We start from the raw sequence: 72,089 nt of genomic DNA on the forward strand, positions 1-72,089 counted from the left end.
AGAATTCGTATATTATAATATATATATGTACACACACACATGTGCATTTTTAATTCTTTACAAAACATTTTTACTTTATTAATTTGTCTTTTATGGGGGGAAATATATTTTTATTTGTACTCCTATTGCAATAGTATGTATTAATATAGGACTAAGTGATAATAAAGCAGTTACCACCAGCGATATTCACAGCCCATCATTCGCAAAGGCTTCCCTATTCCTTGGCATGGGGAAGTCTATTCAACAAGTATTAAGACACCTGTTCTGTTAATAGACCAAAAGCATAAAAAAATGCTTTATTTATAGAATAAATCTTCAGATATGAGCAACTCAAAACAACTAGGTAAGAGTACAATTTTGTACCTTTGGGCCGAAAAATTGCTTTCACCTTTAAATGAGGCCAGAAATGTTCCTCTACTGCATCTCCGCTCTACCAATTGTTTCCCGGTACTTTACACAAATCAATTCAAAATACTTCTATTAATATACAAAGCCATAACAAAACTAACTCAACATAAAACTCTTTAATTCCCTCAAAATATTATTGTTTTATTGCTGTATCTGTTTCTAAGCAATGATAAATTCTCTGTCTGGTTTTACTATCTCCCTGGGCTATATACAGGACATGTTCAGCTTCAAGACAGGATGAGGTTTACATAAAATACTTTTGTTGTAAATAGACTCACTTTTCTGTGTTTGCCGCTGCTCTCTTCCCTTGTATGTAAAGGTGGTGGTGGCTGATCCCTTCCTCCTTTTTAAAAAAAACTGCTGAAGGTTTGTCTGCTATGGTTTAATGGAAGAGAAACCTTCAGTGATTTTTAGAACAAGGTAAAAGACTCCTCGCTATTTTTTTCCAATGCAAGCCTATATAAATATATATGTCCTTATGTAGATCACGCCTCTACCTCCAACTAGTAGAATCCTGGGTTCCTTCGATCTCTGTGTTCTCCAGTTCTAACAGATTTTTTTCTTCAGCCTTTTACCATCCTGCGTTCCACCCGATACCTGCCTCCGTGCCCAGAGGAGTCGCCGCTCTAATTCAGCTCCCCTACAAGCAATAATCCATTCCCGGCAATGCAGTGGAACGTAAATGCGTTCCAAATGCTGAACTTCCTGCTTTCGGTGGAACGCACATGCGCTCCACTGCATTGCCGGGAATGGATTGTTGCTTGTAGGGGAGCTGAATTAGAGTGGCAATTCCTCTGGGCACAGAGGCAGGTATCGCGCGGCTGCGCCCCCTTGGGCTTGCGCCCGGGGCGGTCGCACCGCCGTCGTTACGGCTCTGAGTGACTGCACAGTGTATGTATATTTTATGGTTATATGCAGAAGAAAGGAATTATATTTGTTTAGAATTGAATTGTGTGGCTCTCTAGTGGGGTCACCCTGCTTTGTCCACAGAGAGCAGAACCATTTTAGAGATCAGTGACACCAAGGAGTGCAGCCAGAACAACTAATACCACTGTGTATGTGCAAACAAAAGAAAATATAGTCCAGCGCTCTAAAGAAGTAATATACAAATCACTATGTGTAGGCATGTGCATAAATAGGAGAATTTTGTGCACAATATAGTTATATTGGGATAAGGTCACCACAACTTCTGTTGAATTGTGACTGATTATATTCCCATGAAGAAGCTACCTTGTTGGTAAGGAAACACTTCAGGAAACAAGTCACCTCTGCCCTGACAAACTCAAACATAAGATCCTTAACTGGACTTACTGATTATCACCATAAAAGGACCGATTCCAGCTGTCATTCCAAGCGGTATGATTACAAAACAGGAATGTTTTCCTTTAACATTGGAGCCATTTGGGTCAGACCACAGATCGCACCTATCTAAGAGATTTCCTGGCACACTGCAGGGATCCCCTCTCGCTGGACCCATGAATGACAGCTACAATTTGAGGATCATTGTGATCACTGTAACACCATCGGGTAAGAGCTGCTAGTGGAAATGTTGATCGCAGCTGATGAATATATAAGTACAGACGTAAGCATTAGTCATCTTATATTTGGTTTCAGAACTACACATCCAATGGCTTTAAAATGACTTCACATATATGACTATCATCCTTCTATAGAAGACTTGATGGGACATTGCTGGATACTAATTGTCATCTATAAGCATTGGAACTTATTGACTGATGCTTAGTGTCCTATGGTTCTATTAAGAGTGTTTGTAATTAATTAGAATCTAGAAAAGTGATCATCATTATATGAGATTGGTGAGAAGATTTCTGCAATTATCACATGCTGGATTATGTGAGATTTATAGCAAACTGTGTTTTTTTATATCTCAAAATATTTTTTAGATATATCTCTATTATATGTCTATATGAATCAAAGATTGGTATCTCAATTTTGAATTTGTTGAATTACTACGCTGTTTTTTTTTGGTTTTTTTTACACCTACAAGAGATGCCTTGATGTGGGCAGGTGATCTTATCCCAAAATAGTTCTGTTGGGTACAAAACAAAAAATCTCCTATTTGTGTGTATGTTGACACATAGAGATTTGATTACTTGTTTGTTTTAAAGTGCCAGACTATATAAGTTTTCTTTTTGCCATAAGCAACTTGGTTGTGGCATTTATTATAACACCTCTGGACGACATACATCTCCTCCTTGATGGTGATAGATATGGAGACAACTTGATGACAGAGGCAGATCAATATTCCCTCTAAGGGGTACAGCCAAAAATTATTTATTGGGATCTCCTGCAGATGGATACAAAGTATCCACTCACTGGCTACAGTCTAGTGATCGCTGTCACTGTACAACACTGCAGCCGTCAAGTCCTATGACCTCAAAGCATTGTATGACCCAAACCAGCACTTTCTCTTGTCAGTTTTTAAAATATGAGACTGACAGACATGAGGCTCAGGGAAAAGAGGACTCTGCCCATGATAGGTTACATTCTAGAGAGAGAGAGTAATGACTCTGATATGGCGGAGCCTTCTGCTGCTTGTTCACTCACACTCATGGAACTCATACTTGTATCCATACCAGCCGTATGCCAGCTCATGACTATTCATGTACATGTTGTTGTACTTACTTGTATTTATGGATCAGTTAATATGTGCAATATATCCATGTTTGTCATATCTATAAGCTGATTGTCCAGCGCTATGGTATCTGTGGTGCACTATATATATAAACGATGATGATGAAGATGAGGAATGTCATCAGAAGTGTTAAAATAAAAGAAGTCTTTGATGTAGACATCAATATCGAGAGCTAATGATCATATTGAAAGCAGTGATTAATCCAACCGCATTCAGTATTGTTGTGGGGTGTTAATGAAATGATAAGACAACCCCCCACAATGTGTCCGTAAAATGGGAATGATCTATAGGAAGGTTGTCATCTGCATGAAAAGGGAGTCCATAAAGTGCATATCTATATTGGAGTAGACTCGGTGGGTACAGAATAGTTATTATTTATTTTTATTTTTTCATGCAAATAATGCAGTTCAAGTAGGGGAGTAATTTCATGTGGGGCCTGGAGGTGGTCTGAGGGTATTGGAGGGTACTGGAGCTGATGGATATGTGTATATATATATATATATATATATATATAATGGGGAAATGTTAGTTTAGTGTTCTTAATTAGCCACCATTACACAGTGAGTTGTTCCTCTGGAGGACAGGAGACAAGGACAGACAGCAGCTAGCAGGGAATACTATGTATCTGTCCTTCTACTGAGCGTGAAGGTAATCCGCGGCACAGCAATAATCCTGATTTTTGTTCGCACCCCATAGGGCTGCAAAAGAAAATCTGCGTTATTGTGGTCCTATATTACCTTCGGTACTCTGCGCATTACCGCAATCCAGCACCTAATTGAATTTTCCCCTATGAATACTATGTATCTTTCCTTCTACTGAGCAATTACTGATTGGCAGTAAGACCCTGGGTGTGATTCATTAAGTCACACATACTGAGAGTAATGCGGTTTTAATTTCAAAAGGTATTTTTTTATATATTTTTTTCCAGTTGAAATACATTTTTTAGGGTGCTCCTAATGTCTACTGAACATAAAATACCTTTTTACAGTTGCTACTGATTGCAAACACATGTTAGAGCATACATACAAGACTGCCAGCCCTAGTAATCAGAACTTAACTAGTCATGTAGCTGGAGCAAGAGATAAGGCCTTTGATATGCCCAAAGCTTGAATCAGACATGGTCCGTGCGCCCGTGTTTGGCCTTACTGTACATATAATAAGGGAGAACGCTCCTTCCCTGACCCGTTCCCTCTCTGAAAATTGTAAGCTGTAGTAAGTGTCATTTCAGTACGGAGCTGATTTTATCGTTGTTGTGTTTAGTTGAGGCATACAGAGATTAAGTTTGCGGATTATTCGCAAAACAAATAGGCATTTACGTTCCTTGATGAATCAGTCCTCTGTGTTTATATTTCAGAGACGGCAACAAAAAACAGATAGATAATACATTTGTTGTATGTTACTAATGTGTCCTTGTTGTCACTCCCCGGACTGTTAGTGCCTCTAGGTTGGGACATGGGTCTCTCTCGCTCCTGCCGGCGCCTCTCCTGAGCCGCGGCCGTCCGCCATCTTGACTAAGATTGCGCATGTGCAGAAACCCTGAACTGTTAATACCTCGCCTCTAGTCTCATTGGTTAATTAATCACCTCTCAGTACTTAAGGCACCTGTTGCCCTATTACCTTTGCCTGTTCTTGGTTCTCATTCCTTGAGACTCTGAGGTGTTTCCTGTTTCTGCTCGTGTTATCCATTTGCTCCTGGACAAGTCTCCTCTCCACATCGGTAGTAGAACTTACCCACTGCAGACTACTCTCGCTACCTCCGTTACCTGCCTGCTTCTGGACAAGTCTCCTCTCCACATTGATAGTAGAACTTACCCGCTGCAGACTACTCTCGCTACCTCCATTACCTGCCTGCTTCTGGACAAGTCTCCTCTCCACATCGGTAGTAGAACTTACCCGCTGCAGACTACTCTGTCTACCTCCAATACCTGCCTGCTTCTGGACAAGTCTCCTCTACACATCGGTAGTAGAACTTACCGCTGCAGACTACTCTCGCTACCTCCGTTACCTGCCTGCTTCTGGACAAGTCTCCTCTCCACATCGGTAGTAGAACTTACCCACTGCAGACTACTCTCGCTACCTCCGTTACCTGCCTGCTTCTGGACAAGTCTCCTCTCCACATTGATAGTAGAACTTACCCGCTGCAGTCTACTCTCGCTACCTCTGTTACCTGCCTGCTTCTGGACAAGTCTCCTCTCCACATCGGTAGTAGAACTTACCCGCTGCAGACTACTCTCGCTACCTCCGTTACCTGCCTGCTTCTGGACAAGTCTCCTCTCCACATCGGTAGTAGAACTTACCCGCTGCAGACTACTCTCGTTACCTCCGTTACCTGCCTGCTTCTGGACAAGTCTCCTCTCCACATCGGTAGTAGAACTTACCCGCTGCAGACTACTCTCGCTACCTCCAATACCTGCCTGCTTCTGGACAAGTCTCCTCTCCACATCAGTAGTAGAACTTACCCGCTGCAGACTACTCTCGCTACCTCCAATACCTGCCTGCTTCTCGACAAGTCTCCTCTCCACATCGGTAGTAGAACTTACCCGCTGCAGTCTACTCTCACTACCTCCGTTACCTGCCTGATTCTGGACAAGTCTCCTCTCCACATCGGTAGTAGAACTTACCCGCTGCAGTCTACTCTCACTACCTCCGTTGCCTGCCTGATTCTGGACAAGTCTCCTCTCCACATTGGTAGTAGAACTTACCCGCTGCAGTCTACTCTCAATACCTCCGTTGCCTGCCTGCTTCTGGACAAGTCTTCTCTCCACATCAGTAGTAGAACTTACCCGCTGCAGTCGACTCTCATTACCTCCGTTACCTGCCTGATTCTGGACAAGTCTCCTCTCCACATCGGTAGTAGAACTTACCCGCTGCAGTCTACTCTCACTACCTCTGTTACCTGCCTGCTTCTGGACAAGTCTCCTCTCCACATCGGTAGTAGAACTTACCCGCTGCAGACTACTCTCACTACCTCCGTTGCCTACCTGCTTCTGGACAAGTTTTCTCTCCACATCGGTAGTAGAACTTACCCGCTGCAGACTACTCTCACTACCTCCGTTGCCTACCTGCTTCTGGACAAGTTTTCTCTCCACATCGGTAGTAAAACTTACCCGCTGCAGACTACTCTCGCTACCTCCGTTACCCGCCTGCACCTGGACAAGTCTTCCCATCACATCAGTGGTACAACTTACCTATTGCAGACCACTCATGTTACTCCGTTCCACGCCTGCACCTGGACAAGTCTTCCCTACACATCAGTGGTACAACTTGCCCATTGCAGTCCACTCACGTCACTCCGTTCCACGCCTACACCCGGACAAGTCTTTCCTTCAGATCAGTGGTACAACTTGACTATTGCAGACCACTCACGTTACTCTGTTCCCTTCCTGCGCCTAGACAAGTCTTTCCTACACATCAGTGGTACAACTTGCCTATTGCAGACCACTCACGTTACTCCGTTCCACGCCTACACATGGACACGTCTTCCCTTCACATCATTGGTACAACTTGCCAATTGCAAACCACTCACGCTATTCTGTTACCATACCTGCGCTGGACAAGTCTTCTCTACATATCCGTGGTGAAACTTACCAGCTGTAGACCATTCATGTTTCCTTGTGCTATAGCTACTACTCTGTATGGTACCTATTGGCTGGACTAAAGTCTACAAGTGCCTCTGTATTGTAGCTGCAAGTCGCTGACTTTTCTACTATATTGTTGATTGGTCGTTGCCTAACGTTACCCAGTTATCAAGTACTGGCCTGATATATGCTACCTGCGTGCTAAGCACTTGGACTCTTTTCTCATTTGATCCTGTTTACTAAACTGCTGAACCATCATAGTTCCACGGTGCCAAGACTCAGCATTTATACTATTGACATTCCTTTCCTCTATTCTACTGTATGGTTCCACTGATTCACCACACTACCCAGAGGTCCGCACTTCTGGTAAGTGTAGTTACACCTGGTGAATTCTGGGTAAAACTCCTAGTGCCCGTGACACTTGCTGTGTTTTCATAATTGGTTGCCAAGTTGTCAGGAAGGATGACCACCTAATTATCACCCCTGGTTCCATCATCTAAAATGTAGCAGAGCGTATAATACTCATTACTACTGAAAAAGATATTAATTCCCCAATCAAAAACAGAATCTCCACATTTATCAATATCACATTTTACTAAACATCAAGTGTGATAGAAACAGCTGCCAGTAACATAAATAATAATTACAGATATTGTGTGAACATGGTCCTTCAGTCTATATACAGGTCAGTGCTGTCTGATGACGATCACTATAGAGAATAAAAGAAATACTTTTGAAGGACATTTACAGGTACCCTGGGAAACAATGTGTCCTCCTTGGGACTTAATTAATAACATGGTGTGAAGAACAAGAATGTGCTCTAACCCATAGCAACTAGATATCAGCTATTAGCAGCCTGCTATCATCAAACCAGCAAATGTGATGATCTGGTTGTTATAGGCTACAGTAACAGTATTTTACATTCAACATTTACTAAATAACCCTTTCTGTATATATAGTTAACAGAGGGAGATAAGACAATAATAGAAAAGTATGAGGTAAAGAACACGGAGGCTATAATATAGACCAATAGGAGCACATGTAGTGTAAAACAGGGCAGTGTGCAGTGTTACTGTAGAAATATTCAGTGCTGATAGCTCTGTCTGTCATAGAAGTAATCACAGTACTGAGAAGAGCTGCTGGAAATCTCTACTAGATAGAACGTTATTTTATATACTAGTCCCAGCACCTGCATGAGCAGAACAGCGGTATATTACAGAGCTTAACAAGGGCTTCCACTTTGTCATTGTCTAGCTCTAGTTATATACAGCTCTAGATGATAACAGGAAAATCACGACAGGTAAGAAAATGATCCCAAGTCCAATTACCAGACTGCTGTATTCTTTTATGGTTTATATCTCATGTGAACCTTCTGATGTACAAGAAGATTTGATTTCTGGGTGAAACATTTTCTACATTCAGAACATTTAAATGGTTTCTCTCTTGTGTGAATCCTCTGATGTATAATAAGATGTGATTTCTGGGTGAAACATTTGCTACATTCAGAGCATTTAAATGGTTTCTCTCCTGTGTGAATCCTCTGATGTTCAACCAGATTTGCATTTTTGGTAAAGCACTTGCTACACTCAGAACATTTAAATGGTTTCTCTCCTGTGTGAGTCATTAGATGTTTTACAAGAGATGCATTGTAGCCAAAACACTTGCTACATTCAGAACATTTAAATGGTTTCTCTCCTGTATGAATCCTCTGATGTACAATAAGATGTGATTTCTGGGTGAAACATTTGCTACATTCAGAGCATTTAAATAATTTCTCTCCTGTGTGAATCCTCTGATGTTCAACCAGATTTGCATTCTCGGTAAAGCACTTGCTACACTCAGAACATTTAAATGGTTTCTCTCCTGTGTGAGTCATCAGATGTCTTACAAGATTTGCATTGTAGTCAAAATACTTGCTACACTCAGGGCATTTAAATGGTTTCTCTCCTGTGTGAATTCTCTGATGTACAATAAGCTTTGATTTCTGGGTAAAACATTTGCTACACTCAAAGCATTTAAATGGTTTCTCTCCTGTGTGATTCCTCTGATGTGTAATCAGTTTTGACTTATGTGAAAATGTTTTGTCACATTCAGAGCACAAATAGGGATTCTCTCCTTTTAGATTCATCTTCTGTTTGATAACAAATTAGTTGTAGAAAGTTTCTCCTATTCAGAAATGAAGTTAGCTGCTGTAAGAATTGATCACTGTAGTATAAATGACTTGTAGGTAAGATGTTTTGGAACACTCAGATGCTCAGAGAACAAGGACCTTTCCAAGATGTCTTCTGTTATTAATGGGAATCCTGCTCATTAATTCACCTGTAAGCAAAAAGAGTGTTAAGATTTAGCAGCCTAATCATTACATTAATGAAACTACTTGAACAATAGTAATGTTATATTGGATACGGAATACAAACATGTTTTATACACTAATAATTATGACCTAGACATTAATCATTGTTTTTATTTTTGTGCACAGTGATACAGAAACATACATACTTAAATTAAATATGTGAAGGTCTATCTGTGCCAAATAGACTCCCCACATACTCACTATTATTTAACAGTTTACATCTTTAGATGTAGGTGTTTCACAACAAGTACACTAAAGAAGTAAAAGTATTAAAAATTAAAATTAGACACTTTTCAGTAATGTAAATATATAATCAGTAATTCATGCGGCAGCAACCTAAAGGGGGGTAGTACGCAGTACTAGAAATATGTATTTAATAAAGTGACCAGTGAGTACATATCTATATATCTTCACAAGAATAAACTTTGTGGCGCTAACTGATTACAAAATAATAGTAATAAACAAATAAAAATCAAAACAAATAAATTAACACCATACAGGAGGCTGCTCTTTCCTTAGACAACTGCTTCAGGTATATATCTACAAAGTATCACACAAGAAAAAGCACCAAACAATGAATTATTATCAAACAATTTTAAATAAACAGTGATGTGCTCTAATCAATATCTGTTGTCTTCTTCAAACAATTGGCTGAAAGTTCTCTTCAAAAAAGTTTTACTCATACAAAAGAGGTTTTTCTATATCTAGCTACACCAGAACCATAGGAGAAAGCAGATACATATAATGTACAATGTATCATCAGGATATATAAAGTTCAACACATGTTTTCCCAGCTTTGTCTTGCAATAACACTTTTACTAATGGATAATACAAAGTACAGAATATACAATGCACAGTAGTGAACGCTAATACTTGTAATTCTGTATATATCAGTATATTCTTATGTATAATATAATTACCTTACTCTGAAGATTTCTCCTTCTATCTCTTTCCCTCCTGATCATTATTACTGTTCCCTCCTTCCAGCTCTCCAGCCACCAACTCACTAACACTGGGCTGATACTGCCTATTTATAGTCATTCCTCCCCATCTCTCTTCAATAGTTCCCGGGATGACCAGAAGGTTCTCAGACTGTTTGTCTCCAGGTCTCTCGTGTAAATCTCACTGACATGTAAATGAGATATAAACATTCCTACTTACTACAAAGGAAAATTCTAATTAGACCTTGGCAGGTGGTAAAATCTCACATTCTAATTAGATCAGCACAGTCTGACATCCTGTTATGTCAACAAATGGACCTATTGTTTAGGATTCATCTATTATCTAGACAGAGAGTGTGAGCAGAAAGGTATGTTCTGAATATCAATAGTAACACTAACATCAATATTATTCATTGTTAAAAATAAACCATAACAAAATATATAAGTAAATTAATTTGTAAAGACAGATTATTAATGATATTCATCTAGATTAAACTAGAATTATATTTATCAAAGAACCCACTTTAAAACAATCAAATTATTTTTACTGAATAGAAAACTTTTTTTCAATTGTTAAAAAGCAGCTGATAGCACCCTCAGGAGCATGATTCAAAGATTTATGCATACAGTGATTAGAAATAGCCGTTAGGATACTATATCAGATAAGTTAATGTCAGCAGAGTTCATAGAACAGAGTTGAATAGCTCACTTAGCAATGCATGAATATTTATAAACATTACCATACATTTGCAATATATGTATAAATATGGACTTTTCTAGGTTTTCACTTACATTCTAATAAAAACACTGAAAAGATAAGTTATTATTATTAAAATACAGCAAATATATCAGCTATGTCTTTTTTTATCTATACTGAAATTTGAACACACGGGGCTAGATTTACTAACAGGCGTGATGCATGGCGGCTTGAAGCTTGAAGCCGCCATGCATTGCGGCGGTTTTCCAGCGGGTTTGCAATGCAAACAGCCGGATTTACTAATGGGCGCATTTCAACTTCAATTTGAAGCCGCCGGCGATGTAACGGTGGGATGTAATGCTCAAAGCCGCCGGTGGCTTTGAATAGAACATGGCGCTTTTGCTTGAAATGACGGCGCTTTTGTGTAAAGGCGGTTTTTTAAAAAAATTACACCTGTCTCCTGGCCTGTTACTATTGGCTATTTTCAAAGTCAGGAGATTTGACATCACAAGCCCTATATAAACCACTGGCCTGACACTTTTTTCTCTGATAGGGTTTAGAGGAGTTTTGTGAGAGGAGTTTGGAGGATAGTGGTTTGCTGAGAGTTGGTGAGAGTTGGAGTTTGGTGGATTGGTGGAGCGATATCTGATTGAAGTGTGAGTAGTCCTGTGCTATTTTTCTGTTTTGTACATTTATTTTCTATTTATTTTCTGTCTTGTATTTTTTGTATTTGACTTGTCCTTTGTCTGTGTTACTTGTGCGTGCCTGTGTGGAGAGTGTCTGTAGTTAGTGTAGTTTGTCCTTTGTGCTTGTCAGTCCTTCTGTGTTTTGTGTTTTTGTGTCTGTGTAAAAATGTCCAGAGATAGGAGGGGAGAAGAGGCTGAGGAGAGGGAGATGGAGGTTGAGGGGGCAGAGGAGGGAGAGGGAGAGGTTGAGGAGTCAGGAGAGGGCAGGAAGATGAAGACAGGGAGAAATGTCCGATTCTCCCACGACGAAAATTGTGTTCTGGTGCACCACATAGTTCCCTGCTATGAGGTCATCCTAGGGAACCTGGCAGCCTGGACTACTCTAAGGCGGCGTCACCAACTGTGGGGGAGAGTGTGCAATGCTGTGAACGCGGTGGGCCCACTAAAGAGGACAGTGGCGCACTGCCGCAAGCGCTTCTCAGACATCAAGAGGAGGCTTAAAGAGAAGATGGCCCAGGAAAGGAGGTCCACAAGACGCACGGGTGGTGGCCCCCCTCTTCGCATTGAATACACCAGTTATGAGGAGGAGCTGCGGCAGATAATGCCCCGTGAAATTGTGGAGGGAATTAATGTGCAAGACACAGATTCACCCTCGTTTGGCCAAGGAGTTGGTGAGTTATTTGTCGTTTTTACGATAACAATATTAAAAGTGTTTTTTTTTCTTAAAAGTGCCTTTATTATTTTAAACATGTTTTTTTTAAAAAAAAAATATGTTTTTTTTCTTAAAAGTGCCTTTTTTAGACAATCAGTATGTAAAGGGAAAAAAATTGTTTTTGAACTGTTTTTAAATTTGCAAACACATTTTTTCCAAAAATTTTTTATTTGTAAATTGCTTTTTGCTGCAAATACATTGTATGCTTTGTCTAATACATCCAGATTCGCCAGGACGCCAGTTTACTCCCAGTCAAAGGTCTACACCTCCACCTTCAGCAAGAGATTCTGGCTCTGAAGAGCAAGCAGGTGCGTGTTCTCTGTTTGGGGGAGAAATAATGGACTTGGATGTTTTTGTGTACAAATGTTGGAGTCCATGTTATATTTAGTGATTTTTATATGGTTTGCAATGAGAACATAGGGCTAGATTTACTAAACTGAGGGTTTGGAAACCTAGAGATGTTGCCTATAGCAACCTATCAGATTTTAAAAATAATTTATTTATTGCGTTCTTCAAAATGTCTGCTAAAATCTGATTGTTATATGATATGATTGCTATAGGCAACATCGCCACATTTTCAAACTCGCAGTTTAGTCTATATCCCCCATCATGTACTACACAGAGGGGGACCTAAAATAGTATTCGCTTACCCCAAAGCACGGTCTTGTAGCATTTTGATACAAACACCCTCAATGTTAGCATTAAAAATTATTGACATTTTGAACCCATCACTGTAACGCATAGGCAAAATGAGATTTTACTCCTAAAACATATGAGTAGCATCCTTCATCAGGTCGCAGAGGACAACTAATCTTGAAGGTAGACATTGGTAACCATTCTTTAGTTGTTAAATGGGGTTTTTTTTGGGTACATTGACCAGAATGCAATTTACAAACATGTTATTTCCTATATACTTACCTTGGTTATTTCACCACAGGAACCTCAGCATCTCTGCAAGGCCAGCGCCAGTCTGCGCAGATGTCACCTACTGATGACCCACAAGGAGACACAGTCATCACTTTAGAGATGGTAGATGTCCCCGTGTCTACGCGCCAGGAACAAGCCCTCCGGAACAGTCATCCGAGCAACAAGCTGCAGCTCCTCAGATGGATACAGGGCGAGAAATGGCCCAATCCGTAGCTAATTTTCAGGTACAGCAGTGTCAGTTTATGGACAGCCAAACTCGGCACATGTCCCAAATTGCGGGCCAGTTGAGGCGGATACACCGCTCCAATAGCCAAATCCCTGCTGGAATAAACCGTCTGGCAAACGCTTTGGAGCAAACCAATGTGCAGCTGGCCCAAATGACTGGGGCTGTGGACGCCTTGCATTCCTCCATTGGCGAGGGGAATGCAAATGTTATCCGGCTGGCAGGGCAACTACAGCAGGAACTCATTGCCCGCTTGCCGGCTTCTTTTTCATCGGCCTCCACCAGCACTGCTAGTACGCCAAGCAGATCGGCACATAGTACTCCTCCAAGGAGAGGTGCTCGCACCAGGGGTGGGCGAGGGAGAGTAGAGAGTGGGGCAAAACATAGTGATATGCCAGCGAAAAGGCGGCGCTAGGGCAAAAATTTTATTATTGGGTAATGTTTTGTTATGTATGTGTAAGCGTTATACTTTTTCTTTTATTGTGTTGTAATGCAATAAATGCAGTTATATTTCATTGGTATCAGTCTTTCTTTTCTGCACATTAAACAAGAGTATACTGTTTGCATTAAAATGATGCACTAATGTCACGTACACATTGACCTCTGACTGTCACTTTCCAGGGATTTTCACAACTACAACATCCGGAGTACACACTATCCTCTGTTTAAAGGGTCCAATTTTATTAAAAAATTCCATAAAAAAAACCATTGCACTGACATAAAAAAAAAAAACAATATATTTTTTTTTACAGTATGCACTTACATTTAAAGTATTTTGTAATAAGACGGTCTCAAATCTGCCTCCCCCTCTGTGCTCTGCACATCACCAAATGGGACACGGGCCCCTACTTGTTCACTGTCTACTGCAATAATCGGTGGGGTAAGTTGATGTAAAGCTAGATTATGTATCAGACAGCAAGCCAGGATAATATCAGACACCTTTACAGGTGCATACATAAGCACCCCACCAAATATATCTAGGAACCTGGTTTACATGAGTACAAACATTGTTACTACGTCCACATCAGCCAAAGATTCCAGATTCGAACGCACTTTAAATGCACGTGGAGTGGCCGGTCTGCGCAGGGTCCGCGGAACAGATGACAACTGTTGTACATCCTCCTCCAGGCGCCTTTCTGTCTCCATCAGGTAAAAAGCTGCAAACATACACTGTCCAGAATGCACCACATTCCCCGCAAAAGCCATTCTCCAAAAAACCCACCCCTGATTAACTGCTGCCCGCTAGACTGTCACTGACTGTGATTTATTCAGGCAGAAACACCTTTTTGATCTTGTAACTTTTGGATTGCATTACCATTAAAGTAAGGGTTAACTATGTAATGACATATTGTGCATCCTGATTTTGAAAAAACAACAGTATTTTTGAGGATTTGTTACAACTGGAAAACCAAAAAAAAAACCTTTACATCAGTAAATAGGATGCAATAATACTGGGTGGAAAAAAATAAAAAAAAACCTACCCTCAAATTACATGACAGTTTGCCCATTTCCCATATATAATCCTAAAGGAGGAAACTTTGCACAAAATGGCTCTTTCTCTTATGTTAAAAATGGATAAATAGTTCAAACAGCACACTGAGCAATCTCGCCGCTCACAAGCAGCGCTTTCATTTTGGTCTATTGAATGGCGGTTTTCCAGCGGCTTTATAAACCCCCTAATAGTAAATCCGGCTGTTTGTATGTTGAACATTGTTGAAACCGTCATGGCGCTTTATACAGAGGCGGGTTTGGAAACATAATTTCTGGCCGTTTGGACGGCGGGTTTAGACTTAGTAAATCCGGTGAGGGCTAAACCGCCGCCACATCCGCCGAATGTCAGCGGGTTTACAAACACGCCTGATAGTAAATCTAGCCCAGGGTCTTACTGCCAATAATTATTAGCTCAGTATAAGAAAATATACATCAAATTATTATTTATTTTTTAGGTGCGATAAAAGGTGCACCGTACTTGACATATACAGTCAGCATTGATCTTTAGCCCATTACATAACACATATTAAATGAAAAAAATATAAAGACCTGACATATTGAATAAACAAACACAAACAGATAACAGGGTAATGTAGATAAAATTATTTACAAGACAGGAAGTGAGAGTTATTGTAATGTGCAATGTGCAGTAAGCCTGAACTCAAGAGAACAGGGCTAAGGAAGCATGCCAAGAGGTAGCGAGACTGATGGAATAGTAGAAAGAGTACACGAGGAAAGAAATCCCTCCACATGAGAAATTACGTCCTAAAGGAAGAAGGAAGAAATAAATAGGGTGGTTCCGAGTGGGAAAATGGAGATGGTAGACAATAAATGGGAGTTAGAAGGAGGGCTGATAGGCTTCAATGAACAAATTAGTCTTAAGGGCATGTTTAAAGCTTTGGAGAGTAGAGATAAATCTAATAGGACATGGGAAATCATTTCACAACTGGGGAGCAGCCCAGGTGAAGTCCTGGAGGCAGCAGTAGGAAGAGGTATTCAGTGAAGTAGTGAGGTGGCAGTCACTGGCAGAGCAGCCACAAGTGTTGGATGAGAGATTTGTATTTTAGGAGTTTAAAATTTAATTCTGTAGGCTTCAAGGAATCAATGTAGGGACTGGCGGAGAGGGCATCAGAGAGGGAGAGAGAAATAAGTTGTGAAGCAGCATTGAGGGTAGATTTAAGAGGGGGAAGGTTGGAGTTGGATAGGCCAGAGTGAAAAAGGCTATAGTAATCAAGACAAGAGATTACAAGGAAGCGAATACGAGTTTTGATGGCTCCCATGTGAGAAAGACCTGGATCTTGGATATATTCCAGAGGTGGAAGAAGCAGGATTTTGAGAGTGAAAGTATGTGAGGTTTGAAGTAAAGAGAAGAGTTGAGGATGACCCCTAGGCAGCAGATTTCAGGGACAGAAAGGAGGGTAGTGTTATTAACAGAAAGAGAGAGGGGGGCAAGGGTGTCCTGGAGGGGAGGGGATTATTTCGGTCTAGAAATATTAAGTTTAAGAAAGCACTGGGATAGTCAAGATGAGATGACCATGTGACAGCAGGAGACACAACAGATACTCTGAGAAGCAGACAAGTCTACATCTGAGGGTATTTTATTAAGGCAGCACCAAGAAAATAATCAGCCTTGGAAATGTCAAATTTAGAAAAATAAATTGGATCTCTTTTCACCCAATCTTTCCCTTGACCTATTTTTTTTTAAAAAAGCAACATCCTATTTTTAAAATTCACACAATACAGTAAAAAGTTCCAGTTTTTAGCCAAAGCTAACAGAAGGCACAGGGAAATGTCCGCTAAAAAGTCTGTATAACCGCTCTGTATGACTTAGTGGGATGTAGCAGCCAAACAGTCCCTGACAGTGATTTGAGGTAGTGACAAAGTCTATTATTCTGGGTCACAATAGGGAATAGCTCTGTGTCTCACAGTCTGGCATATCGTCTCACATGGCCGGTTAGACCAAATATGGAAAGAACAGACTGACAGAACCAGAATTCCTGCTCAGCCTTCCAATGAAGTAGCACACTCTCAGACAGTATGCACCCTAGCTTTATACCCTGCTGTAGTAATATTCCCTATAGTGAACTCTATTGTGCCAATATATTCTGGGCTGACTTGGGGCTATACTTTTCTTATCTGTCCCAAGTTAATAGGGCTCAGTGAGAACATCATCAAATTGCCTTTCAACCCACACAATCTGGAAAGCTTGTTAAGTCCCATTGATTAAACAATAAGCCCACATTATCTCTGGCTCCCAACTGCCTAATTTTCAGGAACCACTAGGTAGACAATATGCAAACATAAACAGTGAATTGCACGAAGTTAACTAGATAACTAACTTTATAACACAATAGCCGTACTATGTTCCTTAAGAACAGAAGCGTACAATCTTGCGAGTGTACGCCATGTTACGTTACTGCGCAGTTCATGTATATTTTGCAGTTGTATGCAGAAGGAAGGAATTATATTTGATACCAATTGTATTTTGTGGCTCTCCATAGGGGCCACCCTTCTTTGCCCACAGAGAGCAGACCCATTTTAGAGATCAGTGACACCAAGGAGTGCAGCCAGAACAATTAAGACCACTGTGTATGTGCAAACAAAAGAAAATATAGTCCAGCGCTCTAAAGAAATAATATGCAGATCACTCTGTGCAGGCATGAACATAAATAGAAGAAAAAGAAAAAACAACCAATAGGGCGCTAACGGGATTACTTCCTTAGGGTGCTTCACCAACCACCGCTACAACAATATGCAGATACTGTTACTGCTAAAAAGGTCAAAACTTAGAATAAAAATAAAAGAAGAGCACTGTTTGAAATAAAAAAAAGTAGTATAAAATCCAATCTATTGATTTTATTAATATATAACAATTTTAAATAATATAAAATAGTCATACATATCTAATAACACAATATATAGATCCTAGTGTAGGCAAGTGACATTTTCTAAAGGCAAAATGCAAAATACAGACATCCAAACTCACTAAAGATATTCAATTAGCTCACATTAGATCAGTCTCTTTGGGGGGTGGTTTCATCAACCTCTGATGAAACCGCCAGAAAGAGGCGACGAAACGAGTCAGAAATATACTAGTTGGCAAGTGTATTAATTTTTCGAGCTCTTCAATCACTAACGCTCACTGTGGTCTTTACATTCAGACCATTTAAATGGTTTCTGTCCTGTGTGAGTCATCTGATGTTTTAGAAGAGTTGACCTCTGAGTAAAACATTTACTACACTCAGAACATTTAAATGGTTTCTCTCCTGTGTGGATCATCTCATGTACAACAAGATTTGACTTGTGGAAAAAACACTGGCTACATTCAGAGCATTTAAATGGTTTCTCTCCTGTGTGAGTCATCTGATGTTTTAGAAGAGTTGACTTATGAGTAAAACATTTACTACACATTTAGAACATTTAAATGGTTTCCCTCCTGTGTGAATCCTCTGATGTTCGACCAGCTTTGATTTCACATTAAAGCACTTGCTACACTCAGAACATTTAAATGGTTTCTCTCCTGTGTGAGTCAAGTGATGTCTTACAAGAACTGACTTCTGGGTAAAACACTTGCTACACTCAGAACATTTAAATGGTTTCTCTCCTGTGTGAATCCTCTGATGTACAATAAGCTTTGATTTCTGGGTATAACATTTGCTACACTCGGAGCAATTAAATGGTTTGTCTCCTGTGTGAATCCTCTGATGTGTAATCAGTTTTGACTTACATGAAAATGTTTTCTCACATTCAGAGCACAGATAGGGATTCTCTACTTTTAGATCCATCATGTGTTTGACAACAAATTAGTTGTAGAAAGTTTCTCCCATTCAGAAATGAAGTTAGCTGCTATAAAGAAGAACTGATGACTGTAGTATATATGACTTGTAGGTGAGTTTTTGGAACACTGAGATGCTCAGAGAACAAGGACCTTCCCAAGATGTCTTCTGTTATTAATGGGAATCCTGCTCATTAATTCACCTGTAAGCAAAAAGAATGTTAACATTTAGCAGCCTAATCATTACATTAATGAAACTACTGGAATAATAGTAATGTTATATTGGATACAGAATACAAAAATGTTTTTTACACTAACAACTATGACTCAGACATTGACCATTGTTTTTATTTTTGTGTACAGCGATACAGAAACATACATACTTAAATTAAATATGTGAAGGCCAATCTGTACTAAATAGACACCCACAGACTCACTAGTATTTAACAGTTTACATCTATAGATGTAGGTGTTTCACAACAAGTACACTAAAGAAGTAAAAGTATTAAAAATTAAAATTAGACACTCTGTAGTAATGTAATATATAGTCAGTAAATCATGCAGCAGCAACCTAAAGAGGGTCCTACCCAGTACTAGAAATGTGTATCTAATAAAGTGACCACTGAGTACATATCTATATATCTTCACAAGAATAAACTTTGTGGCGCTGACTGATTACAAAATAATAGTAATAAACAAATAAAAACCAAATAAATTAACACCATACAGGAGGCTGCTCTTTCCTTAGACAACTGTTTCAGTTATATCTACAAAGTATCACACAAGAAAAAGCACCAAACAATGAATTATTATCAAACAATTTTAAATAAACAGTGATGTGTTCTAATCAATATCTGTTGTCTTCTTCAAATAATTGGCTGAAAGTTCTCTTCAAAAAAGTTTTATTCATACAAAAGAGGTTTTTCTATATCTAGCTACACCAGAACCATAGGAGAAAGCAGATACATATAATGTACAATGTATCATCAGGATATATAAAGTTCAACACATGTTTTCCCAGCTTTGTCTTGCAATAACACTTTTACTAATGGATAATACAAAGTACAGAATATACAATGCACAGTAGTGAACGCTAATAAGTGTAATTATGTATGTATCAGTATATTCTTATGTATAATATAATTACCTTACTCTGAAGATTTCTCCTTCTATCTCTTTCCCTCCTGATCATTCTTACTGTTCCATCCTTCCAGCTCTCCAGCCACCAACTCACTACCACTGGGCTGATACTGCCTATTTATAGTCATTCCTCCCCATCTCTCTTCAATAGTTCCCGGGATGTCCAGAAGGTTCTCAGACTGTTTGTCTACAGGTCTCTCATGTAAATCTCACTGATATGTAAATGAGGTATAAACATTCCTACTTACTACAAAGGAAAATTCTAATTAGACCTTGGCAGGTGGTAAAATCTCACATTCTAATTAGATCAGCGCAGTCTGACATCTTGTTATGTCAACAAATGGACCTATTGTTTAGGATTAATCTGTTATCTAGACAGAGAGTGTGAGCAGAAAGGTATGTTCTGAATATCAATAGTAACACTAACATCAATATTATTCATTGTTAAAAATAAACCATAACAAAATATATAAGTAAATTAATTTGTAAAGGCAGATTATTAATGATATTCATCTAGATTAAACTAGAATTATATATATCAAAGAACCCACTTTAAAACAATCAAATTATTTTAACTGAATAGAAAACTCCTCTTCAATTGTTAAAAAGCAGGTGATAGCACCCTCGGGAGCATGATTCAAAGATTTATGTACACAGTGATTAGAAATAGCCGTTAGGATACTATAACAGATAAGTTAATGTCAGCAGAGTTCATAGAACAGAGTTGAATAGCTCACTTAGCAATGCATGAATATTTATAAACATTACCATACATTTGCAATATATGTATAAATATGGACTTTTCTAGGTTTTCACTTAAATTCTAATAAAAACACTGAAAAGAAAAGTTATTATTATTAAAATACAGCAAATATATCAGCTATGTCTTTTTTTATCTATACTAAAATTTGAACACAGGGTTTTACTGCCAATAATTATTAGCTCAGTATAAGAAAATATACATCAAATTATTATTTATTTTTTAGGTGCGATAAAAGGTCTGCTGCACCGTACTTGACATATTGAATAAACAAACACAAACAGATAACAGGGTAATGTAGATTAAATTATTTACAAGACAGGAAGTGAGAGTTATTGTAATGTCCAATGTGCAGTAATCCTGAACTCAAGAGAACAGGGCTAAGGAAGCATGCCAAGAGGTAGCGAGACTGATGGAATAGTAGAAAGAGTACACAAGGAAAGAAATCCCTCCACATGAGAAATTACGTCCTAAAGGAACAAGGAAGAAATAAATAGGGTGGTTCCGAGTGGGGGAATGGAGATGGTAGACAATAAATGGGAGGTAGAAGGAGGGCTGATAGGCTTCAATGAACAAATTAGTCTTAAGGGCATGCTTAAAGCTTTGGAGAGTAGAGATTAATCTAATAGGACATGGGAGATCATTTCACAACTGGGGAGCAGCCCAGGTGAAGTCCTGGAGGCAGCAGTAGGAAGAGGCATTCAGTGAAGTAGTGAGGTGGCAGTCACTGGCAGAGTAGCCACAAGTATTGGATGAGAGATTTGTATTTTAGGAGTTTAAAATTTAATTCTGTAGGCTTCAAGGAATCAATGTAGGGACTGGAGGAGAGGGCGTCAGAGATAGTGCAGAGGGAGAGAGAAATAAGTTGTGAAGCAGCATTGAGGGTAGATTTAAGAGGGGGAAGGTTGGAGTTGGATAGGCCAGAGTGAAAAAGGCTATAGTAATCAAGGCAAGAGATTACAAGGAAGCGAATACGAGTTTTGATGGCTCCCATGTGAGAAAGACCTGGATCTTGGATATATTCCAGAGGTGGAAGTAGCAGGATTTTGAGAGTGAAAGTATGTAAGGTTTGAAGTAAAGAGAAGAGTCGAGGATGACCCCCTAGGCAGCAGATTTACCCAGTTTGTTTATTAGTTTATTACGTTTGTCCCCAATTGTAAAGCGCTACGGAATATGTTGGCGCTATATAAATAAATGATGATGATGATGATGATGATGAGGGTAGTGTTGTTAACAGAAAGAGAGAGGGGGGGGTGAGGGTGTCCTGGAGGGGAGGGGATTATTTCGGTCTAGAAATATTAAGTTTAAGAAAGCACTGGGATAGCCAAGATGAGATGACCATGTGACAGCAGGAGACACAACAGATACTCTGAGAAGCAGACAAGTCTACATCTGAGGGTATTTTATTAAGGAGGCACCAAGAAAATAATCAGCCTTAGAAATGTCAAATTTAGAAAAATAAATTGGATCCCTTTTCACCCAATCTTTCCCTTGACCTATTTTTGTTTAAAAAAGCAACACCCTATTTTTAAAATTCACACAATACAGTAAAAAGTTCCAGTTTTCAGCCAAAGCTAACAGAAGGCACAGGGAAATGTCCGCTAAAATGTCTGTATAACCGCTCTGTATGACTTAGTGGGATGTAGCAGCCAAACAGTCCCTGACAGTGATTTGAGGTAGTGACGAAGTCTATTATTCTGAGTCACAATAGGGAATAGCTCTGTGTCTCACAGTCTGGCATATCGTCTCACATGGCCGGTTAGACCAAATATGGAAAGAACAGACTGACAGAACCAGAATTCCTGCTCAGCCTTCCAATTAAGTAGCACACTCTCAGACAGTATGCACCCTAGTTTTATACCCTGCTGTAGTAATATTCCCTATAGTGAACTCTATTGTGCCAATATATTCTGGGCTGACTTGGGGCTATACTTTTCTTATCTGTCCCAAGTTAATAGGGCTCAGTGAGAACATCATCAAATTGCCTTTCAACCCACACAATCTGGAAAGCTTGTTAAGTCCCATTGATTAAACAATAAGCCCACATTATCTATGGCTCCCAACTGCCTAATTTTCAGAAACCACTAGGTAGACAATATGCAAACATAAACAGTGAATTGCATGGAGTTAACTAGATTACTAACTTTATAACACAATAGTCGTACTATGTTCCTTAAAAACAGAAGCGTACAATCTTGCGAGTGTACGCCATGTTACGTTACTGGGCAGTGTATATTTTGCAGTTATATGCAGAAGGAAGGAATTATATTTGATACCAATTGTATTTTGTGGCTCTCCATAGGGGCCACCCTTCTTTGTCCACAGAGAGCAGACCCATTTTAGAGATCAATGACACCAAGGAGTGCAGCCAGAACAATTAAGCCCACTGTGTATGTGCAAACAAAAGAAAATATAGTCCAGCGCTCTAAAGAAATTATATGCAGATCACTATGTGTAGGCATGAACATAAATAGAAGAAAAATAAAAAATAACCAATAGGGCGCTAACGGGTTTACTTCCTTAGGGTGCTTCACCAACCGCAGCTACAACAATATGCAGATACTGTTTGTCACGGGCACTAGGAGTCTTTACCCAGGGATCACCAGGTGGTAGGCTTACCAGAGCAATGTAGATGGTAATAGGGTACTCTGGTAGCTGGGTGATCACGGAACAGGAAATGGTAACTGATGAGATGCTCAGGAAAGTCTATGACTAGCAGCACTGGTAATATGGAGGTAATAATACACGAGGAACTGTATGGACAAGGGCACGTGAAGATAGTCAGTGGTCTGCGATAGCAAGTTGTACCACTGCTGTAGTGAGGAGGAATGTCCAACAGAGACAAAGGGGTGATGAGAGTCAGCGGTCTGCGGATAGCAAGTTGTACCGCTGTCTGAGTGAAGGAGTGGAATCCAAGTGGAGGTATCCGGGTAGTCAGTGGTCTGCGGTAGCAAGTTGTACCACTGCTATGTGAGAGGGTACTGGAACAGGCGATACCGGAAAGAGGGATCAGTGGTCTGTCAGGAGCAAGTTGTACCACTGAATATATATGTGAGGAGGTGCACAGGGAGAGACTGCAACACAGGATATACACAGGCACCTTATACACGATCCATAGTAACATGCACAATATATATAAATGACTGAACAGCTCTGCACATATAGAAAGTCTCTTGAAGTAGTCCAGCACAAGTTAACACAGTCAATGATGGCAATAGACTCAGCGGATAGCAGACTCCAGAGGAGAACCAAACATAGTCCAGCAAGATATGCAATACACCAGCACAGTCAATGAGAAGTATGCATACCGTGGTTCAGAAGCAGGCAGTCAGATAGGAGTGCAGCGATACCTGAGCGGCAGGAGGCCGGCTGGATGAGAAGTCCCAGGATAGATGAGGTAGCGGTCTAGCAGGTGCAGCGCACAAGTAAGCAGACCAACAGGGACACGAATCCACAGGAATCAGTAACACGTGGAACTGGACTCATGGAGGACCCAGGAGAATGGAGATGATCCAGCAGAGGAGTAGTAGATGAGATACGAATCCAATGCTGACAGGAGGGTAGAGACCAGCGGGACACGTGAAGGCGTGGAGAGCGGATCAGCAGGAGATGGACGGTAGTGCAGACAGCAGCAGCAGGGCTCTGCGCCCACGGAGGTAACCAGAGGCAACCAACAGGACCCACAGTGATGGAACACGGGATGGCAGAGTAGACCAGGAGCTGTAGATCCAGGAGTGTAGCGGATGGCAACGTGAGCAGTAGACTGGAAACACAGGAGAGCTGAGATGAGGCGGCAATGCACAGGGGTAGCGGATAGGAATCAGCTAACAGTCACAATGATGAACACCGGCGAGTTGCAAGCTGGAGACTGTAGTGCACGGAAGCAGCGGATAGGAATCAGCTAACAGTCACGATGATGAACACAGACGAGTTGCAAGCTGGAGACTGTAGTGCACGGAAGCAGCGGATAGGAGTCAGCTCAGGAACTTGATGATGATCAGGTGAGTGGAAGTGAAGTGAAGGCTGGAGTGCACGGAGGCAGCAGATAGGAATCAGCAAACAGCCACAATGATAATAATAGCGATGAAGTGATTTAGAAGACTGTAGTGCACGGAGGCAGCGGATAGGAATCAGCAAACAGTCACGATGATACAGTAGATGGTAGAAGTGGTATGGGAACCACAGGAGTAGAAGTGGTTTGGAAACCACAGAGGTAGAAGTGGTTTGGAAACCACAGGAATCAGCAGGGCTGAATACACGAGGAATACAGGAACACCTTCAGAGACTCATGGGGAATGAGACTCCAAGATCAGGCCACGTGGTGTTGACCACAGGTGCTTAATATAGGGAGTGTTGCCTGCTCTGCCAATTGAGTTAAAGGGACATACACTGAAGTATGGGAAAGGGCTGCGCATGCGCAGACCCTCAGGATGGCGGACGGCCACGGTTCCTAAATGTCCGAGAAGAGGCACTCACGGTCCGGTGAGTGACAGTACCCCCCCTTTTAAAGGTGGGCACAGAACGCCTGGAACCGGGCTTGTCCGGATTTTTGGCATAAAACTTCTTCAAAAGGGCAGGAGCATTAAGATCTTCAGCTTTGATCCAAGAGCGCTCCTCAGGACCAAAGCCCTTCCAATGAACGAGGAAATGAAGACCTCCTCGCGAAATTTTTGCGTCTAGCACCTCAGTGATCTCGAAATCCTCCTCCTGATGGACTTGAACTGGCTGCGGAGCTGAGGGAGGAGTTGAGAACCGGTTGATAATCAGAGGTTTGAGCAAGGATACGTGGAAGGCATTAGAAATCCGAAGATTCTTAGGAAGAAGAAGTTTCACACATACTGGATTGATTACTTGAATGATCCTATATGGACCAATAAAACGGGGGGCGAATTTCATGGATGGAACCTTCAAACGAATATTTTTGGTGGATAACCAGACACGATCTCCAATTTTTAGTGGGGGAATAGCCCGCCTCTTCTTATCTGCGAAAGATTTATACTTGATAGATGTCTTCTTTAAACAGGTTTTAACCTGAGACCAGATATTTTTAAAGGTCTGACAAACAGTTTCCACCGCAGGAACTTGGGTGGGCGGGAGGGCAGGAAATTCCGGAAAAGACGGATGGTGACCGTAGACCACAAAAAATGGAGTTTTGCCTGATGATTCATGATACATGTTGTTATGGGCGAATTCAGCCCAAGGAAGCAACTCTACCCAGTTGTCTTGATTGGCTGAAGAAAACATTCTTATAAAAGTCTCAAGATCTTGATTGACACGTTCAGTTTGTCCGTTAGATTGCGGATGGTAAGAAGATGAGAGTGCTAATCGTATGCCCAAGGTTTTACAAAGGGCTCGCCAGAATCTGGAAACGAATTGTACTCCTCTATCAGACACAATCTCAGACGGACATCCATGGATACGGAAGATCTCTTTAATGAAATGTTCAGCCAGGATGGACGAGGAAGGCAAACCAGGCAGAGGGATGAAATGAGCCATCTTCGAAAATCTGTCCACCACCACCCAAATAGTGTTATGATTCTTACTAGGTGGTAAGTCAGTAACGAAATCCATACTAATATGGGTCCATGGTTTGGACGGAATGGGTAGTGGTCGTAGCAACCCTGCTGGAGTTCTACGGGAGGATTTGAACTGAGAGCATAGTTCACAGGAAGCAATGAACTCTTTGACGTCTCTCCTCATTGAAGGCCACCAGTAACTTCGAGAGAGGATCTCAAAAGTCTTGTGTTCACCGGCGTGTCCAGAAAAACGAGAGGCATGGAACCACGAAAGGATTTTCCTCCTTAGAGTAGGAGGCACGAGGGTCTTCCCAAATGGTAGTGTTTTGGTGGATGAAGCAGCCAGTGAGATACATTTGGGATCTAGAATGGTATGGTTGGAACCCTCTTCTATATCAGAGGACGTCACAAAGGCTCTAGATAAAGCATCAGCTTTTTTGTTCTTGGCAGCTGGTTTGAAGGTAATTATTAATTCAAAACGGGAAAAGAAAAGAGACCATCTTGCTTGACGAGGGTTCAAGCATTGGGCAGACTGGAGATATGACAAGTTCTTATGATCCGTGAAGATCGTCACCGGATGGCGAGCTCCCTCCAATAAGTATCTCCATTCCTCTAATGCGGCTTTGATAGCCAGTAATTCCTTGTCCCCGATGGTATAATTCTTCTCTGCGGGCAGGAGACCCCGAGAATAGAAGGCACAAGGATGGAACTTTTGCTGTTCAGAGCGTTGGGAGAGAATAGCTCCTAAGCCCACATTAGAGGCATCTACTTCTAGGAAGAAGGGGAGTGTCACATCAGGCTGTCGAAGGATTGGAGCCAAAGAGAAGGACTCTTTTAGTGTTTGAAAGGCTTGAAGAGTCTCAGGTGACCATTGCTTAGGATTAGCCCCTTTTCGAGTCAGGGTCACAATAGGAGATGCAATGGAGGAAAAGTCTTGAATGAAGCGTCTATAGTAATTGGCAAAACCTAAAAAACGCTGGATAGCACGAAGAGTAGTTGGCTGGGGCCAATGTAGTACAGCACTAACTTTGTCTGGATCCATCTTCAGGCCAACTCCGGAAACTATATACCCCAAGAATGGAATCTGGGGTAATTCGAATGAACATTTTTCTAATTTACAGAACAATGAATTTTTCCGTAGTCTGGAGAGGACTTCTGCCACATGTAGGTGGTGAGAAGGCAGGTCCTGTGAAAAAATCAGTATGTCGTCCAGGTAGACGACGACACATACATATAATAAGTCCCGAAAGATCTCATTGATGAAACCTTGAAAAACAGCGGGGGCATTACACAGCCCGAAAGGCATTACCAGATATTCGTAATGCCCGTCTCTGGTGTTAAACGCTGTCTTCCATTCGTCACCGGAACGGATTCTGATTAAATTATAGGCACCACGAAGATCCAACTTAGTAAAGATACGGGCTCCCTTGATGCGATCGAATAGCTCAGTGATCAACGGAATGGGATACCGATTCTTGATAGTAATGGCATTGAGTCCACGAAAATCTATGCAAGGGCGTAATGATCCATCCTTCTTTTTGACGAAGAAGAACCCAGCTCCAGCGGGCGAGGTGGAAGGTCGAATGAACCCACGCTGGAGGTTCTCCTGTATATACTCAGAAGTAGCTTGAGTCTCAGGTAACGAGAGTGGATAGACCCGGCCCCTGGGGGGAGTCTTGCCAGGAAGAAGGTCGATCGGACAATCCCAAGAACGATGAGGAGGAAGACGTTCAGACTGAGCTTTATCAAAAACATTGGTAAATGAAGCATATTGAGGAGGGAGTCCCGATGAGGTAGATGAGATGGAAGATTGCTGTACTTTGAGAGGAATGACTTGGGAAAGGCAATGATGGTGACATTCAGGCCCCCAAGACGTGACTTGAGGGGTGCGCCAGTCAATCTGGGGAGAGTGACACTGAAGCCATGGAAGGCCTAAGACAATCGGACTTGTCGTAACAGGAAGGATTAAAAACGATATTTCTTCATGATGCAGGGCACCAATCTGAAGGGTTACTGGAGACGTACTCTGGATGATGAGACCGTTGATGAGACGTGATCCATCGATAGCCGTCACAGTAATGGGTGTTTTTAAGGTAATCACTGGTAGAGACCATTGCTTTACTAATGATTTGGAAATGAAATTTCCTGCTGCTCCGGAATCAATCAATGCCTGTGACTCGAAGGTTTTAGAAGCAAAGGAAATTGTAACATCAAAAGCGCAGATTTTCGATTTCATAGAAGATGGAGAGGACTCCAGGGACCCTAACTTCACCTCTCCAGAACTAGTTAGGGCCTGGCATTTCCCGATCTCTTAGGGCAGGAGCTGAGAACATGAGTGGAATCAGCACAATAGATACAAAGTCTATTCTTGACTCTTCGTTTCCTTTCCTCAGAAGATAACTTGGAACGTCCTATCTCCATGGGAATCACAGTGGGTGACACTGGACGAAATTGAGGGTTAGAACGAAGAGGTGCTTTAGCAGAAGTCGTTTTCTCAGCCTCTCTTTCACGAAATCTCATATCAACGCGATGGCATAGAGAGATCAAATCCTCAAGTGACGAAGGAAGCTCCTGGGTAGTTAGTGCATCTTTAATTTTATCGGAGAGCCCCTGCCAGAAGGCGGCAACTAGGGCTTCAGTGTTCCACTGAAGTTCAGAGGCTAAGATCCTAAATTGAATGACGTACTGGCCTACTGTATGAGATCCTTGTCGCAGACGGAGGATGCTGGAAGCAGCGGGGGTCACACGACCTGGTTCATCGAACACACTTTGAAATGTAGAAATGAATTTGGCACTATCTTGAAGTATTGGATCGTTTCTCTCCCACAGAGGGGAGGCCCAAGCCAGGGCTTGTCCTGAAAACAAAGAGATAAGATAGGCCACTCTGGAACGATGGGTAGAAAAATTTTGAGGTTGGAGCTCAAAATGGACTGAACATTGGTTGAGGAAACCCCTACAAGTTTTGGGGTCTCCATCATACTTTGACGGAGTAGGCAGGTGAAGCGTGGAAGCTGTAGACACCTGGGATGGCAATGGGGAAGCGGAGGAAAGCACAGAAGCCTCAGTAGTAGCTGTCACAGTCTGTCCAGATGTTCCTTGGGAGGTTAATGACTGATAACACTGAAGTAACAGCTGTTGGCGGGCATCCTGTTGCTCCACACGGCTAACCAGATGCTGCAGCATCTCTTTGGCAGTAGGTTCCGTATCTGGGTCTGTCATGGCCTGATCTTACTGTCACGGGCACTAGGAGTCTTTACCCAGGGATCACCAGGTGGTAGGCTTACCAGAGCAATGTAGATGGTAATAGGGTACTCTGGTAGCTGGGTGATCACGGAACAGGAAATGGTAACTGATGAGATGCTCAGGAAAGTCTATGACTAGCAGCACTGGTAATATGGAGGTAATAATACACGAGGAACTGTATGGACAAGGGCACGTGAAGATAGTCAGTGGTCTGCGATAGCAAGTTGTACCACTGCTGTAGTGAGGAGGAATGTCCAACAGAGACAAAGGGGTGATGAGAGTCAGCGGTCTGCGGATAGCAAGTTGTACCGCTGTCTGAGTGAAGGAGTGGAATCCAAGTGGAGGTATCCGGGTAGTCAGTGGTCTGCGGTAGCAAGTTGTACCACTGCTATGTGAGAGGGTACTGGAACAGGCGATACCGGAAACAGGGATCAGTGGTCTTTCAGGAGCAAGTTGTACCACTGAATATATATGTGAGGAGGTGCACAGGGAGAGACTGCAACACAGGATATACACAGGCACCTTATACACGATCCATAGTAACATGCACAATATATATAAATGACTGAACAGCTCTGCACATATAGAAAGTCTCTTGAAGTAGTCCAGCACAAGTTAACACAGTCAATGATGGCAATAGACTCAGCGGATAGCAGACTCCAGAGGAGAACCAAACATAGTCCAGCAAGATATGCAATACACCAGCACAGTCAATGAGAAGTATGCATACCGTGGTTCAGAAGCAGGCAGTCAGATAGGAGTGCAGCGATACCTGAGCGGCAGGAGGCCGGCTGGATGAGAAGTCCCAGGATAGATGAGGTAGCGGTCTAGCAGGTGCAGCGCACAGGTAAGCAGACCAACAGGGACACGAATCCACAGGAATCAGTAACACGTGGAACTGGACTCATGGAGGACCCAGGAGAATGGAGATGATCCAGCAGAGGAGTAGTAGATGAGATACGAATCCAATGCTGACAGGAGGGTAGAGACCAGCGGGACACGTGAAGGCGTGGAGAGCGGATCAGCAGGAGATGGACGGTAGTGCAGACAGCAGCAGCAGGGCTCTGCGCCCACGGAGGTAACCAGGGGCAACCAACAGGACCCACAGTGATGGAACACGGGATGGCAGAGTAGACCAGGAGCTGTAGATCCAGGAGTGTAGCGGATGGCAACGTGAGCAGTAGACTGGAAACACAGGAGAGCTGAGATGAGGCGGCAATGCACAGGGGTAGCGGATAGGAATCAGCTAACAGTCACAATGATGAACACCGGCGAGTTGCAAGCTGGAGACTGTAGTGCACGGAAGCAGCGGATAGGAATCAGCTAACAGTCACGATGATGAACACAGACGAGTTGCAAGCTGGAGACTGTAGTGCACGGAAGCAGCGGATAGGAGTCAGCTCAGGAACTTGATGATGATCAGGTGAGTGGAAGTGAAGTGAAGGCTGGAGTGCACGGAGGCAGCAGATAGGAATCAGCAAACAGCCACAATGATAATAATAGCGATGAAGTGATTTAGAAGACTGTAGTGCACGGAGGCAGCGGATAGGAATCAGCAAACAGTCACGATGATACAGTAGATGGTAGAAGTGGTATGGGAACCACAGGAGTAGAAGTGGTTTGGAAACCACAGAGGTAGAAGTGGTTTGGAAACCACAGGAATCAGCAGGGCTGAATACACGAGGAATACAGGAACACCTTCAGAGACTCATGGGGAATGAGACTCCAAGATCAGGCCACGTGGTGTTGACCACAGGTGCTTAATATAGGGAGTGTTGCCTGATCTGCCAATTGAGTTAAAGGGACATACACTGAAGTATGGGAAAGGGCTGCGCATGCGCAGACCCTCAGGATGGCGGACGGCCATGGTTCCTAAATGTCCGAGAAGAGGCACTCACGGTCCGGTGAGTGACACTGTTACTGCTAAAAAGGTCAAAACTTAGAATAAAAATAAAAGAAGAGCACTGTTTGAAATAAAAAAAAGTAGTATAAAATCCAATCTATTGATTTTATTAATATATAACAATTTTAAATAATATAAAATAGTCATACATATCTAATAACACAATATATAGATCCTAGTATAGGCAAGTGACATTTTCTAAAGGCAAATTTCAAAATACAGACATCCAAACTCACTAAAGATATTCAATTAGCTCACATTAGATCAGTCTCTTTGGGGGGTGGTTTCATCAACCTCTGATGAAACCGCCCGAAAGAGGCGACGAAACGAGTCAGAAATATACTAGTTGGCAAGTGTATTAATTATTCGAGCTCATCAATCACTAACGCTCACTGTGGTCTTTACATTCAGATCATTTAAATGGTTTCTGTCCTGTGTGAGTCCTCTGATGTTTTAGAAGAGTTGACCACTGAGTAAAACATTTACTGCACTCAGAACATTTAAATGGTTTCTCTCCTGTGTGGATCATCTCATGTACAACAAGATTTGACTTGTGGAAAAAACACTGGCTACATTCAGAGCATTTAAATGGTTTCTCTCCTGTGTGAATCATCTGATGTTTTAGAAGAGTTGATCTCTGAGTAAAACATTTAATACACTCAGAACATTTAAATGGTTTCTCTCCTGTGTGAATCCTCTGATGTACAATAAGCTTTGATTTCTGGGTATAACATTTGCTACACTCAGAACATTTAAATGGTTTCTCTCCTGTGTGAATCCTCTGATGTTCGACCAGCTTTGATTTCACATTAAAGCACTTGCTACACTCAGAACATTTAAATGGTTTCTCTCCTGTGTGAGTCAACTGATGTCTTACAAGAACTGACTTCTGGTTAAAACACTTGCTACACTCAGAACATTTAAATGGTTTCTCTCCTGTGTGAATCCTCTGATGTACAATAAGCTTTGATTTCTGGGTATAACATTTGCTACACTCAGAGCAATTAAATGGTTTGTCTCCTGTGTGAGTCCTCTGATGTGTAATCAGTTTTGACTTACATGAAAATGTTTTGTCACATTCAGAGCACAGATAGGGATTCTCTCCTTTTAGATTCATCATGTGTTTGACAACAAATTAGTTGTAGAGAGTTTCTACCATTCAGAAATGAAGTTAGCTGCTATAAATAAGAATTGATCACTGTAGTATATATGACTTGTAGGTGAGTTTTTGGAACACAGAGATGCTCAGAGAACAAGGACCTTCCCAAGATGTCTTCTGTTATTAATGGGAATCCTGCTCATTAATTCACCTGTAAGCAAAAATATTGTTAACATTTAGCAGCCTAATCATTACATTAATGAAACTACTGGAATAATAGTAATGTTATATTGGATACGGAATACAAAAATGTTTTTTACACTAACAACTATGAATCAGGCATTGACCATTGTTTTTATTTTTGTGTACAGCGATACAGAAACATATATGCTTAAATGAAAACTGTGAAGGCCAATCTGTACTAAATACACTCCCCACATACTCACTAGTATTTAACAATTTACATCTTTAGATGTAGGTGTTTTTCCAGTGAATAAAATTCACAGCAAGTACACTAAAGAAGAACAAGTGTTAAAAATTAGACACTCTGGAGTAATGTAATATATAGTCAGTAAATCATGCAGCAGCAACCTAAATGGGGGTAGTACCCAGTACTAGAAAGGTGATTCTAATAAAGTGACCACTGAGTGCATATCTATATATATATTCACAAGAATAAACTTTGTGGCACTAACTGATTACCCGATATTAAGTGATAGACAAATACAAATCAAATAAATTAACACCATACAGGAGGCTGCTCTTTCCTTAGACAACTGTTCCAGGTATATATCTACAAAGCATCACACACAAAAGCACCAAACAGTGTAGTATTATCAAACAAATTTAAATAAACAATGATGTGCTCTAATCAATATCCGTATACCAAAAGAAATTAGATATAAATCTTATCTGAGATATCTGTTGTCTTCTTCAATTATTTGGCTAAAGAATATATTCTAAAAAGTTCTACTTACAAAAAAGATAGCGAATATCTTAGCACAGATTTTGACACTTTTCATTGTGTGATTCTAATACATACAGTATTTATGATACATACATATCATTTTTTATTGATATAATTATTGCCACACAAAATTCATTATCATATATACAATTATTGGCTCATGAGAATATTTGGACCTTAATCTTAATTGTACAACCAAATTTAGTTTATACGATTATGGGAGAATACACTTATTACAATACTATATCTACAACATAATATCTCCAAATATTTGTGTATATATCAGTATATTATTATGTATAATATAATTACCTTACTCTAAAGATTTCTACTTCTCTCTCTTTCCTTCCAGATCATTCTTACTGTTCCATCCTTCCAGCTCTCCAGCCACCAACTCACTAACACTGGGCTGATACTGCCTATTTATAGTCATTCCTCCCCATCTCTCTTCAATAGTTCCTGGGATGACCAGAAGGTTCTCAGACTGTTTGTCTCCAGGTCTCTCATGTTTATCTCATTGATATGTAAATGAGGTATAAACATTCCCACTTACAACAAAGGAAAATTCTAATTAGACCTTGGCAGGTGGCAACATCTCACATTCTAATTAGATCAGCACAGTCTCTGACATCCTGTTATGTCAACAAATGGACCTATTGTTTAGGAATCACCTATTATCGAGACAGGGAGTGAGAGCAGAAAGGTATGTTCTGAATATCAACTGTAACACTGACATAACTAAAATGAATTGCTAAGAATAAACCATCACAAAATATCAGTTAATATCAGCCGAGTTCAGAGAACAGACTTGAACAGCTAACTTAGCAATGTCAGTCATTCATAGAATCGAAGATTGTAAGGAGACAGTCAGTATAAAGGTGATTAACGTTGAGATCTAAAACCCTTCAATTACCAGTATTTTGGCTTAAAATGACAGGGAAAAATCTTCTCTCAATACATATTGAATTTCTCAGACCTTATGTCCCTCCAAGTACCGTGAGCTGACACAGCTCAGATGCTGAAAGCAGAGACCTACTTCTGAGAATAATGTGACCAATCCTTATGGAGACTGTAGTAAGAACCTTGACATGTTTCTGTGCTGTTGGACTTTCATCAGAAGGATGAATCCAGGTGACACAGTCTCAGTATTTATATGTGATGTATTCATCCCAACTGATCACTAATCACCTGTACAAACGGAAAGACGAATGTCTAATACTTTAAGTATTGCCAAAAGGCTCAATGATATTTCATATATAAAACTGAAAACATATATTAAACATGCATTAAAAGATCATATATATATATATATATATATATATAAAAATGTATGTATGTTTTTTTATATATATATATATATATATATATATATATATATATATATGTGTATGTATTTTTATATATATATATATATATATATATATATAAATAAGCACATAGAGAGGGCGCCAAAATGGTGTAGTATTGTTTGTGTTAACAGTACTGAGAGATACATATAGATGAAAATATTAAAGGAAGTTCACTATCATTTATAGGTGGAAGTGACAGTCTCACAAAAGATATAGTGCAAATGTGAACATACATGGCAAATCGTGAGCAGAGAGTTAATGCAATCCCAAGGATATCCTTTCCAATACGGCAAATGCGTACCAAATAAACAATCTTTAGCGCTTATCTGTATAATGAGCAATTTCTCCAAACATCCCATGATAACTCCGATAATGGCACTTCTTGTATAGCTGTGATCTCTATAGATGCTGCTGAGACATCTCAGCAGTACACAGAATAGGTAGAAAGAAAAACCATCATAGTGTAACACTGTAAATTCAGCAGATTTATTGCACTGAAAATAAGTATCACACTTACATAAGAACAAGTATAAAATGCTTATCTGGGTTTCTTTGTGACATCCATCAGCAAATGGTATCTTCTGTCTGGTTCAGCTGTTACATCCAATAGAAGCTTAGTCACAGTGTCAGCTCCAGATCAAGAAACAAAGAATAAATAGTCCCACAATAGAATCTCTAGTCCTCAACGCGTTTCGTCTGTGTATTTCTCAGACATTAGATGGTGCATGATCAAATACAGCGGGTGAAATAAGTATTGAACACATCAACATTTTTCTCAGTAATTATATATTTAATGGGGCTATTGTAATGAAATTTACACCACATATCAGCAGCAACCCTTGCAATCCACACATGCAAAGAAATCAAACCATTGATGTCCATAAATTAAGATTTCTGCAATAATGTAAAATGACACAGGGAAAAAGTATTGAAGACATGAAGAAAGGGAGGTGCAAAAAGGCATGGAAAGCCAAGACACCAACTGAAATCTATTAGTAATTAGAAAGCAATCCTGCCAGCTGGTTCAGCCAAAACTGATGACCTATAAAAAGGTGTCTCATTACGAAGGTGTCACACAAGAAACATCTCATGATGGGTAAAAGCAAAGAGCTCTCTCAATACATTTGCTACCTTATTGTTGCAAAACATACTGATGGTATTGGTTACAGATGGATCTCTAAACTGCTGAATGTTCCAGTGAGCACTATTGGGGCCATAATCCGGAAGTGGACAGAACATCATTCATCATAAACCAGCCACTACCAGGTGCACCTCGCAAGATATCTGACAGAGGAATGAAAAAAATTATCAGAAGGGTTCTCCAAGAACCAAGGACCACTTGCGGAGAGCTTCAAAAAGACCTGGAATTAGCAATGAATTCAAAGAAAACAATAAGTAATGCACTCAGCGCCATGGTCTGTATGCACGCTCACCATGCAAGTCTCCTTTGCTGAAGAAAAAACATGTTGAAGCTTGGTATAAAGTTTGCTGCACAACATTTGGAAAAGCCTGTAAAATACTGGGAGAATATAGTGTGGTCAGATGAGAGCAAAATTGAACTCTTTGGATGCCGTAATACACACCGTGATTGGCGGAGAAATGGCGCTGCACATCACCCCATAAACACCATACCAACGGTGAAGTTTGGAGGTGGGAACATCGTGGTGTGGGGCTGTTTTTCTGCACACGGTACTGGCATACTACATATGGTTGAAGGAAGGATGAATGGAAAAATGTACCTAGACATTCTTGATAAAAAATCTCCTGTCATTTACCAGGATGGCAGCAGATTTCTAATCTGTAATGTTTTGTCATTAATAACTATATTATTAACAGGTCACATCAATTACATCTTTTTTTTCTGTGCGTTGTTTTGGAACTTGATATTCCACATATGTATGGGATGTATCCCGCAGTGTATTGTCTGTTAGAGCAGAGCGCACATAGACCCGTATTCATCAACACACGTATCTTTACATCCGCTCCTTGTTGTATATGGATGTGCGCATACCCAATGGACGTCTGTTTTTAAAAAAACGCACATTAGATTACATTACCCTAACACTTACCTTTCATGACAATCGGCAGTGACGCTTTAAAAGTGGTGATATCTTGGGCGCCATTCTAAATGATGTCAAAACACCCTGCCGGCATTACTGGTGGTCGTGATTTGTCATCAGACTGTCGGGGACTTCTTTTGTCATTATGAAGGTCCGTCTGCATTTATTAACTGTCGGGCAAGTAGGTTTTGTTAATTCTTTTGTCGTTCTACTCACTGTCGTAAACAATGTTACATGGGTGAGAATGATAAATACTAGGGGGTAACTGGAAATATTGAAGACACAGAGACCAGATTGAACAGTCACAGGGAAATTCTTATTGTTTGGTAACCAGTTTATTTGCAGAGTCACTTTTGTGTAATGCTGAATATGGATACTTGATGTTTTCTCTGTCTCATGCATTGAAAATGAAAATATACCCCAAGTTCGTTGTACTGTACACTGTATATGTTATATTTTACCTGACCTGTATTTGTTATTGTCATGATAAAGCTAAAAGTCAGAAATTAATTATGTCACCTGGATTTCCTGCAAAACACTGGGCTCACTTAGAAAATAATAAGGAAAACACTAGTACAGAGATCCCCATGTTCTTCTATTGTCGAAGTCGTATAATTGGATGAACGAAAGTATATTGGTTAATATTGTTTTGCCGTGCGATTGCGATCCGTACGCCACGTAACGCATGGTGCGATCACACGGTAAAATATGCACGCACGCACACGCACTATAACATTTAGTTTCATATATATATTTATAGATAACATTCCAAAGTGATTTATGAGCAGACAGTATTTGGTTTATTATTAGTTTATATACTATGATTATATGTACACTTTAGTGTTATCTAAGGTTCAGGTTATGGGAAATGTGTCATGTCTGATATCATACTAATCCCCTATTCATCAGCAGCTGTCCGGTTCCATCGCCGAAGAGTTCGCATATTGCATACTCTAGTTATTGATGTTATGGAATAAATAGCCAAATTGATATCAGAATGTGAAATGCTAATTAACTCATTGTAACTGGAGCACATCCCCTGGAGAGACGACCCCCACCTTTGGATTCCTTAGCCTGAACTAGCCTATGACCTGTTTTCCCTTAAACCACCCTTGTCTGGACCTATAGAAGCAAGCTACGTCATCTCTATTGTTCACTGTGTAACACTGACTGTATATATAATCATAGCTGCACCCCCAACAGCCTCAGTCTTCACTGATCACAGTATTCAAGGGTGAATCACTGTTCACTGGTGCCCGTGGTTAGCGCAGCGCATCGCTGCGGTATGTATGTATCTTTTTGGTATTGGCTGTACTGTACTGTTGATTATATTATAATAATACATTGAACTGTTAACTTTTTACATCTGCTAAAATAAATCACTTTGTGCATTAGAAACACAATACAATCGCCTATGTAATGCTTATTTGAAAACTATAGAATTACTTTAATACTATCTTTGCCCCTAAACCATGTCATCTATCAGGTATTCTGAGCTGTTCTCTGTTAGTGACGTGTGATGGCGGGTTTTTTGAAAAAAGCACCTGTATCATGGCCTTTTACTATTAGCTACTTTCAAAGTCAGGAGATTTGACATTACAAGCCCTATATAAATCACTTGCCTGCCACTTTTTCTTTGATAGGGTTTTGAGGAGAAAAGAGATAGGAGCTTGGAGGATTTAGGATTGTGAGAGTTGTTTTTGAGCGGTCTCGTGCTGCGATTTCTGATTAGAGTGTAAGTAGTCCTGTGTTCTTTTACAGTATTGTGCCTTTATTTTCTGATTTAATTTCTGTCTTGTATTTATTGTATTTGTCTAGTCCTTTGTCTCTGTTACTTGTGTGTGAGTGTGTTGTGAGTGTTTTAGTAGTTAGTCTACTTTGTCCTTAGTGTTTGTCAGTACTCTGTGTTACTTGTTTTTTGTATATTACTGGACATTATGGCCAGAGATAGGAGGGGGGCAGAGGGAGAGGAGAGGAAGATGGAGCTGGAGGGGACAGAGGAAGGTGAGGAAGGGTTAGAGGAGGCAGGAAAGAGCAGGAAGACCAAGTCATGTAGGAATGTGAGATTTTCTCATGACTAGAATTGTCTGTTAGTGCACAATATTGTTCCCTGCTATTAAATAATTTTAGGGAACCTGGCAGCCCGTGCGAGGCCATGAACGCGGTGCGGCCATTAAAACGGTCAGTGGCTCACTGCCGCAAAAGATTTTCAGATATAAAGAGGAGACTTAAAGAAAAAATGGCTGAGGAAAGAAAGTCAGCAAGACGAGCAAGTGGTGGACCCCCACTTTGTGTGGAATACACTACATATGAGGAGAAGCTTCAGGAGATACTGCCCAGGGAAATTGTAGAGGGGGTCAATGTGCAGGATACAGATGCACCTTCATTTGGCCAACCAGCTGGTGAGTTATTTGCAATTTGTACTCTAACAGATATGCAAGTACACGTGACTTTTTATAAAAATTGATTTGTTTTTTCCAAAAACATTTTTCAAATATACTGTATATATTTCAAATGATTGTCGCTGCAAATACATTATATGCTTTATCTAATACATCCAGATTCGCCTGTAAGAGACTCCGCTCCGAATCCAAGGTCTACTCCTCCACCTTCTGTGAGGGATTCTGTCCCTGAAGAACAAGCAGGTGCGTGTAGTCTGTTTGGGGGAGAAACAATGGTGTTAGATGTTTTTATGTGCAAATGTTGGTGTACATGTTATATATCTTGATTTTTATATGGTTTGCAATGAAAACATCATGTACTACACAGAGGGAGAGCTAAAATAGTAATAAATTAAAATAATAGTAAAATAACCCAAGAGCACTGCCTTGCAGCATTTTGTTGCCAGCACCATCATATTTGTGTATCCAAATAATTTGCTTTTCTATCCCCCTCACCCAAACATAGTCCAAATGTAGCAACACTACAGAACTCCTGTGGTGCCTTATAAATAAAGGATAATAATTTTAGAACCAGAGTGGCCATGAAAGGGCATAAATGGCAAATCTAACAGAGCGAAGAACCCATAAGTGAAGCATATGAAAGCAACCAAAAGTAGCTGACAACCCTCATATAATGTGAAGAGTGTCATTATGACATAAATGTGAGTGACCACTAGAGGGTGCAGCTAGAGGATTGTGGCACAATGGAAGCATAATACTTTTATATAAGACATATAAAGCCAAGGTGACTACTAATATCCATATTACAGGTAAATTATACAGTGACAATTAAAAGTCTCAAAATTCAAAAATTATTTTATGAGATCAGTAAATATGCCTCGTTGGAATTTGATGAATCGAAGTTTCTGCAACGTTCTGTTATCTACGCTTGTTGACTCACAAGGAGTAAGCTTGGACTGCTTTATCATAGAAGTGCTACTGTGTATTTTTAATGTTAATGTTTGTTAAAAATAGGTCAGGAGAAGGACTGGATGAGCAGTGATCCAATTTGGTTCCCTAAATTTGACATTTTTAAGGTTGAAATAATTCTAGGGCATTGATGCTGTCCTTGTGAGAGACCTCAAATGTAGCTTTGTGCAATTTTTAAGAGTATCTCTGGTGGTAAGAACCGATTGTCATGATAAACTCTTCCCCTCCAAACATCTCTGACCACATCAAGAGATAGACCTCAGCTCAACCACAGTGCTCTACTTCTGATCTTCCACTATCTCCCGCTCTTTAAACCTTTTTCCACTCCCATCTCTAAGACTTCTCCCAATCTGCTTCCAACCAATGGAATTCCTTTCAAAACTCATCTCTTCAAGCTTGCCTACCACACTCCCTCCTAGACCATCATGTCCACTCCAACTATTTCCTCTGTCGACCTCATCCACTCATGTCCTATCTGCATCGACTGTCTCTCATTACTCCCTCTCTCTAGAATGTAAGCTATCATGGGCAGAGTCCTCTATTCCGTAAACCTCATGTCTGTCAGTCTCATATGACTCTGATATGGCAAAGTCTTCTGTTGTTTGTTCACTCTCACACATGGAACTCATACTTGTATCCATACTAGCCTTATGCCAGCTCATGAGTATCCATGTACATGTTGTTATATTTAATTGTATTTATGTATATGTTAATATGTTTATTATATTCATGTTTGTCATATATGTAAGATGTATGTCATATTTGTAAGCTGATTGTCCAGCGTTATGGAATCTGTGGTGAACTATATATAAACAATGATGATGAAGATGAGGAATGTCGTCAGAAGTATTAAAATGAAATAAGTCTGTGATGGAGGCTTCAATATCGAGAGCTAAAGATCAAATTAGAAGCAGTGATTAATCCAACCGCATTCAGTATTGTTGTGGGACGTTAATGAAATGAAATGATAAGAAAATCCGCCATAATGTGTCCATAAAATGGGAATGATCTATGGGAAGGTTGTCCATAATGGGCATTGCTATATGGGAGTGGTGGGTACAGAATAGTTATTATTTATTTAAATTTTTTTCATGCAAATAATGCAGCTCAAGTAGGACAGTAATTTTATGCGATGCCCTGGAGGTGAGCTGACGGTATTGGAGCTGATGGATATGTATATATATATATATATATATATATATATATATATATATATATATATATTAATATATATTTTATGTACGTATTGTCGCTAACCAATAACGATTACCGAGTCTCGATTTGTGTTTCCAACGCACAAAGATTTATTCGCAAAAGGTAGTATAATATGTTCAAGCGAAGTGATAATAAATACAGTCGTTACTTATCGCAGGCGCTCTGGATCCAGTGCAGTCATTCAATCCTGAAGTCTGGGGACAAGATGTCTGAACACTGGATGAGAAGCTGCTGCTTATATGCACACAGAATTACAGTAATACAATGGAGATGGTATAGCTTGCTTCTATTGGTCCAGGTTTCAGGAAGGTCTCAGGGGTCGTCATCATTGGCTACTTCATACTAAAGAATCCAAAGGAGGGGGTCATCTCTCCAGGGGGTATACTCTGCTCTTCCCGCCAAGATTCCTTAGTCTTAAGTAGTTCATAATTCCCTATAATTCATAACTCGTGTATGCACTCTGCGATTCCTTCGCAGAGTGAACCAAACAGTAAAAAATGTTAAAAGGTTTATTATGATACCACATATGATATGATTCCTTCAACCTGTTCCATATATTTCACTAATGTGCATATAACATATAATATATAACATAAATACTACAATATTCCGACATAACTGACTATGTGTTGCAACTACCATTAATGTGTACTATTTTACAAGTATGCGTGTTTGTGCGAATGTATGGTAAAAGACCAATTACTGTTGCTGGCACGTGTAGTGGATGCGTACGCCCTTTCACGCCGTAGCGTGCCCTTGTACGCCGTAGCATACCGTACGCATCCTTTCAGACAAAGACAACCAAGTTTGCTCGACATTAATTGAAATGGCTTTATCCAATTTGCTGACTTCGACAATATATATAATGGATAGATGTGTGTTAAGTTTACTTCATTAGTCACACTTACACTGTGAGTTGTTGTCCCTCTGGATGACAGGAGACAAGGAAAGACAGCAGCTAGCAGGGAATACTAGGTATGTTTTCTTTTACTCAGCAATTGCTGATTGTCAGTAAGACCCTGTGCCTGATTCATCAAGTCATGCAAGCTGAGAGCAATATGCGCTTTAATGTAAAACACCCAGTAATTAGTTCTGCAGATTCCAGAGTTCAACATTTAAACAATCTGAAAGACCTATTCAATTTATGTCACCTGTTAATAATATAGGCATTAATGATAAAAATGCTTTTAAAAAAGTGTATTTTTATTTTTTTCCCCAAATGAAATTCATTTATTATATGTTTTTAATGTCTACTGAACATAAAATACATTTTTACAGTTCCTCCTGATTACAAACACATGTTATATCATGCATATGAGACTTTCATCACTAGTAATCAGGACTTAAACTAGTCCTGTAGCTGGAGCAAGAGATACAGTTGAAAATCAAGTACCTGAGAAATTCCCAGAGCTTGAATCTGATGTGGCTCCGTGCGCTCGTGTTTGACACCCCTTACTGTACATAGAATAAGGAGCAAACTCCTTCCCTGCCCGTTCACTCCCAGAAATCGTAACCTGTAGAAAGTGTCTTTGCGTATGAAGATGAATTGAACATTGCTGCTTTTAGTTGTGAATGGTCCGGTTCTGGGAATGTGCAGATTAAATTTGCGGTTTATACGCAAAAAATCAGCATTTATGTTCCTTGATGAATCAGACCCTGTGTTTATATTTCAGTTTAGGGGAAAGAACACATAGCTAATACATTTGCTGTATGTTATCAATGTGTTCTTTGCTGTGTTTTCATTATTGGTTGTCATATTGTCAGCATGGATGACCACCTAATTATCACCCCTGGTTCCACCATCTAAAATGCAGCAGAGTGTACAGTAGTCTATACTACTGAATATAGATATTAGATCCACGATCAAAAACATAATCTACACATTTATCAATGTAAGATGTTATTAAACATCAGGGGCTAGATTTGCTAAGCTGCGGGTTTGAAAAAGTGAGGATGTTGCCTATAGCAACCAATCAGATTCTAGCTGTCATTTTGTAGAAAGTACTAAATAAATGAATGCTAGAATCTGATTGGTTGCTATAGGCAACATCCCCACTTTTTCAAACCCGCAGCTTAGTCAATCTAGCCCCAATTGTGATAGAAACAGCTGCCAGTAACATAAATGGTAATTACAGATATTGTGTGATCATGGTCCTTCAGTCTATATACAGGTCAGTGCTGTCTGATTTGGATCACTATAAAGTATAAAAGAAATACTTATTTAAGACCTTTACAAGTAATCTGGAAAGTCTATAAATTCAGTCTATATATAGGTCAGTGCTGTCTGATGACAATGACTATAGAGTATAAAAAAATACAATTGATGGTACCTTGGGAAACAATGTGTCCTCAGTTGGACTTATTTAATAACATGGTGTGAAGAACAAGGATGTGCTGTAACCCATAGCAACCTGATATCAGCTATTAACAGTCCGATGTCATAAAACCAGCGAATGTGATGATCTGATTGGTTGTTATGGGATACAGCAACCAGTATTTTACATTTAACATTTACTAAACAATCCTTTCTGAGTATATAGTTGTCATAACAGACATAGAAAAGACAGTAATAGAATGGTATGAGAGAAAGATTATGGAGATTATGAAAGATTATGTTATATATAACATAGATCAAGAGGGAAACATGTAATGTGAAACAGGGCAGTGTACAGTGTTATTGTAGAAATGTTCAGTACTTATAGCTCTGTCTGTCATAGAAGTAATCACTGTACTGAGAAGAGCTGCTGGAACTCTCTACTAGTTAGAAACTTCTTTCTTATACTAGTCCCAGCACCTGCATGAGCAGAACAGCAGTATATTACAGTGCTCAGCAAGGGCTGCCACATCGTCATTGTCTACCACTAGTAGTATAGAGCTCTAGCTCATATTAGGAAATCCATGCCAGGTGAAAAGATGTCCCCAAGTCCAATAACCAGACTGCTCTAGTCTTTTATGGTTTATATCCTGAGTGAATCTTCTGATGTCTAACAAGATTTGATTTTTGGGTGAAACATTTGTTACATTCAGAGCATTTAAATGGTTTCTCTCCTGCGTGAATCATGTGATGTACAATAAGCTTTGATTTCAAGGTAAAATATTTGCTACAAGCAGAGCATTTAAATGGTTTCTCTCCTGTGTGAATCCTCTGATGTACGATAAGCTTTGATTTCTGGGTAAAACATTTGCTACACTCAGAGCAATTAAATGGTTTCTCTCCTGTGTGAATCATCTGATGTGTTACAAGAGTTGACTTCCGGGTAAAACATTCGCTACATTCAGAACACTTAAATTGTTTCTCTCCTGTGTGAATCATCTGATGTTGTACAAGATTTGCCCTGTGGCTAAAACACTTGCTACATTCAGAGCATTTAAATGGTTTCTCTCCTGTGTGAGTCCTCTGATGTACAACAAGAGTTGACAGGTGGGTAAAACATTTGCTACATTCAGAGCATTTAAATGGTTTCTCTCCTGTGTGAATCCTGTGATGGCGAATAAGCTTTGATTTACATGAAAATGTTTTGTCACATTCAGAGCACAGATAGGGCTTCTCTCCTATTAGATCCATCATGTGTTTTACAACAAATTAGTTGTAGATAGTTTCTCCTTTTCAAATTTGAAGTTAGCTACTGTAAGAATTGATGACTGTAGTATAAATGACTTGTAGGTGAGTTTTTGGAACGCTCAGATGCTCAGAGAACAAAGACCTTTCCAAGATGTCTTCTGTTATTAATGGGAATCCTGCTCATTAATTCACCTGTAAGCAAAAAGAGTGTTAAGATTTAGCAGCCTAATCATTACATTAATGAAACTACTGGAACAATAGTAGTGTTATATTGGATACAGAATACAAAAATGTTTTATACACTAACAACTATGACTCAGACATTGATCATTGTTTTTATTTTTGTGCATAGTGATACAGAAACATACATACTTAAATTAAATCTGTGAAGGTCTATCTGTACTAAATAGACTCCCCACAGACTCACTATTATTTAACAGTGTACATCTTTAGATGTAGGTGTTTCACAACAAGTACACTAAAGAAGTAATAAAGTATTAAAAATTAAAATTAGACACTTTTTAGTAATGTAAATATATAATCAGTAATTCATGCGGCAGCAACCTAAAGGGGGGTAGTACGCAGTACTAGAAATATGTATTTAATAAAGTGACCAGTGAGTACATATCTATATATCTACACAAGAATAAACTTTGTGGCGCTAACTGATTACAAAATAATAGTAATAAACAAATAAAAATCAAATCAAATAAATTAACACCATACAGGAGGCTGCTCTTTCCTTAGACAACTGTTCCAGGTATATCTACAAAGTATCACACAAGAAAAAGCACCAAACAATGAATTATTATCAAACAATTTTAAATAAACAGTGATGTGCTCTAATCAATATCTGTTGTCTTCTTCAAACAATTGGCTGAAAGTTCTCTTCAAAAAAGTTTTACTCATACAAAAGAGGTTTTTCTATATCTAGCTACACCAGAACCATAGGAGAAAGCAGATACATATAATGTACAATGTATCATCAGGATATATAAAGTTCAACACATGTTTTCCCAGCTTTGTCTTGCAATAACACTTTTACTAATGGATAATACAAAGTACAGATTATACAATGCACAGTAGAGAACGCTAATAATTGTAATTCTGTATATATCAGTATATTCTTATGTATAATATAATTACCTTACTCTGAAGATTTCTCCTTCTATCTCTTTCCCTCCTGATCATTCTTACTGTTCCATCCTTCCAGCTCTCCAGCCACCAACTCACTAACACTGGGCTGATACTGCTTATTTATAGTCATTCCTCCCCATCTCTCTTCAATAGTTCCCGGGATGACCAGAAGGTTCTCAGACTGTTTGTCTCCAGGTCTCTCATGTAAATCTCACTGACATGTAAATGAGGTATAAACATTCCTACTTACTACAAAGGAAAATTCTAATTAGACCTTGGCAGGTGGTAAAATCTCACATTCTAATTAGATCAGCACAGTCTGACATCCTGTGTCAACAAATGGACCTATTGTTTAGGGTTAATCTATTATCTAGACAGAGAGTGAGAGCAGAAAGGTATGTTCTGACTATCAATAGTAACACTAACATAACTAAAATTAATTGTTAAAAATAAACCATAACAAAATATTTAAGTAAATTAATTTGTTATGGCAGATTATTAATGATATTCATCTAAATTAAGCCATAATGATAGATATCACAGAACCTAATTTAAAACAATCAAACTCATTTAACAGAATAGAAAACTCATTTTCACTTGTTAAAAAGCAGGTGATAGCACCCTCAGGAACATGATTCAAAGATTTATGCATACAGTGATTAGAATTAGCAGTTAGGATAATATATCAGATAAATTAACATTAGCCGAGTTCAGAGAACAGACTTGAACAACTAACTTAGCAATGTCAATCATTTATAGAATCCAAAATTGTAAGGAGACAGTCAGTATAAAGGTGAGTAACGTTGAGATCTAAAACCCTTTAATTACCAGTGTTTTGGTTTAAAATGACAGGGAAAAAGAGGCTCACCATAGATATTGAATTTCTCAGACCTTATGTCCCTCCAAGTACCGTGAGCTGACACAGCTCAAATGCTGAAAGCAGAGATCTACTTCTGAGAATAATGTGACCAATCCTTATGGAGACTGTAGTAAGAACCTTGACACGTTTCTGTGCTGTTGGACTTTCACCAGAAGGATGAATCCAGGTGACACAGTCTCAGTATTTATATGTGATGTATTCATCACAACTGATCACTAATCACCTGTACAACGGAAAGACGAATGTCTAATACTTTAAGTATTGCTAAAAGGCTCAATGATATTTCAGATATAAAACTGAAAACATATATTAAACATGTATTAACAGATCTTATGTATATATATATATATATATATATATATATATATATATATATATATACATATAGGAAAATAAGCACATGGGATAGGGCGCCAAAATGGTGTAGTATTGTTTGTGTCAACAGTACTGAGAGATACATATAGATGAAAATATTAAAGGAAGTTCACTATCATATATAGGTGGACGTGGCAGTCTCACAAAAGATATAGTGCAAATGGGAACATATATGGCAAATCGTGAGCAGAAAGTTCATGCAATCCCAAGGATATCCTTTCCAATACGGAAAATGCGTACTAAATAAACAATCTTTAGCGCTTATCTGTATAATGAGCAATTTCTCCAAACATCCCATGATAACTCCGATAATGGCACTTCTTGTATAGCTGTGATCTCTATTGATGCTGCTGAGACATCTCAGCAGTACACAGAATAGGTAGAAAGAAAAACCATCATAGTGTAACACTGTAAATTCAGCAGATTTATTGCACTGAAAATAAGTATCACACTTACATAAGGACAAGTATAAAATGCTTATCTGGGTTTCTTTGTGACATCCATCAGCAAATGGTATCTTCTGTCTGGTTCAGCTGTTACATCCTATAGAAGCTTAGTCACAGTGTCAGCTCCAGATCAAGAAACAAAGAATAAATAGTCCCACAATAGAATCGCTAGTGCTCAACGCGTTTCGTCTGTGTATTTCTCAGACATTAGATGGTGCATGATCAAATACAGCGGGTGAAATAAGTATTGAACACATCAACATTTTTCTCAGTAATTATATATTTAATGGGGCTATTGTAATGAAATTTACACCACATGTCAGCAGCAACCCTTGCAATCCACACATGCAAAGAAATCAAACCATTGATGTCCATAAATTAAGATTTCTGCAATAATGTAAAATGACACATGGAAAAAGTATTGAAGACATGAAGAAAGGGAGGTGCAAAAAGGCATGGAAAGCCAAGACACCAACTGAAATCTATTAGTAATTAGAAAGCAATCCTGCCAGCTGGTTCAGCCAAAACTGATGACCTATAAAAAGGTGTCTCATTACGAAGGTGTCACACAAGAAACATCTCATGATGGGTAAAAGCAAAGAGCTCTCTCAATACATTTGCTACCTTATTGTTGCAAAACATACTGATGGTATTGGTTACAGATGGATCTCTAAACTGCTGAATGTTCCAGTGAGCACTATTGGGGTCATAATCCGGAAGTGGACAGAACATCATTCATCATAAACCAGCCACTACCAGGTGCACCTCGCAAGATTTCTGACAGAGGAATGAAAAAAATTATCAGAAGGGTTCTCCAAGAACCAAGGACCACTTGCGGAGAGCTTCAGAAAGACCTGGAATTAGCAGGAACAATTGTTTCAAAGAAAACAATAAGTAATGCACTCAACCGCCATGGTCTGTATGCACGCTCACCATGCAAGACTCCTTTGCTGAAGAAAAAACATGTTGAAGCTTGGTTTAAAGTTTGCTGCACAACATTTGGAAAAGCCTGTGAAATACTAGGAGAATATAGTGTGATCAGATGAGAGCAAAATTGAACTCTTTGGATGCCGTAATACACACCATGATTGGCGGAGAAATGGCGCTGCACATCACCCCATAAACACCATACCAACGGTGACGTTTGGAGGTGGGAACATCGTGGTGTGGGGCTGTTTTTCTGCACACGGTACTGGCATACTACATATGGTTGAAGGAAGGATGAATGGAAAAATGTACCTAGACATTCTGGATAAAAATCTCCTGTCATTTACCAGGATGGCAGCAGATTTGTAATCTGTAATGTTTTGTCATTAATAACTATATTATTAACAGGTCACATCAATTACATCTTTTTTTTCTGTGCGTTATTTTGGAACTTGATATTCCACATATGTATGGGATGTATCCCGCAGTGTATTGTCTGTTAGAGCAGAGCGCACATAGACCCGTATTCATCAACACACGTATCTTTACATCCGCTCCTTGTTGTATATGGATGTGCGCATACCCAATGGACGTCTGTTTTTAAAAAAACGCACATTAGATTACATTACCCTAACACTTACCTTTCATGACAATCGGCATTGACGCTTTAAAAGTGGTGATATCTTGGGCGCCATTCTAAATGATGTCAAAACACCCTGCCGGCATTACTGGTGGTCGTGTTTTCTCATCAGACTGTCGGGGACTTCTTTTGTCATTATGAAGGTCCGTCTGCATTTATTAACTGTCGGGCAAGTAGGTTTTGTTAATTCTTTTGTCGTTCTACTCACTGTCGTAAACAATGTTACATGGGTGAGAATGATAAATACTAGGGGGTAACTGGAAATATTGAAGACACAGAGACCAGATTGAACAGTCACAGGGAAATTCTTATTGTTTGGTAACCAATTTATTTGCAGAGTCACTTTTGTGTAATGCTGAATATGGATACTTGATGTTTTCTCTGTCTCATGCATTGAAAATGAAAATATACCCCAAGGTCGTTGTACTGTACACTGTATATGTTATATTTTACCTGACCTGTATTTGTTATAGTCATGATAAAGCTAAAAGTCAGAAATTAATTATGTCACCTGGATTTCCTGCAAAACACTGGGCTCACTTAGAAAATAATAAGGAAAACACTAGTACAGAGAGCCTCATGTTCTTCTATTGTCGAAGTCGTATAATTGGATGAACGAAAGTATATTGGTTAATATTGTTTTGCCGTGCGATTGCGATCCGTACGGCACATAATGCGTGGCATGGTGCGATCACACGGTAAAATATGCACGCACGCACGCACACGCACTATAACATTTAGTTTCATATATATATTTATAGATTACATTCCAAAGTGATTTATGAGCAGACAGTATTTGGTTTATTATTAGTTTATATACTATGATTATATGTACACTTTAGTGTTATCTAAGGTTCAGGTTATGGGAAATTCATCAGCAGCTGTCCGGTTCCATCGCCGAAGAGTTCGCATATTGCATACTCTAGTTATTGATGTTATGGAATAAATAGCCAAATTGATATCAGAATGTGAAATGCTAATTAACTCATTGTAACTGGAGCACATCCCCTGGAGAGACGACCCCCACCTTTGGATTCCTTAGCCTGAACTAGCCTATGACCTGTTTTCCCTTAAACCACCCTTGTCTCGACCTATAGAAGCAAGCTACGTCATCTCTATTGTTCACTGTGTAACACTGACTGTATATATAATCATAGCTGCACCCCCAACAGCCTCAGTCTTCACTGATCACAGTATTCAAGGGTGAATCACTGTTCACTGGTGCCCGTGGTTAGCGCAGCGCATCGCTGCGGTATGTATGTATCTTTTTGGTATTGGCTGTACTGTACTGTTGATTATATTATAATAATACATTGAACTGTTAACTTTTTACATCTGCTAAAATAAATCACTTTGTGCATTAGAAACACAATACAATCGCCTATGTAATGCTTATTTGAAAACTATAGAATTACTTTAACACTATCTTTGCCCCTAAACCATGTCATCTATCAGGTATTCTGAGCTGTTCTCTGTTAGTGACGTGTGATGGCGGGTTTTTTGAAAAAAGCACCTGTATCATGGCCTTTTACTATTAGCTACTTTCAAAGTCAGGAGATTTGACATTACAAGCCCTATATAAATCACTTGCCTGCCACTTTTTCTTTGATAGGGTTTTGAGGAGAAAAGAGATAGGAGCTTGGAGGATTTAGGATTGTGAGAGTTGTTTTTGAGCGGTCTCGTGCTGCGATTTCTGATTAGAGTGTAAGTAGTCCTGTGTTCTTTTACAGTATTGTGCCTTTATTTTCTGATTTAATTTCTGTCTTGTATTTATTGTATTTGTCTAGTCCTTTGTCTCTGTTACTTGTGTGTGAGTGTGTTGTGAGTGTTTCAGTAGTTAGTCTACTTTGTCCTTAGTGTTTGTCAGTACTCTGTGTTACTTGTTTTTTGTATATTACTGGACATTATGGGCAGAGATAGGAGGAGGGCAGAGGAAGAGGAGAGGAAGATGGAGCTGGAGGGGACAGAGGAAGGTGAGGAAGGGTTAGAGGAGGCAGGAAAGAGCAGGAAGACCAAGTCATGTAGGAATGTGAGATTTTCTCATGACTAGAATTGTCTGTTAGTGCACAATATTGTTCCCTGCTATTAAATAATTTTAGGGAACCTGGCAGCCCGTGTGAGGCCGTGAACGCGGTGCGGCCATTAAAACGGTCAGTGGCTCACTGCCGCAAAAGATTTTCAGATATAAAGAGGAGACTTAAAGAAAAAATGGCTGAGGAAAGAAAGTCAGCAAGACGAGCAAGTGGTGGACCCCCACTTTGTGTGGAATACACTACATATGAGGAGAAGCTTCAGGAGATACTGCCCCGGGAAATTGTAGAGGGGGTCAATGTGCAGGATACAGATGCACCTTCATTTGGCCAACCAGCTGGTGAGTTATTTGCAATTTGTACTCTAACAGATATGCAAGTACACATGACTTTTTATAAAAATGTATTTGTTTTTTCCAAAAACATTTTTCAAATATACTGTATATATTTCAAATGATTGTCGCTGCAAATACATTATATGCTTTATCTAATACATCCAGATTCGCCTGTAAGAGACTCCGCTCCGAATCCAAGGTCTACTCCTCCACCTTCTGTGAGGGATTGTGCCCCTGAAGAACAAGCAGGTGCGTGTAGTCTGTTTGGGGGGATAAACAATGGTGTTAGATGTTTTTATGTGCAAATGTTGGTGTACATGTTATATATCTTGATTTTTATATGGTTTGCAATGAAAACATCATGTACTACACAGAGGGAGAGCTAAAATAGTAATAGCTTACCCAAGAGCACTGCCTTGCAGTATTTTGCTGCCAGCACCATCATATTTGTGTATCCAAATAATTTGCTTTTCTATCCCCCTCATCCAAACATAGTCCAAATGTAGCAACACTACAGAACTCCTGTGGTGCCTTATAAATAAAGGATAATAATTTTAGAACCAGAGTGGCCATGAAAGGGCATAAATGGCAAATCTAACAGAGCAAAGAACCCATAAGTGAAGCATATGAAAGCAACCAAATGTAGCTGACAACCCTCATATAATGTGAAGAGTGTCATTATGACATAAATGTGAGTGACCACTAGAGGGTGCAGCTAGAGGATTGTGGCACAATGGAAGCATAATACTTTTATATAAGACATATAAAGCCAAGGTGACTACTAATATCCATATTACAGGTAAATTGTACAGCGACGATTAAAAGTCTCAAAATTCAAAGATTATTTTATGAGGTCAGTAAATATGCCTTGTTGGAATTTGATGAATCTAAGTTTCTGCAACGTTCTGTTATCTAAGCTTGTTGACTCACAAGGAGTAAGCTTGGACTGCTTTATCATAGAAGTGCTACTGTGTATTTTTAATGTTAACGTTTGTTAAAAATAGGTCAGGAAAAGGACTGGATGAACAGTGATCCAATTTGGTTCCCTAAATTTGACATTTTTAAGGTTGAAATTGTTCTAGGGCATTGATGCTGTCCTTGTGAGAGACCTGAAATATAGCTTTGTGCAATTTTTAAGAGTATTCCTGGTGGTAAGAACCGATTGTCATGATAAACTCTTCCCCTCCAAACATCTCTGACCACATCAAGAGATAGACCTCAGCTCAACCACAGTGCTCTACTTCTGATCTTCCCCTCTCTCCCGCTCTTTAAACCTTTTTCCACTCCCATCTCTAAGACTTCTCCCAATCTGCTTCCAACCAATGAAATTCCTTTCAAAACTCATCTCTTCAAGCTTGTCTACTATACTCCCTCCTAGACCATCATGTCCACTCCAACTATTTCCTCTGTTCCATCCACTCATGTCCTATCTGCATCGACTGTCTCTCATTACTCCCTCTCTCTAGAATGTAAGCTATCATGGGCAGAGTCCTCTATTCCGTAAACCTCATGTCTGTCAGTCTCATATGACTCTGATATGGCAAAGTCTTCTGTTGTTTGTTCACTCACACACATATAACTCATACTTGTATCCATACTAGCCTTATGCCAGCTCATGAGTATCCATGTACATGTTGTTATAATTAATTGTATTTATGTATATGTTAATATGTTTATTATATTAATGTTTGTCATATCTGTAATATGTGTGTTATATTTGTAAGCTGATTGTCCAGCGTTATGGAATCTGTGGTGAACTATATATAAACAATCATGATGAAGATGAGGAATGTCGTCAGAAGTATTGAAAAATGAAATAAGTCTGTGATGGAGGCTTCAATATCGAGAGCTAAAGATCAAATTAGAAGCAGTGATTAATCCAACCGCATTCAGTATTGTTGTGGGACGTTAATGAAATGAAATGATAAGAAAATCCGCCATAATGTGTCCATAAAATGGGAATGATCTATGGGAAGGTTGTCCATAATGGGCATTGCTATATGGGAGTGGTGGGTACAGAATAGTTATTATTTATTTAAAAAATTTTCATGCAAATAATGCAGCTCAAGTAGGACAGTAATTTTATGCGATGCCCTGGAGGTGGTCTGACGGTATTGGAGCTGATGGATATGTATATATATATATATATATATATATATATATATATATATATATATATTAATATATTGTTATGTACGTATTGTCGCTAACCAATAACGATTGCCGAGTCTCGATTTGTGTTTCCAACGCACAAAGATTTATTCGCAAAAGGTAGTATAATATGTTCAAGCGAAGTGATAATAAATACAGCCGTTACTTATCGCAGGCGCTCTGGATCCAGTGCAGTCATTCAATCCTGAAGTCTGGGGACAAGATGTCTGAACACTGGATGAGAAGCTGCTGCTTATATGCACACAGAATTACAGTAATACAATGGAGATGGTATAGCTTGCTTCTATTGGTCCAGGTTTCAGGAAGGTCTCAGGGGTCGTCATCATTGGCTACTTCATACTAAAGATCCCAAAGGAGGGGGTCATCTCTCCAGGGGGTATACTCTGCTCTTCCCGCCAAGATTCCTTAGTCTTAAGTAGTTCATAATTCCCTATCATTCATAACTCGTGTATGCACTCTGCGATTCCTTCGCAGAGTGAACCAAACAGTAAAAAATGTTAAAAGGTTTATTATGATACTACATATGATATGATTCCTTCAACCTGTTCCATATATTTCACTAATGTGCATATAACATATAATATATAACATAAATACTACAATATTCCGACATTACTGACTATGTGTTGCAACTACCATTAATGTGTACTATTTTACAAGTATGCGTGTTTGTGCGAATGTATGGTAAAAGACCAATTACTGTTGCTGCCACGTGTAGTAGCTGCGTACGCCCTTCCACGCCGTAGCGTGCCCATGTACGCCGTAGCGTACCGTACGCATCCTTTCAGACAAAGACAACCAAGTTTGCTCGACATTAATTGAAATGGCTTTATCCAATTTGCTGACTTCGACAATATATATAATGGATAGATGTGTGTTAAGTTTACTTCATTAGCCACACTTACACTGTGAGTTGTTGTCCCTCTGGATGACAGGAGACAAGGAAAGACAGCAGCTAGCAGGGAATACTAGGTAAGTTTTCTTTTACTCAGCAATTGCTGATTGTCAGTAAGACCCTGTGCCTGATTCATCAAGTCATGCAAGCTGAGAGCAATATGCGCTTTAATGTAAAACACCCAGTAATTAGTTCTGCAGATTCCAGAGTTCAACATTTAAACAATCTGAAAGACCTATTCAATTTATGTCACCTGTTAATAATATAGGCATTAATGATAAAAATGTTTTTAAAAAAGTGTATTTTTATTTTTTTCCCCAAATGAAATTCATTTATTATATGTTTTTAATGTCTACTGAACATAAAATAAATTTTTACAGTTCCTCCTGATTACAAACACATGTTATATCATGCATATGAGACTTTCATCACTAGTAATCAGGACTTAAACTAGTCCTGTAGCTGGAGCAAGAGATACAGTTGAAAATCAAGTACCTGAGAAATTCCCAGAGCTTGAATCTGATGTGGCTCCGTGCGCTCGTGTTTGGCACCCCTTACTGAGCAAACTCCTTCCCTGCCCGTTCACTCCCAGAAATCGTAACCTGTAGAAAGTGTCTTTGCGTATGAAGATGAATTGAACATCGCTGCTTTTAGTTGTGAATGGTCCGGTTCTGGGAATGTGCAGATTAAATTTGCGGTTTATACGCAAAAAATCAGCATTTATGTTCCTTGATGAATCAGACCCTGTGTTTATATTTCAATTTAGGGGAAAGAACACATAGCTAATACATTTGCTGTATATTATCAATGTGTTCTTTGCTGTGTTTTCATTATTGGTTGTCATATTGTCAGCATGGATGACCACCTAATTATCACCCCTGGTTCCACCATCTAAAATGCAGCAGAGTGTACAGTAGTCTATACTACTGAATATAGATATTAGATCCACGATCAAAAACATAATCTACACATTTATCAATGTAAGATGTTATTAAACATCAGGGGCTAGATTTACTAAGCTGCGGGTTTGAAAAAGTGAGGATGTTGCCTATAGCAACCAATCAGATTCTAGCTGTCATTTTGTAGAAAGTACTAAATAAATGAATGCTAGAATCTGATTGGTTGCTATAGGCAACATCCCCACTTTTTCAAACCCGCAGCTTAGTCAATCTAGCCCCAATTGTGATAGAAACAGCTGCCAGTAACATAAATGGTAATTACAGATATTGTGTGATCATGGTCCTTCAGTCTATATGCAGGTCAGTGCTGTCTGATTTGGATCACTATAAAGTATAAAAGAAATACTTATTTAAGACCTTTACAAGTAATCTGGAAAGTCTATAAATTCAGTCTATATATAGGTCAGTGCTGTCTGATGACAATGACTATAGAGTATAAAAAAATACAATTGATGGTACCTTGGGAAACAATGTGTCCTCAGTTGGACTTATTTAATAACATGGTGTGAAGAACAAGGATGTGCTGTAACCCATAGCAACCTGATATCAGCTATTAACAGTCCGATGTCATAAAACCAGCGAATGTGATGATCTGATTGGTTGTTATGGGATACAGCAACCAGTATTTTACATTTAACATTTACTAAACAACCCTTTCTGAGTATATAGTTGTCATAACAGACATAGAAAAGACAGTAATAGAATGGTATGAGAGAAAGATTATGGAGATTATGAAAGATTATGTTATATATAACATAGACCAAGAGGGAAACATGTAATGTGAAACAGGGCAGTGTACAGGGTTATTGTAGAAATGTTCAGTACTTATAGCTCTGTCTGTCATAGAAGTAATCACAGTACTGAGAAGAGCTGCTGGAACTCTCTACTAGTTAGAAACTTCTTTCTTATACTAGTCCCAGCACCTGCATGAGCAGAAGAGCCGTATATTACAGTGCTCAGCAAGGGCTGCCACATCGTCATTGTCTACCACTAGTAGTATAGAGCTCTAGCTCATATTAGGAAATCCATGCCAGGTGAAAAGATGTCCCCAAATCCAATAACCAGACTGCTCTAGTCTTTTATGGTTTATATCCTGTGTGAATCTTCTGATGTCTAACAAGATTTGATTTTTGGGTTAAACATTTGCTACATTCAGAGCATTTAAATGGTTTCTCTCCTGCATGAATCATGTGATGTACAATAAGCTTTGATTTCAAGGTAAAACATTTGCTACAAGCAGAGCATTTAAATGGTTTCTCTCCTGTGTGAGTCCTCTGATGTACGATAAGCTTTGATTTCTGGGTAAAACATTTGCTACACTCAGAGCAATTAAATGGTTTCTCTCCTGTGTGAATCATCTGATGTCTTACAAGAGTTGACTTCCGGGTAAAACATTCGCTACATTCAGAACACTTAAATTGTTTCTCTCCTGTGTGAATCATCTGATGTTGTACAAGATTTGCCCTGTGGCTAAAACACTTGCTACATTCAGAGCATTTAAATGGTTTCTCTCCTGTGTGAATCCTGTGATGGACAATAAGCTTTGATTTACATGAAAATGTTTTGTCACATTCAGAGCACAGATAGGGCTTCTCTCCTATTAGATCCATCATGTGTTTTACAACAAATTAATTGTAGATAGTTTCTCCTTTTCAAATTTGAAGTTAGCTACTGTAAGAATTGATCACTGTAGTATATATGACTTGTAGGTGAGTTTTTGGAACACTCAGATGCTCAGAGAACAAGGACCTTTCCAGTATGTCTTCTGTTATTAATGGGAATCCTGCTCATTAATTCACCTGTAAGCAAAAAGAGTGTTAAGATTTAGCAGCCTAATCATTAAATTAATGAAACTACTTGAACAATAGTAATGTTATATTGGATACAGAATACAAACATGTTTTATACACTAATAATTATGACTCAGACATTAATCATTGTTTTTATTTTTGTGTACAGCGATACAGAAACATACGTACTTAAATTAAATCTGTGAAGGCCAATCTGTGCCAAATAGACTCCCCACAGACTCACTATTATTTAACAGTTTACATCTTTAGATGTAGGTGTTTCACAACAAGTACACTAAAGAAGTAAAAGTATTAAAAATTCAAATTATACACTCTGTAGTAATGTAATATATAATCAGTAAATCATGCAGCAGCAACCTAAAGAGGGTCCTGCCCAGTACTAGAAATGTGTATCTAATAATGTGACCACTGAGTACATATCTATATATCTTAACAAGAATAAACTTTGTGGCGCTGACTGATTACAAAATAATAATAATAAACAAATAAAAATCAAATAAAATAACACCATACAGGAGGCTGCTCTTTCCTTAGACACCTGTTCCAGGTATATATCTACAAAGTATCACACAAGCAAAAGCACCAAACAATGAATTATTATCAAACAATTTTAAATAAACAGTGATGTGTTCTAATCAATATCTGTTGTCTTCTTCAAACAATTCGCTGAAAGTTCTCTTCAAAAAAGTTTTATTCATACAAAAGAGGTTTTTCTATATCTAGCTACACCAGAACCATAGGAGAAAGCAGATACATATAATGTACAATGTATCATCAGGATATATAAAGTTCAACACATGTTTTCCCAGCTTTGTCTTGCAATAACACTTTTACTAATAGATAATACAAAGTACAGAATTTACAATGCACAGTAGTGAATGCTAATAATTGTAATTCTGTAAATATCAGTATATTCTTATGTATAATATAATTACCTTACTCTGAAGATTTCTCCTTCTATCTCTTTCCCTCCTGATCATTCTTACTGTTCCCTCCTTCCAGCTCTCCAGCCACCAACTCACTAACACTGGGCTGATACTGCCTATTTATAGTCATTCCTCCCCATCTCTCTTCAATAGTTCCCGGGATGACCAGAAGGTTCTCAGACTGTTTGTCTCCAGGTCTCTCATGTAAATCCCATTGACATGTAAATGAGGTATAAACATTCCTACTTACTACAAAGGAAAATTCTAATTAGACCTTGGCAGGTGGTAAAATCTCGCATTTTAATTAGATCAGCGCAGTCTGACATCCTGTTATGTCAACAAATGGACCTATTGTTTAGGATTAATCTATTATCTAGACAGAGAGTGTGAGCAGAAAGGTATGTTCTGAATATCAATAGTAACACTAACATCAATATTATTCATTGTTAAAAATAAACCATAACAAAATATATAAGTAAATTAATTTGTAAAGGCAGATTATTAATGATATTCATCTAGATTAAACTAGAATTATATATATCAAAGAACCCACTTTAAAACAATCAAATTATTTTTACTGAATAGAAAACTTTTTTTCAATTGTTAAAAAGCAGCTGATAGCACCCTCAGGAACATGATTCAAAGATTTATGTACACAATGATTAGAAATAGCCGTTAGGATACTATATCAGATAAGTTAATGTCAGCAGAGTTCATAGAACAGAGTTGAATAGCTCACTTAGCAATGCATGAATATTTATAAACATTACCATACATTTGCAATATATGTATAAATATGGACTTTTCTAGGTTTTCACTTAAATTCTAATAAAAACACTGAAAAGATAAGTTATTATTATTAAAATACAGCAAATATATCAGCTATGTCTTTTTTTATCTATACTGAAATTTGAACACACGGGGCTAGATTTACTAACAGGCGTGATGCATGGCGGCTTGAAGCTTGAAGCCGCCATGCATTGCGGCGGTTTTCCAGCGGGTTTGCATTGCAAACAGCCGGATTTACTAATGGGCGCATTTCAGCTTCAATTTGAAGCCGCCGGCGATGTAACAGTGGGATGTAATGCTCAAAGCCGCCGGCGGCTTTGAATAGAACATGGCGCTTTTGCTTGAAATGACGGCGCTTTTGTGTAAAGGCGGTTTTTTTAAAAAATTACACCTGTCTCCTGGCCTGTTACTATTGGCTATTTTCAAAGTCAGGAGATTTGACATCACAAGCCCTATATAAACCACTGGCCTGACACTTTTTTCTCTGATAGGGTTTAGAGGAGTTTTGTGAGAGGAGTTTGGAGGATAGTGGTTTGCTGAGAGTTGGTGAGAGTTGGAGTTTGGTGGATTGGTGGAGCGATATCTGATTGAAGTGTGAGTAGTCCTGTGCTATTTTTCTGTTTTGTACATTTATTTTCTCTTTTATTTTCTGTCTTGTATTTTTTGTATTTGACTTGTCCTTTGTCTGTGTTACTTGTGCGTGCCTGTGTGGAGAGTGTCTGTAGGTAGTGTAGTTTGTCCTTTGTGTTTGTCAGTCCTTCTGTGTTTTGTGTTTTTGTGTCTGTGTAAAAATGTCCAGAGATAGGAAGGGAGAACAGGCTGAGGAGAGGGAGATGGAGGTTGAGGGGGCAGAGGAGGGAGAGGGAGAGGTTGAGGAGTCAGGAGAGGGCAGGAAGATGAAGACAGGGAGAAATGTCCGATTCTCCCACGACGAAAATTGTGTTCTGGTGCACCACATAGTTCCCTGCTATGAGGTCATCCTAGGGAACCTGGCAGCCCGGACTACTCTAAGGCGGCGTCACCAACTGTGGGGGAGAGTGTGCGATGCTGTGAACGCGGTGGGCCCACTAAAGAGGACAGTGGCGCACTGCCGCAAGCGCTTCTCAGACATCAAGAGGAGGCTTAAAGAGAAGATGGCCCAGGAAAGGAGGTCCACAAGACGCACGGGTGGTGGCCCCCCTCTTCGCATTGAATACACCAGTTATGAGGAGGAGCTGCGGCAGATAATGCCCCGTGAAATTGTGGAGGGAATTAATGTGCAAGACACAGATTCACCCTCGTTTGGCCAAGGAGTTGGTGAGTTATTTGTCGTTTTTACGATAACAATATTAAAAGTGTTTTTTTTTCTTAAAAGTGCCTTTATTATTTTAAACATGTTTTTTTTTTAAAAAAAATATGTTTTTTTTCTTAAAAGTGCCTTTTTTAGACAATCAGTATGTAAAGGGAAAAAAATTGTTTTTGAACTGTTTTTAAATTTGCAAACACATTTTTTCCCAAAATTTTTTATTTGTAAATTGCTTTTTGCTGCAAATACAATGTATGCTTTGTCTCATACATCCAGATTCGCCAGGACGCCAGTTTACTCCCAGTCCAAGGTCTACACCTCCACCTTCAGCAAGAGATTCTGGCTCTGAAGAGCAAGCAGGTGCGTGTTCTCTGTTTGGGGGAGAAATAATGGACTTGGATGTTTTTGTGTACAAATGTTGGAGTCCATGTTATATTTAGTGATTTTTATATGGTTTGCAATGAGAACATAGGGCTAGATTTACTAAACTGAGGGTTTGGAAACCTAGAGATGTTGCCTATAGCAACCTATCAGATTTTAAAAATAATTTATTTATTGCGTTCTTCAAAATGTCTGCTAAAATCTGATTGTTATATGATATGATTGCTATAGGCAACATCGCCACATTTTCAAACTCGCAGTTTAGTCTATATCCCCCATCATGTACTACACAGAGGGAGACCTAAAATAGTATTCGCTTACCCCAAAGCACGGTCTTGCAGCATTTTGATACAAACACCCTCAATGTTAGCATTAAAAATTATTGACATTTTGAACCCATCACTGTAACGCATAGGCAAAATGAGATTTTACTCCTAAAACATATGAGTAGCATCCTTCATCAGGTCGCAGAGGACAACTAATCTTGAAGGTAGACATTGGTAACCATTCTTTAGTGGTTAAATGGTTTTTTTTTTGGGTACATTGACCAGAATGCAATTTACAAACATGTTATTTCCTATATACTTACCTTGGTTATTTCACCACAGGAACCTCAGCATCTCTGCAAGGCCAGCGCCAGTCTGCGCAGATGTCACCTACTGATGACCCACAAGGAGACACAGTCATCACTTTAGAGATGGTAGATGTCCCCGTGTCTACGCGCCAGGAACAAGCCCTCCGGAACAGTCATCCGAGCAACAAGCTGCAGCTCCTCAGATGGATACAGGGCGAGGATTGGCCCAATCCGTAGCTAATTTTCAGGTACAGCAGCGTTAGTTTATGGACATCCAAACTCGGCACATGTCCCAAATTGCGGGCCAGTTGAGGCGGATACACCGCTCCAATAGCCAAATCCCTGCTGGAATAAACCGTCTTGCAAACGCTTTGGAGCAAACCAATGTGCAGCTGGCCCAAATGACTGGGGCTGTGGACGCCTTGCATTCCTCCGTTCGCGAGGAGAATGCAAATGTTATCCGGCTGGCAGGCCAACTACAGCAGGAACTCATTGCCCGCTTGCCGGCACCTTTTTCATCGGCCTCCACCAGTACTGCTAGTACGCCAAGCAGATCGGCACATAGCACTCCTCCAAGGAGAGGTGCTCGCACCAGGGGTGGGAGAGAGAGGGTAGAGAGTGGGGCAAAACATAGTGATATGCCAGCGAAAAGGCGGCGCTAGGGCAAAAAATGTATTATTGGGTAAAGTTTTGTTATGTATGTGTAAGCGTTATACTTTTTCTTTTATTGTGTTGTAATGCAATAAATACACTTATATTTCATTGGTATCAGTCTTTCTTTTCTGCACATTAAACAAGAGTATACTGTTTTCTTTAAAACGATGCACTAATTTCACGTACACATTGACCTCTGACTGTCACTTTCCAGGGATTTTCACAATTACAACATCCGGAGTACACACTATCCTCTGTTTAAAGGGTCCAATTTTATTTAAAAATTCCATAAAAAAAACCATTGCACTGACATAAAAAAAAAAAACAATATATGTTTTTTATAGTATGCACTTACATTTAAAGTAGTTTGTAATGAGACGGTCTCAAATCTGCCTCCCCCTCTGTGCTCTGCACATCACCAAATGGGACACGGGCCCTACTTGTTCACTGTCTACTGCAATAATCGGTGGGGTAAGTTGATGTAAAGCTAGATTATGTATCAGACAGCAAGCCAGGATAATATCAGACACCTTTACAGGTGCATACATAAGCACCCCACCAAATATATCTAGGAACCTGGTTTACATGAGTACAAACATTGGTACTACGTCCACATCAGCCAAAGATTCCAGATTCAAACGCACTTTAAATGCACGTGGAGTGGCCGGTCTGCGCAGGGTCCGCATAACAGATGACAACTGTTGTACATCCTCCTCCAGGCGCCTTTCTGCCTCCATCAGGTAAAAAGCTGCAAACATACACTGTCCAGAATGCACCACATTCCCCGCAAAAGCCATTCTCCAAAAAACCCACCCCTGATTAACTGCTGCCCGCTAGACTGTCATTGACTGTGATTTATTCAGGCAGAAACACCTTTTTGATCTTGTAACTTTTGGATTGCATTACCATTAAAGTAAGGGTTACCTATGTAATGACATATTGTGCATCCTGATTTTGAAAAAACAACAGTATTTTTGAGGATTTGTTGCAACTGGAAAACCAAAAAAAAAACCTTTACATCAGTAAATAGGATGCAATAATACTGGGTGAAAAAAACAAAACAAAACGTACCCTCAAATTACATGACAGTTTGCCCATTTCCCATATACAATCCTAAAGGAGGAAACTTTGCACAAAATGGCTCTTTCTCTTATGTGAAAAATGGCTAAATAGTTCAAACAGCACACTGAGCAATCTCGCCGCTCACAAGCAGCGCTTTCATTTTGGTCTATTGAATGGCGGTTTTCCGGCGGCTTTATAAACCCCCTAATAGTAAATCCGGCTGTTTGTATGTTGAACATTGTTGAAACCGTCATGGCGCTTTATACAGAGGCGGGTTTGGAAACATAATTTCTGGCCGTTTGGACGGCGGGTTTAGCCTTAGTAAATCCGGCGATGGCTAAACCGCCGCCAAATCCGCCGAAAGTCGGCGGGTTTACAAACACGCCTGATAGTAAATCTAGCCCAGGGTCTTACTGCCAATAATTATTAGCTCAGTATAAGAAAATATACATCATATTATTATTTATTTTTTAGGTGCGATAAAAGATCTGCTGCACCGTACTTGACATATACAGTCAGCATTGATCTTTAGCCCATTACATAATACATATTAAATGAAAAAAATATAAAGACCTGACATATTGAATAAACAAACACAAACAGATAACAGGGTAATGTAGATAAAATTATTTACAAGACAGGAAGTGAGAGTTATTGTAATGTCCAATGTGCAGTAAGCCTGAACTCAAGAGAACAGGGCTAAGGAAGCATGCCAAGAGGTAGCGAGACTGATGGAATAGTAGAAAGAGTACACAAGGAAAGAAGTCCCTCCACATGAGAAATTACGTCCTAAAGGAAGAAGGAAGAAATAAATAGGGTGGTTCCGAGTGGGGGAATGGAGATGGTAGACAATAAATGGGAGTTAGAAGGAGGGCTGATAGGCTTCAATGAACAAATTAGTCTTAAGGGCATGTTTAATGCTTTGGAGAGTAGAGATTAATCTAATAGGGCATGGGAGATCATTTCACAACTGGGGAGCAGCCCAGGTGAAGTCCTGGAGGCAGCAGTAGGAAGAGGTATTCAGTGAAGTAGTGAGGTGGCAGTCACTGGCAGAGCAGCCACAAGTATTGGATGAGAGATTTGTATTTTAGGAGTTTAGAATTTAATTCTGCAGGCTTCAAGGAATCAATGTAGGGACTGGCGGAGAGGGCATCAGAGATAGTGCAGAGGGAGAGAGAAAACAGTTGTGAAGCAGCATTGAGGGTAGATTTAAGAGGGGGAAGGTTGGAGTTGGATAGGCCAAAGTGAAAAAGGCTATAGTAATCAAGGCAAGAGATTACAAGGAAGCGAATACGAGTTTTGATGGCTCCCATGTGAGAAAGACCTGGATCTTGGATATATTTCAGAGGTGGAAGTAGCAGGATTTTGAGAGTGAAAGTATGTGGGGTTTGAAGTAAAGAGAAGAGTCGAGGATGACCCCCTAGGCAGCAGATTTTAGGGACAGAAAGGAGGGTAGTGTTATTAACAGAAAGAGAGAGGGGGGCAAGGGTGTCCTGGAGGGGAGGGGATTATTTCGGTCTAGAAATATTAAATTTAAGAAAGCACTGGGATAGTCAAGATGAGATGACCATGTGACAGCAGGAGACACAACAGATACTCTGAGAAGCAGACAAGTCTACATCTGAGGGTATTTTATTAAGGAGGCACCAAGAAAATAATCAGCCTTAGAAATGTCAAATTTAGAAAAATAAATTGGATCCCTTTTCACCCAATCTTTCCCTTGACCTATTTTTTTTTAAAAAAGCAACATCCTATTTTTAAAATTCACACAATACAGTAAAAAGTTCCAGTTTTCAACTAAAGCTAACATAAGGCACAGGGAAATGTCCGCTAAAATGTCTGTATAACCGCTCTGTATGACTTAGTGGGATGTAACAGCCAAACAGTCCCTGACAGTGATTTGAGGTAATGACGAAGTCTATTATTCTGAGTCACAATAGGGAATAGCTCTGTGTCTCACAGTCTGGCATATCGTCTCACATGGCCGGTTAGACCAAATATGGAAAGAACAGACTGACAGAACCAGAATTCCTGCTCAGCTTCCAATTAAGTAGCACACTCTCAGACAGTATGCACCCTAGTTTTATACCATGCTGTAGTAATATTCCCTATAGTGAACTCTATTGTGCCAATATATTCTGGGCTGACTTGGGGCTATACTTTTCTTATCTGTCCCAAGTTAATAGGGCTCAGTGAGAACATCATCAAATTGCCTTCCAACCCACACAATCTGGAAAGCTTGTTAAGTCCCATTGATTAAACAATAAGCCCACATTATCTATGGCTCCCAACTGCCTAATTTTCAGAAACCACTAGGTAGACAATATGCAAACATAAACAGTGAATTGCACGGAGTTAACTAGATAACTAACTTTATAACACAATAGCCGTACTATGTTCCTTAAGAACAGAAGCGTACAATCTTGCGAGTGTACGCCATGTTACGTTACTGCACAGTTCATGTATATTTTGCAGTTATATGCAGAAGGAAGGAATTATATTTGATACCAATTGTATTTTGTGGTTCTCCATTGGGGCCACCCTTCTTTGTCCACAGAGAGCAGACCCATTTTAGAGATCAATGACACCAAGGAGTGCAGCCAGAACAATTAAGACCACTGTGTATGTGCAAACAAAAGAAAATATAGTCCAGCGCTCTAAAGAAATTATATGCAGATCACTATGTGTAGGCATGAACATAAATAGAAGAAAAAGAAAAAACAACCAATAGGGCGCTAACAGGTTTACTTCCTTAGGGTGCTTCACCAACCGCAGCTACAACAATATGCAGATACTGTTACTGCTAAAAAGGTCAAAACTTAGAATAAAAATAAAAGAAGAGCACTGTTTGAAATAAAAAAAGTAGTATAAAATCCAATCTATTGATTTTATTAATATATAACAAGTTTAAATAATATAAAATAGTCATACATATCTAATATCACAATATATAGATCCTAGTGTAGGCAAGTGACATTTTCTAAAGGCGAATTTCAAAATACAGACATCCAAACTCACTAAAGATATTCAATTAGCTCACATTAGATCAGTCTCTTTGGGGGGTGGTTTCATCAACCTCTGATGAAACCGCCCGAAAGAGGCGACGAAACGAGTCAGAAATATACTAGTTGGTAAGTGTATTAATTTTTCGAGCTCATCAATCACTAACGCTCACTGTGGTCTTTACATTCAGACCATTTAAATGGTTTCTGTCCTGTGTGAGTCATCTGATGTTTTAGAAGAGTTGACCTCTGAGTAAAACATTTACTGCACTCAGAACATTTAAATGGTTTCTCTCCTGTGTGGATCATCTCATGTACAACAAGATTTGACTTGTGGAAAAAACACTGGCTACATTCAGAGCATTTAAATGGTTTCTCTCCTGTGTGAATCATCTGATGTTTTAGAAGAGTAGACTTCTGAGTAAAACACTTGCTACACTCAGAACATGTAAATGGTTTCTCTCCTGTGTGAATCCTCTGATGTTCGACCAGCTTTGATTTCACATTAAAGCACTTGCTACACTCAGAACATTTAAATGGTTTCTCTCCTGTGTGAGTCAACTGATGTCTTACAAGAACTGACTTCTGGGTAAAACACTTGCTACACTCAGAACATTTAAATGGTTTCTCTCCTGTGTGAATCCTCTGATGTACCATAAGCTTTGATTTCTGGGTATAACATTTGCTACACTCAGAGCAATTAAATGGTTTGTCTCCTGTGTGAATCCTCTGATGTGTAATCAGTTTTGACTTACATGAAAATGTTTTGTCACATTCAGAGCACAGATAGGGATTCTCTCCTTTTAGATTCATCATGTGTTTGACAACAAATTAGTTGTAGAGAGTTTCTACCATTCAGAAATGAAGTTAGCTGCTATAAAGAAGAATTGATCACTGTAGTATATATGAATTGTAGGTGAATTTTTTGGAACACAGAGATGCTCAGAGAACAAGGACCTTCCCAAGATGTCTTCTGTTATTAAAGGGAATCCAGCTCATTAATTCACCTGTAAGCAAAAAGAATGTTAACATTTAGCAGCCTAATCATTACATTAATGAAACTACTGGAATAATAGTAATGTTATATTGGATACAGAATACAAAAATGTTTTTTACACTAACAACTATGAATCAGGCATTGACCATTGTTTTTATTTTTGTGTACATCGATACAGAAACATACATGCTTAAATGAAAACTGTGAAGGCCAATCTGTACTAAATACACTCCCCACAGACTCACTAGTATTTAACAATTTACATCTTTAGATGTAGGTGTTTTTCCAGTGAATAAAATTCACAACAAGTACACTAAAGAAGAACAAGTGTTAAAAATTAGACACTCTGCAGTAATGTAATATATAGTCAGTAAATCATGAGGCAGCAACCTAAAGGGGGTCCTACCCAGTACTAGAAAGGTGTATCTAATAAAGTGACCACTGAGTGCATATCTATATATATATATATTCACAAGAATAAACTTTGTGGCACTAACTGATTACCCGATATTAAGTGATAGACAAATACAAATCAAATAAATTAACACCATAAAGGAGGCTGCTCTTTCCTTAGACACCTGTTCCAGGTATATATCTACAAAGCATCACACACAAAAGCACCAAACAGTGTAGTGTTATCAAACAAATTTAAATAAACAATGATGTGCTCTAATTAATATCCATATACCAAAAGAAATTATAAATCTTATCTGAGATATCTGTTGTCAATTATTTGGCTAAAGAATATATTCCAAAAAGTTCTACTCACAAAAAAGATAGAGAATCATAGCACAGATTTTGACACTTTTCATTGTGTGATTCTAATACATACAGTATTTATGATACATACATATCATTTTTTTATTGATATAATTATTGCCACACAAAATTCATTATCATATATACAATTATTGGCTCATGAGAATATTTGGACCTTAATCTTAATTGTACAACCAAATTTAGTTTATACGATTATGGGAGAATACACTTATAACAATACTATATCTACAACATAATATCTCCAAATATTTGTGTATATATCAGTATATTCTTATGTATAATATAATGACCTTACTCTAAAGATTTCTCCTTCTCTCTCTTTCCCTCCTGATCATTCTTACTGTTCCCTCCTTCCAGCTCTCCAGCCACCAACTCACTAACACTGGGCTGATACTGCCTATTTATAGTCATTCCTCCCCATCTCTCTTCAATAGTTCCCGGGATGATCAGAAGGTTCTCAGACTGTTTGTCTCCAGGTCTCTCATGTTTATCTCATTGATGTGTAAATGAGGTATAAACATTCCCACTTACAACAAAGGAAAATTCTAATTAGACCTTGGCAGGTGGCAACATCTCACATTCTAATTAGATCAGCGCAGTCTCTGACATCCTGTTATGTCAACAAATGGACCTATTGTTTAGGAATCACCTATTATCGAGACAGGGAGTGAGAGCAGAAAGGTATGTTCTGAATATCAACTGTAACACTAACATAACTAAAATGAATTGCTAAGAATAAACTATCACAAAATATATAAGTAAATTAATTTGTTATGGCATAACATCTAAATTCAGTCAGAATGATAGAAATCACAGAACCTAATTTAAAACAATCAAATTAATTTTACAGAATAGAAAACTCCTTTTCACTTGTTAAAAAACAGGTGATAGCACCCTAAGGAACATGATTCAAATATTGATGTATGCAATGATTAGAATTAGCAGTTAGGATAATATATCAGATAAGTTAATAACAGAAGAAGTCAGAGAACAGGCTTGAACAGCTAACTTAGCAATGTCAATCATTCATAGAATCCAAGATTGTAAGGAGACAGTCAGTATAAAGGTGAGTAACGTTGAGATCTAAAACCCTTCAATTACCAGTGTTTTGGCTTAAAATGACATATATATATATATATATATATATATAAATGTATGTATGTTCTTCTTATATATATATATATATATATAAATAAGCACATGGGATAGGGCGCCAAAATGGTGTAGTATTGTTTGTGTTAACAGTACTGAGAGATACATATAGATGAAAATATTAAAGGAAGTTCACTATCATATATAGGTGGACGTCACAGTCTCACAAAAGATATAGTGCAAATGTGAACATATATGGCAAATCGTGAGCAGAGAGTTCATGCATCCCAAGGATATCCTTTCCAATACGGCAAATGCGTACCAAATAAACAATCTTTAGCGCTTATCTGTATAATGAGCAACTTCTCCAAACATCCCATGATAACTCCGATAATGGCACTTCTTGTATAGCTGTGATCTCTATAGATGCTGCAGAGACATCTCAGCAGTACACAGAATAGGTAGAAAGAAAAACCATCATAGTGTAACACTGTAAATTCAGCAGATTTATTGCACTGAAAATAAGTATCACATTTACATAAGAACAAGTATAAAATGCTTATCTGGATTTCTTTGTGACATCCATCAGCGAATGGTAACTTCTGTCTGGTTCAGCTGTTACATCCTATAGAAGCTTAGTCACAGTGTCAGCTCCTGATCAAGAAACAAAGAATAAATAGTCCCACAATAGAATCGCTAGTGCTCAACGCGTTTCGTCTGTGTATTTCTCAGACATTAGATGGTGCATGATCAAATACAGCGGGTGAAATAAGTATTGAACACATCAACATTTTTCTCAGTAATTATATATTTAATGGGGCTATTGTAATGAAATTTACACCACATGTCAGCAGCAACCCTTGCAATCCACACATGCAAAGAAATCAAACCATTGATGTCCATAAATTAAGATTTCTGCAATAATGTAAAATGACACAGGGAAAAAGTATTGAAGACATGAAGAAAGGGAGGTGCAAAAAGGCATGGAAAGCCAAGACACCAACTGTAATCTATTAGTAATTAGAAAGCAATCCTGCCAGCTGGTTCAGCCAAAACTGATGACCTATAAAAAGGTGTCTCATTACGAAGGTGTCACACAAGAAACATCTCATGATGGGTAAAAGCAAAGAGCTCTCTCAATACATTTGCTACCTTATTGTTGCAAAACATACTGATTGCATTGGTTACAGATGGATCTCTAAACTGCTGAATGTTCCAGTGAGCACTATTGGGGCCATAATCCGGAAGTGGACAGAACATCATTCATCATAAACCAGACACTACCAGGTGCACCTCGTAAGATATCTGACAGAGGAATGAAAAAAATTATCAGAAGGGTTCTCCAAGAACCAAGGACCACTTGCGGAGAGCTTCAGAAAGACCTGGATTTAGCAATTGTTTCAAAGAAAACAATAAGTAATGCACTCAACCGCCATGGTCTGTATGCACGCTCACCAAGACTCCTTTGCTGAAGAAAAAACATGTTGAAGTTTGGTATAAAGTTTGCTGCACAACATTTGGAAAAGCCTGTAAAATACTGGGAGAATATAGTGTGGTCAGATGAGAGCAAAATTGAACTCTTTGGATGCCGTAATACACACCGTGATTGGCGGAGAAATGGCGCTGCACATCACCCCATAAACACCATACCAACAGTGACGTTTGGAGGTGGGAACATCATGGTGTGGGGCTGTTTTTCTGCACACGGTACTGGCATACTACATATGGTTGAAGGAAGGATGAATGGAAAAATGTACCTAGACATTCTGGATAAAAATCTCCTGTCATTTACCAGGATGGCAGCAGACTTGTAATCTGTAATGTTTTGTCATTAATAACTATATTATTAACAGGTCACATCAATTACATCTTTTTTTTCTGTGCGTTGTTTTGGAACTTGATATTCCACATATGTATGGGATGTATCCCGCAGTGTATTGTCTGTTAGAGCAGAGCGCACATAGACCCGTATTCATCAACACACGTATCTTTACATCCGCTCCTTGTTGTATATGGATGTGCGCATACCCAATGGACGTCTGTTTTTAAAAAAACGCACATTAGATTACATTACCCTAACACTTACCTTTCATGACAATCGGCATTGACGCTTTAAAAGTGGTGATATCTCGGGCGCCATTCTAAATGATGTCAAAACACCCTGCCGGCATTACTGGTGGTCGTGTTTTCTCATCAGACTGTCGGGGACTTCTTTTGTCATTATGAAGGTCCGTCTGCATTTATTAACTGTCGGGCAAGTAGGTTTTGTTAATTCTTTTGTCGTTCTACTCACTGTCGTAAACAATGTTACATGGGTGAAAATTATAAATGCTATGGGGTAACTGGAAATATTGAAGACACAGAGACCAGATTGAACAGTCACAGGGAAATTCTTATTGTTTGGTAACCAGTTTATTTGCAGAGTCACTTTTGTGTAATGCTGAATATGGATACTTGATGTTTTCTCTCTCTCATGCATTGAAAATGAAAATATACCCCAAGGTCGTTGTACTGTACACTGTATATGTTAAATTTTACCTGACCTGTATTTGTTATTGTCATGATAAAGCTAAAAGTCAGAAATTAATTATGTCACCTGGATTTCCTGCAAAACACTGGGCTCACTTAGAAAATAATAAGGAAAACACTAGTACAGAGAGCCTCATGTTCTTCTATTGTCGAAGTCGTATAATTGGATGAACGAAAGTATATTGGTTAATATTGTTTTGCCGTGCGATTGCGATCCGTACGGCACGTAACGCGTGGCATGGTGCGATCGCACGGTAAAATATGCACGCACGCACACGCACTATAACATTTAGTTTCATATATATATTTATAGATTACATTCCAAAGTGATTTATGAGCAGACAGTATTTGGTTTATTATTAGTTTATATACTATGATTATATGTACACTTTAGTGTTATCTAAGGTTCAGGTTATGGGAAATGTGTCATGTCTGATATCATACTAATCCCCTATTCATCAGCAGCTGTCCGGTTCCATCGCCGAAGAGTTCGCATATTGCATACTCTAGTTATTGATGTTATGGAATAAATAGCCAAATTGATATCAGAATGTGAAATGCTAATTAACTCATTGTAACTGGAGCACATCCCCTGGAGAGACGACCCCCACCTTTGGATTCCTTAGCCTGAACTAGCCTATGACCTGTTTTCCCTTAAACCACCCTTGTCTGGACCTATAGAAGCAAGCTACGTCATCTCTATTGTTCACTGTGTAACACTGACTGTATATATAATCATAGCTGCACCCCCAAAAGCCTCAGTCTTTACTGATCACAGT

The 72,089-nt window shown here is 39.2% G+C and overlaps 2 protein-coding genes across 2 annotated transcripts; both read right to left on the reverse strand.

Moving 5' to 3' along the window:
• Positions 1-18,043: 18,043 nt before the first annotated feature.
• On the reverse strand, positions 18,044-44,635 carry LOC142150359 (uncharacterized). The gene is made up of 3 exons (XM_075205556.1): positions 44,137-44,635; positions 31,460-31,963; positions 18,044-18,294 (listed from the first exon to the last, which is right to left on the reverse strand). Exons 1-3 carry the CDS (start codon positions 44,633-44,635, stop codon positions 18,044-18,046), a joined length of 1,254 nt encoding a protein of 417 aa, XP_075061657.1.
• An 11,645-nt stretch (positions 44,636-56,280) lies between these two features.
• Positions 56,281-66,725, reverse strand: LOC142150360 (uncharacterized). The gene is made up of 3 exons (XM_075205557.1): positions 66,143-66,725; positions 56,663-56,791; positions 56,281-56,351 (listed from the first exon to the last, which is right to left on the reverse strand). Exons 1-3 carry the CDS (start codon positions 66,723-66,725, stop codon positions 56,281-56,283), a joined length of 783 nt encoding a protein of 260 aa, XP_075061658.1.
• Between the last annotated feature and the right edge of the window lie 5,364 nt (positions 66,726-72,089).

Source organism: Mixophyes fleayi, chromosome 4 (assembly GCF_038048845.1).
Source record: "Mixophyes fleayi isolate aMixFle1 chromosome 4, aMixFle1.hap1, whole genome shotgun sequence".
Taxonomy (NCBI): Eukaryota; Metazoa; Chordata; class Amphibia; order Anura; family Limnodynastidae; genus Mixophyes; species Mixophyes fleayi.

What these genes read in the sequence shown, in the direction of transcription:
- LOC142150360 (XM_075205557.1), bottom strand. Translation starts at nt 66,725, where the DNA reads ATGAATCTAAAAGGAGAGAATCCCTATCTGTGCTCTGAATGTGACAAA. An exon ending in GAGGTCAACTCTTCTAAAAC is followed by an intron (nt 56,792 to 66,142) that starts ATCAGATGACTC and finishes CTCTTGTAAGAC; the next exon opens with ATCAGATGATTCACACAGGA. An exon ending in ACCATTTAAATGCTCTGCTT is followed by an intron (nt 56,352 to 56,662) that starts GTAGCAAATGTT and finishes CTGCTCATGCAG; the next exon opens with GTGCTGGGACTAGTATAAGA.
- LOC142150359 (XM_075205556.1), bottom strand. Translation starts at nt 44,635, where the DNA reads ATGGATCTAATAGGAGAGAAGCCCTATCTGTGCTCTGAATGTGACAAA. An exon ending in GAAATCAAAGCTTATTGTAC is followed by an intron (nt 31,964 to 44,136) that starts ATCACATGATTC and finishes AGCTTATTGTAC; the next exon opens with ATCAGAGGATTCACACAGGA. An exon ending in GTGGTCAACTCTTCTAAAAC is followed by an intron (nt 18,295 to 31,459) that starts ATCAGAGGACTC and finishes AGCTTATTGTAC; the next exon opens with ATCAGAGGATTCACACAGGA.